Source organism: Acomys minous (assembly GCF_964271855.1).
Source record: "Acomys minous genome assembly, chromosome: 10".
Taxonomy (NCBI): domain Eukaryota; kingdom Metazoa; phylum Chordata; class Mammalia; order Rodentia; family Muridae; genus Acomys; species Acomys minous.
In genome coordinates, this window is record NC_140491.1 from 98,976,800 (window position 1) to 99,048,888 (window position 72,089).

Genomic DNA, 72,089 nt, shown 5'->3' on the forward strand with positions numbered 1-72,089 from the left:
TTCCAGATATGTCGCTTTCCACATCTGGCATTCATCCATAGACCAGAAGCACTCCAGGCTATCGCTCCTGCCTCAGAGCCGGCGACTCCAGTGTGTTTTGTAATTTCAAAATGTTTTTCAGCACCTCCAGCTAGGCGCAGTAACAGTTTACAGATCACCTATGTCATCACATTTTGACAAACTTCTCAATCTGATGTGACCTTCATCTTTAGCCATCTGCTTGCCTTTGTTTCTGCTCTCTCTCGCTCGCTCTCTCTCTTTTTTTTTTTTTTTTTTTTAATATAAACCACTGCAGCTTAAAGCTGTAGTAGTAGTTGGTTCCATACACTGTACTTCTAGGTCAATGTTTTCACCTGTGTAAATCCACAAACACAGACTGCAGAGTAAAGACGATGCCCTTGGTTCAAGTCCCCAGGGCTCTGACCTTCCCTCACTCTGTAGTTATATTTTTCATCATTCACGTCAAATGCATTTTGATTGTGTGGAGGGGAAAGCATATGATCAGAAAAAAAAAAAAAGGAAGCACACGTGAGGATTGGGGTGGAGGAAGAAGGAGAAAAGAAGAGGCAGCAAAGTCTGAGAAGTTGGAAAAGTCAGGAGGAAGTGTAATTTGTACAGTCATCTCACCTGAAAAGCAGGAACAATGGAAAAGGGCCATAAATAATGAAGGAAGAGGAAACAAACTTTTCGGGGGGTGGGTGCACAGTTTAGCCACCTGAGGCAAGCGCTGGTTTTCATTATTTTAAAACTCCATTCTCCAACATTTTGAAACTGCAAAAGAACTGTTCAAGCCTAAAATATTGGTCATCAACATTTATGAAGGAAAAATTATCCCTTAGAAGAAAAATGCCTTAATTTAAGTTATTCTTATTCACACGTGCTCCTATAGCATTCAGTTTGCAAAAAGGTTTTGCGATTTCCCTTTACTATTTTTGTATTTAGTAAGAAATAATTCATAGGCAATTTTCTAAGTGTTTATTAAGCAAATGTAGTAAATAAATATAATTGCTACGTGACAGACGCTGGTTAGACAGTAGAAATCTATAGGTAGAAAAACAGAAAAAAAATCTCATTCACCAAATACATGTATCATAATATAGATTATTAATACGAAAGAAATTAGAAGAAGTCACTTCTAAGTAAACTAACTGAAAAACTAAGAACATGGTGGAAATAACTGGCCTTGGAATTACAAGCACAGTCAAGATCTCCTCCATCCTCACAGTTGTTGGTGTTAGGTACAAGTGCCAAGGGAAGAAGAGCACGCTGACACTCTGGAGTCCACTTAAATGCTGCAAAAACACTAATGTTTGTTTGCTCAGGCCCTGTTTGATGAGGTAGACTAAAGGAGGTTTATATTATTTCAGGCCCAGGGAACAATTCTTCAACTTTGGTTCTCACTGCTTCATCAGAGAGTAGCTGCCGTGTTTTCAACATAATTCGTTTCATCAGACACATCTCTAGACTTTCAAATGTGGTGCCTTTCTGATGACTTTGTGACTTGAAAAGTCATATGAATAATGATATAATGCTATAACAGTTCTATTATAAAATATTAGTAGCATTTAAGTGGTACAGATATAAAGGAATCACTTGTCAGATTTGTCAAATCAGATTTATTAATGTATATTTAGGGATGTATTACTAGTGGTCATCTGTAAGAAAACAACTAAAAGAATCAGATTTCTAATATTCTAACTCTAGCCATTTCCTAGCCACGTGACATCTTTAGAACTGATGTCTAGTTTCCACAGTGACTATTGTATGTCTAACTCTCACACAAGGTACATTCGAAGTCATTTATTTTTTACCTTATTATACTAATTTTTGAAAGTATAATATAATAATATTATTTATACCTTCCTTTTTCCTCCTCCAACCTATCCCATAAACTGCATTCTCTCTCACATTCATGGCCTCTATTTCATTAACATTTGTTACACACATACACAATTGTATATATTCATGAATATTTACATATATTTACATATAATATATTTTCTGTATGTATGTACCCCTTAAATGTTACCAATCTTAATATATATTTTTTCTTTTCAAAGCACCCAAAAACAGGAGAAGAAAATAAAACACCTCATTTTATAAGTGACTATATATGTGTATATTGCTGTTGATATAACTACATAAAACATGCTCAGTCCTTGCAATGTTATTTGTATGTATTAACTTCAGAACTAACCAGTTATTGTTAGATAGCAATTAGAAAGCTCTTCTGTATGGAAATCTTTTTCTTTCACCCTAATCTTTTCTTAATTACCTGTAGTTCCTTGTCCAGGGTGGAAGACACATGAGATTGCCCTATTCTGTTAACATGTCCAATGATTGTCATCATTGTTCAGGTAATATAGGCAGCCATGTTGATGAGATTTCATGGGTGTAGCTTTTGACAAGTCTAGGAGACTATGCAATCTCACAGCAAACTTTCTGTGCCTCTGGTTCTTCATAAACACTCGTAGCATCACAAAGTATCGCACATTTGTACTTGGACCAGAGAAAGGTTTTGAGCATCTGAGCCTTTGAGCCTCACCTTAGGGGAAGACTTTGCCAAATTCTCACAGGTCTGAGACTTTGGTTCTTTACATGGTTGTGCCCATAGCAGCAACAATGTTCACTAGGGACTTCATTTGTTTCTCACATATTCTCTGCATGCTTCCACGGCTCTCTACAAGGTTATACTCACATCTGATGATTTGGAGCTAAAACCACAGATAAGAGAGAATTTGTAGCCTTTGCCTTTCGGGGTCCAGTTTCCTTGCTCAACATCATCTTCTCTGGATCTATACATTTACTTGCAAAGTGTGTGATTTCATTTTTCTTTACAGTTGAGTAATATTCCATAGAGTACATATGCCATATTCTCATTTGTCGTTCAGCAATTGAAAGACATTTGTTTACTTCCTTTCTAGCAATTGTGAATAGAGTAACAATGAACGAAGCAGAGAAAGTGTGTGGGGGGTAGGTTGCCAATCAGTGAGCATATGCCATTACAATAAAAACACTGTAGTACTGGCACAAGACAGACGTGTAGCCCAATGGAACAAAACTAAAGACCCCAAATATAACTACATGTAACTAAAAGCAACTAATATTTCACAAAATGCCAAAAGTACACTAGAGAAAAAAATCATCAATAAATGGTACAGGGAAATTGGATGTCCATGTACAGAAGAATGGAATTAGACCGCTTTCTATTTGTTGCCTTGGGCAAGAACTAACTCCACATAGATCAAACACCTAAAAGTGAGCATTGAACTTTGTAGAAGAAATCATAGGCAGCGCCCATATGATAGAAGTGTAGGAAAGGATCTTCTGCACAGGACTCCATTGTTATGAATTTAACAGTTGGGACCTCATAAAAGTAAAAGTTCTATACAACCAAAAAACCAATCAATTGAGTGAATAGAAATCCCACCAAATCAGATGGAACTTTGGTGGTTACACATCTGACAAGGAATTAATATCTAGAATATGTGAAGAACTAAAAAAAAAGTCTTAAAAGCAAATGACCCATTCAAGACATGAGTCTAGTACCTGAGCAGAGAGTTCTCAAAACAAGAAATTTTGATAGTTAAGGAAAGACTCACAATATGTTCATTATACATAGTAATTGGGGAAATTAAAAATAAACCAACATTGAGAAACTTTATTTCCCCAATCAGAAGAGCAAAGATCAACAGAACAAAGGACAACAAATGTTAGAGAGGGTAGAAGGAGGAACAGCGAACCCCAAGTCACTGTTGGGATTGCAAATAGGTTCCAACCATTGTAGATATCAGTGTGCAGAACCTTCAAAAAACTAAAAGCAATTTCACTGTATGACTCAGCTATATCACTCCTAGGGGTGATCTGCTTTTAAAGTTAATTAATTTATTTATTCCCTTTACATCCAGGTCATAGTCCTCTCTCTCCTCTCTTTCCAGTCCCACAATACCTCCCCCAACCTCCTTTTCCTCAGAAAAGGGGAGTTCCTCTTACCCACCCACCTCAACTTATCAAATCACATCAGAGTCCACATAAGAGACAGACCCTGCTCCCTTTACTAGTGGACACACATGAAGCCTAAGCACACATTGGCTACACATGTGTAAAGGACCAACGTCCAGCCCATGAATGGTCCTTGATTGGTGCTTCAGACTCTACAGGCTCCTCTGGGCTCTGGTTAGTTGGCTCTTTTGTTCTTTTTGTGTAGCCCTTATTGCCTCTACTTCCTTTTATTCTCCCTGACTCCATTTTTGCTCTAGACTCCTTTACTTTTTTTTAAAGCACCTATAAAACAAGGAAGCAAAACAGAACACTTCATTTCATAAGTGACAAACTAGATGCCCAAAGAGAAGAGTTATGCAAGGTTGTCTATCTAACAGTAGAAACAGAATGAGGTGCATGTCCTCAACTGCTTGTCTGGGATATTTCTTCACCATCAAATAGTGTGGGAACCATACTTGATACCAAAGACATACCTAAAAGAAGGCCCAAGAATACACAAGTACAAAAGGATGTCCTCCTCTTACATAGCCATTCATTCTTTTCCCAAAAACAAGCATTCTTGGATATCTTCCAATTCCTTTTTTTAAAAAGTGAAAGAAAATTTGGACAGCGAACATTACATTTTTGTTAACAATAGTTTCACACACATAAAGACTTTAAGCTAATTCAGCCAGTGACTATGACACTAATAGATCATGCAGGGGTTGACATTTTGGTTCTTAATCTAAAAAACTATTCAACTTTCAGTATCAACATGATGTTGTTAAAGAGTTAAGAATACTAAATTGGAGTTGTGTTTGAAAATTATAATTTACTTAGGTTGTAAATAGCTTGTTGATGACCAAATACTGCCCCAAAGGATAGCAGACATTGTAAATAAATACTCCTGCTGCACAGAAGACCACTTTTACATTGATGATTTAGCCTTAACACCAGACTATATGGAGAAAAAATGTCAATCAATTTTTGACATCTAAAGTATTTGTGCCAGGTACACACAGGACAGGTTCATAAGGCAACTGACCATAACTTCACCTAATGCCAAAATCAAAAGCTTCTTGAATCACAGTCTAAATTGAAGATTTAAGTTCACTTCTAAGCTCAATATAGAATTTTTCTTTGGCCACTAATCATTTGTGTCCTCGGTATGTTTTAAATGAGCATGCCATTTTGCCTGAACAAAAATCATTGTGCTGACAATTACTATTTAGATTTGATTTTTACTATGTGACTATAGATTTATAAGTTAGACTAAATGGAAGTTATATGGTAACAGGGAGTCGGTGGTTCTCTATTTCAGTTCAGAAATCTAAAAGGTTAACTGCATCCATCATGAACTTGGTCAGCTGGCAGAGAAACTTAACTTACAATGAAAATTATGTAAGCAGTCATTCTGATGTATATGCCAGAAAATGTAAAAGGTTTCCCAATAAATTTGCTACTTCAGAACAATCGTTAAAAATAGCAAATAATGATTCAAATAGTAAAAGTGCTGGTTTGAATAATTTTATTTCTCTTCTTTGAAAGATAAGGATACTATTTTAATTTGTTGTGGGTGGGAGTCATGCAGGGGAGGCATTTACATGAGTCTGTAGCTCATAGGCTCAGATTCATTCTCGCAGAAACCAAAGCAGATGTCCAGTATTCTGGTCTACCACTCTCCACCTATGCCTTTATTCCTCCTTACCCCTCATCTTCTCTTTTACAAATAATGTGTTTTCATCTAGTGATAAAATAAAACCAATCATAAATTTTTCCTTGGATATTGTTGGTTTACTCATCTTGTCTGCTTTATGGATTTCAAAAACATTACTCTGAGTTACATCATCTATAAGCATCTGTGTTCTAGGGCAAAAAAGAATTGTGCACATGACATAGGTCTGCCCCTTTAAGCTATGTTGGTATAAGGGAGACCAGCAGAGACACAGGATGCCTGAGTCCTAACCCATGATGTGTTACTTGCCAACTATGTAGCTTAGCATTCATTAACAAAGTTCTCTGGAACTCAGTTGCCTAATCTTAAAGGAAAGAATTCTTCTTGTCTGAGGGTGCCATAAATAGCAAATGAAATAATTCATAAAAAATATTTAATCCATAACTACAAAGAGAGTTCAGAGTATAAAGTGCTTGCTTCTTATGTATAAAGGCCTGAGGTTGTTCCCCCAAGAAACTACCTAAAATCCGCTTTTATGGTGCATCTGCTGAGGAGAAGAGGATTTGAGACACGCACATTTCAGATGCTTGCTGCACAGCCACCCTAGCCAATATGGTGAGCAAAGGGAGGTTCAATGAGAGACTCAATGAAAGTGGTGAATAATAGAAGAGGACAAGCCTCATCCATCTCAAGCCTCTACTCATGCACACATGTGTGTACACACATACACCCCCTCACTAAATAACAATTCAGTGATTGGTACAAAATATCATCTATTAAAATGGCTACATCGGACATTAGAAGCTTCTCAGTCATACCAGTATGCCAGTAGAATCTAGCCTTCCTAAATAGCAAAGTCACATTATCCTAAAGTGTGATGTTTTATTTTGTTACATGCATTTATTTGTGTAAGAATGTATGTGGAGGTCAGAGAACAGTATTCATGGGTCGGGTCGGTTTTCTTCTTCCTCTCAGGGATCAAACTTGGGTCCCCAGGACTTGTGGCAAGTGCCTTTCCTCACAGAACCATTTGCCTAGCTCTGTACTCTTGATAGCAGGCTGAATGAGTGAAGTAATTTTACTAAACATATAAAGTAAACAGAAATAAAGATAAGACCAGATGAGACTGAGTGGATTTGACCAAACATTTGACTAAATTCCCAGGGTCATTCCTGTGGTTCCAGTATGACAATTGTCACTAACAATCTATAAAGGAATAAAACAAGAGGTGAACTGGGAAGACAGAACTGAGCATTTAAATCATAAGTAATGTATGAAAGAATGAAGGGATGCTGGCTATCCAGATGAGACCTGATAGGATGTGGTCCTATGTTAGGGGAGGAGGTCCCCTTGTGTCAGAAGCCTAGGGGTGGGGAATAGGGCAGAAGAGTCACAGATGGTGGTAACAGGAAGATACAAGAAAGGAAATTCAGGATGTAATCTGAGCAAATTATAATAAATTTAAAAAGTTACACCAAGCTTTGCAACACAAATTAGAAATAAAATATTTAAAAGCCATTAACCTGTTCATAAAAATAATTCCCTCCACATTATCCAAACACAGAGGAGGGGCACATTCACATGGGCAATACACACATATTCACATTTTTAGTGTTTTAAATTATAATGTAAAAAGCATATGGCTTAGAGATATCAATAAGTACACATTACTGTCCATAGAAAATATAATAAATATTTTTGAAATAATCCTCATATGTGAAATCTTACACATTAGCAGCCATGTGTTTAATTGGAACTATGACTCCAATCCAATTGCAGTGAGGACATTCTTTAACTTGTTGCTTTGACTTTTCCAAGGTCAGCTGTCCAATGTCCCATTGTCATAGAAAATTCTGCTCATAGGAATTTGTATCTTGTCACTATCCAGTCACATAAAAAGAAATATGAGCCAACAGTCAGCACTCGAGGGTTGTTGAAGTGGCAGAAGGTTCAGTTCCTTTGAAACAATGGCTTCAGCTTGACATTGTATGGTTGTAAGGTAAAATACTGTCTCACCTGGAAGCATTTGTCCACAACCGAAATGAAATTGTGCACCCATTCCTCAAAGAGAATGGTGACTCTGAAATTTTTATCAGAAAGTGTGGTGTGAGTCATCACTATGCTCCGAGTTCTTTTCTCATTATTTTTGTTTTCCCATAAAACTGCTCTCTGACAGCTCCCTCCTCCACCTCTCTGTCCCTCTTATTCTGTCTTTATTTCTGTTCATTCATACATGCCAAAACAATGCTCTACATTTGACACTCTGTAGTACTTGGTGCTACTGGATCTGTATGTATTTGAAGAAGTGTCACATTCTTCACTCTGAATGATTGATTTGTCATGAGATGGTCTATGTAGCCCTCTACCAAGACTGAAGTCCCATTAATTACTAATTCTAACAGAAATTCATAAAGGTGGATGTCTTAGTGTTCTTCGTACTGTGATAACATCCCATGACCAAAAGCAGTTTGTGGGCATGGAGGGGCAAGGTACTTCAGCTGAAGAAGTTCTACATGGCAGTCTATCTTTAAAGACATCTGGGCAAGACATCAAAGCATTAACCTGGAGGCAGGAATTGAAGAAGAAGCCACGACGGAGTATTCATTACTGGCTTGTTCCTCGTGGTTTGCTCAGTCCATTTTGTTATAGAACCTAGGAACAGTAGCCCAGCAGTGACACAGCCCACAGTAAGGTAGGCCTTCCCATGTCAATCAAGAAAATGGCCACAGGCGAATCTGGTGGGAGCATCTTCTCAATTGATGGACCCTCTTCACAAATGACTCCAGTCTGTATCAAGTTAACATAAGAATGGGCCAGTACAATGGATATATGTACAATATAGGTGTTAACAAAATACCCAAACAATGAGTAATAGTGAGTAGGGTAAAGGAGAAGAGAAAGAAGAAATAGTCCGATGGGGAGCAGGGGAAAGAGCAGTCAGGATGATGTCCTAAATAAACAGAGACTGGCAATGTGTCTTTCTGGGCCTTCTTCCCAAGGAAACATGGCAAAAGAACCAACAATGGGTATGTATAAGCAAAAACGTGCAAACACAAAGGAAAATGTGTAAAGCAATTCCCAGTCTCAGATTCCATCAAACAATCCTCTTCTCAATTCCCTTTTCAATCCTTGAAAATGTCATCTTTTGTGACAAAACTTGCAATGTGGGGCACTGCCTGCCCATGACAAAATTGTCACTGATTGTCGCTACCCTGAGACATAGCATTAGCCTGCATAATTGCAGATTTTAAAAATATAAAAGCAAAATAAATTCAGAACTCCAAATACAAAAGAATATTGTTTTAGTTAATTTGTTTCTCACTTGAGTAGTAAATCATATCTGTGCATTCCTTTGCACTACAACAAGTTACGCTTGGGCTATCTCTCACCTTTTCCCACTCACAACTACCTTATTGCTAGATCCAAATAGGCTCGACGCTGGGGCCTCTGAAAGAGACCACTGTAACTTCACTTGAAAAAGCCACTCAAAGTTTTTCACGGCAGCATACCTTCCTTTGCCTTTTTTAGGTCACTCTTCAACTGCCATCCTATCACCCTGTGCCATAGGAATCAGAACTCCGACCAGGAATGATCTTGAAAGGATCCTTGACTCCTCCCACAATGCAGGGCTACATCTTCTAATGTGCACATGCTTCAGACTCTGGATGCTCCCAGCCCTGATGTGGATGTAGATCTCAAAAATGGTCCCTGAAGTCCCAACTCAATAATATCATGTCTACCTTGTAATATCCTCCTGCCCACGCACCTCCTTCACTCAGATGTCTTGATGCATATTCCCTATGAGTGCTGTTCTGTTTCCCTGAGCAAAGGACACAGATATTCCTTATTTATTTCTCCAATCATAACTGTTACTAGTATGTGAGTTTGGGGAGTAGTAAATCATATTTGTAGTTTTAATTATTACTCCAAGCACTTAGACTTGTGCATGATAGCTTACCTTGAGCTATTAAAACAAAATAGTTTATACTAGTTGTCTTAAAAGCCAAAAATAAAAAAGTGGAAAAAAGAAAGAAAGAAAGATCCATTTGCCATAGCTCTAGAGACTAAAAATAAAACTGTATGGAGCAGTATTGTTCAGGATGGGGTGAAAGCTTACACCCAGCTGCCCAGCTTGTAAGGTGTCAGCTTTTCTTCCTATTACCACACTGCAGGGAAAGAGCGGGTAAGATCTATGGTCTTTCTTCAGAGAATGCTAAAGTAACTTATGGAGGCTTCTCCTTCATGACCTAATGGTGTCCTAGAGCCACTACCTCCAGACTAATATTGAGACATAAACTTAATGAATTTGTAGAGAAACAAACATTTAATCCATAGCCTATATCACAGCAGCTATGCACAATGTGTTCATTCACTTAATGAACAAGTAAGTAGGGAATCCCAATCCTTTGGAAGAGCAGTCAGTGTTCCTAACTGTTGAGACATTTCTCAGCACTATACACTTTATCTTGGGCATACTCTTGTCTTTGGAAGTCATTCCATGATCCTAACATCTTCAATGTGCTGTGACCTCTACAGACTACAGCTTCATCCACAGCCTCCTCACCTTTTTTAGGGACTCTGACCCTGTCATATAGTGTCAAGCCTCTGCCTCTTTCTATGATTCCCATCCATCTTGGAGTTTACAGTTCAACGGTGGTTACATCCTCATCAATGACCTCTCCTGATCTATTGCTGTACAAGCCTTAAATTCTCCCCATGACCTCTTCAGGTCTGGAAACTCCACTGCTACTGAGGCTACAACTGAAGCTGACCTCTCTTGGCCTCTTCCCATGCCACTTCATACCTTCAAAACCATTATGATATGTGAGGTACTTTTATATTTCTTAGTTGCCTGAATGATACTCATCTTTGGTGTTCTTGGTCCATAGCTTCTGTGTTGTGACTTGGGGGAAATATGCCAAGAAGAATTAGCATCGTTGATGCTAGTTTCTTGATGCTAGTGTCTTTAATCACTGCTAATTTATCAGTTCCAGCTAAGCAGCACTGAGCATCCTAGCAAAGCAAAGTTTTCACCTCTTTGGGGATGGTCTCTTATTAATCACTGCTGAATCTTTAGATCAGCTGACCAGACTTCACATAGTCTTGGTTCAGAATGTTACATGAGTGGCATATATAGTCTTTACTTCTCTCTGAAACTTCCTAAGCCAATTCTCCATCATCTACAACTTTTTTGGCATTTTTTTCTCTCAAGCCCTCAAAAGAGCTCAATAAAATCTGAGTACTCAATGGCTGTTCCAGCTAAAAATTCCAAAGTCATTCCATAATCATCCCCAAAATATGATCAAGTCTGTCAAAGAAATATCAAAAAAAAAAACTTGTACCAATATCTACTCTAGTTTTTTTTTCTAATGCTGTGATTTATAAAAAGCAAACAAACAACAGAAAACCCCATGGCCAAAAGCAATTTGTAGAAGAAAGAATTTACATGGCATAGAGTCTATCATCAGATGAAGCCAAGCCAGGAAGTTACAGAATATGAGGGTCACAACCAAATCAGATAACAGGAAGAGATTCTGTTTCCTACACTGTTCCTTATGCCTTGCTTGGCTTGTTTCATTTTACAACCCATGACATTTCCAGTGGTGGCATCATCCGCAGTGGGCTAGGCCCTCCTATATCAACCACTGATCAAGACTTGTCTACAGGAATTGTACATGGGCATTTTCTCAACTAAGGTTTTATATTCCAAGATATGTTTAGGTTTGTGTCAAATTGGCAAATCCCAACTAACACGTAATTTTTAATAATCCATTTTCACCACACATTAGTGTTAAGTTCAAATGAGCCATAAATTCTTTGAAGTTGAGGACAATCTTAGTATTATATGCCCACTTCCAATCAGGCAGATATGTAAACCCATACTTAATCTGTAAGCACTACTGAAAACTCACTCTTATCTAAAAGAAACTAAGATGACCATTGGGGATAGGGAAACAGATGATCTACAGTAGTTTCTGAGAGATACAGGGTAGATAATTACATAATGTGACAGAATCTACATCCCACTGATCACAAGGGTCTAGAATATTTGCTCAAAAAACTATTTAGCAGGAACTGTGTCCCGTGTCAAGGGACACAGTCAGCTTATGTTGACCATTCTAAGATTTTACTGAAGCTGTAGTATTCACATTTCAAGTCTTTCCTCCATCCAACACACAGTGGATGCTTGTGTAATGACTGGATTCTATGAGTAGCTAGAGAACAAGGAAGCCCTTTGTGGCACTCAGAACAAGTAGGTCTTCAAGAGCCCAAAGCAGGGTGCTTAAGGGAGAAGAAGAGAATTTTGAAGTATAAATGAAAGATCTGATACAGACACAGGCCTGAGGTATAAATTTAACTTTGGTTATGGCAAATGCAAAATATTGAAAGGACATTCAGATGGGAAGAAATATTGTGCAGTTCAAGTTTAGGAGAAAAGGGTTTGTGATATTCAAATGCATTTGGACTCTATTGAAGTGCAAGTAGGTGTCACAATGAGGAGATAAAATACATAATGAGGTTCAGGAAGAAAAAGAGCAAAAGAGGAGGAAGAAGAAAAAAAAGAGAAAAAAAAAAAAGAACAATTCTCCTGAAGTCTAACATTTAACACGTGATCAAGGATAGAGTATGCACGAATGATGAAAAAATTAGTAAAGAATAGGCAAAAGGCAAGCTAGAGCAACATTCCAGGCATACTGGAGAAAAATGTTTACATGAATTAGAGAGCTAAAACTAAACAAATGCGGAGAATTTGCTTTTCTGAGTTTGTCACAGGAATGTCACTGGAAATGTCAGTGAATGGGATAAGGTAGAGAAGTGGGTTTATGAGTCTATTGAGTCAGAATAAGTATGTGCAAGTGCTGCTGGGTCTCAGTGTTCCTCGTGAACAGCTTGAGACTAATGTTTCCTTTGGCAGTAAAGCCATAAAACTGCACTAGCCCGAGGAATAAGGGACATAAGGCGGGCATGAGATGCAATGACACAAGCGGTATTGTGTGCATTCTACGGACTCGCAAGAAAACAGAGTCAGTTTTGTGGTGTCGGGACAGACTACTTGAAACTGCCCAAGTAGTACATAAATTTAAAGGTGGAAAACAAAAAGGACTTTAATATTCCAGATATTTAATTGTTCCATCCTATGTCTTCTCTAGCCATTGGTCCAAGTTTACCAAGCCATAGATAATGCATTGTCGGCGCCGCTCCATCCAGCGGAAATAAGACACCAACAACTAGACTTCTTCTGAAGATCTTTACTCAGGATTAAGCTCAGTGGGAATGGCCCCAAAGAAAGGAAGGGCCAAGCTTAAGTACAACTCAAGGGCCAATCAGCTCATGCCAGGTGCCACCTCCTCATAGTTCCGCGTCAGAGCAGGACTGCTCGTCATCAGATCACCAGTTACCCTTGCACAGCCTTTTGCCATATAAGAATTTGTTTATCTTAGAGAGCGCTTGCCGTCGGGATGGCGGAAACCTGCGCCTTGTTAAGGCGTGGCACCTCGCACTCTCCACAATGCATAGTCAATTTTCCCAACCACAGCCTCTGCAGACCAACCACTTCAGCAGCATCCCTCAACTCAGTCCTGGGAGATAAAATAAGGTAGAGCCATTCAGAAGATCTCTGTGGGATGGCTATGGCATCTACCGGGTCATGAGCGAGTGTGATCTGTGTCATTCCAAGGCCTATTCTTCATACCCTTCAGTCATCCACAAAAGCTACCAGCTGATTCCACAGCAATGAATCTGGAGACCCTTACGCACTCTCCATGGAGTAAACATTTATGTTAAGGGGAAGTAAGAGACAAGTAAATATGAATTATGTAGATTAAATGTAATACTGGAAGGTAGTGAATTCCAAGGGCCCAGTCCCAAAAAATGGCTAATAATGAGAGTGAAGATTTCAGTAAAGATGGTTCTGGTCAAAGTACAGCACATATATGTAGACAACACTGCATGCACTTAGAACAATCCAGTAATCCTTTCTGAGCTTCACCATGTATGTATATAAAGTATAAAGTTATGAGTTACTATCTAAACCTATGCTACAACAAGAAAATTTGCTCAACCATGTTCATAGCAGCCTTATTCATAACAGCCATAACATGGAAACAGCCTAAGTGTCCCTCAGTAGAAGAATGGATAAAGAAACTGTGGTACATTTACACTATGGAATATTACTCAGCTATTAAAAACAAGGAATTCCCAAAATTTGTGGACAAATGGATTGAACTAGAAATGATCATAATGAGTGAGTTAACCCAGAGCAGAAAGAGTTAAATGGTGTATACTCACTTATATCTGCATACTAGCCCAAGGGGCATGTCCCATGAAAGTCTTCACTAACCAGGAAACTGGGACAGAGGGGAGGACATCCTATTGGGACTCTAGAGGAGAGAAGCATGGGAGAATGGCAAAGTTGAAGGATCCAGAGGATCCTAGAAACATACAAGAAGAAAATTATGATAGGCAGATTTGGGCCCAGGGGTCCCGCTCAAACTATGGCACCAGCCAAGGACAATACAGGCGGTAAACTTCAAACCCCTACCCAGATCTAGACAATGGACAGGACATTCTCCACAGTTGAATGGAGAGTATGGTCTGACTTTCGCACGTACTCTGGTGTCTCATATTTGACCAAGTCCCCTGAATGGGGAGACTTGGTGGCACTCAGAGGAAGGATAGCAGGCTATGAAGAAGAGACTTCATATGCTATGAGCGTATACAGGAGGAGGAAGTCCCCCTTAGTCACAGTCATAGGGGAGGGGAGTAAGGGGAAAATTGGACGGAGGGAGGAATGGGAGGATCCAAGGGAGGGATAACCATTGAGATGTAATATGAATAAATTAATGAAAATTTTCAAAAAAAAAAACCCTGTGCTATTCGGTTACATACTAGTCCCCTTCAAATATCTGATAAAGCAAAGGAGTGTTTTTAATAATAAAATAAAAGTAAGGAAATCCTGAAATTTGCAGGCAAATGATCATCTTGAGTGAGTTAACTCAGACTCAGAAAGATACACATGGCATATACTCACTTATAATTGGACACTAGCCCAACAGAGATGTCCCCTGAAAATCTTCACTTAGCCAGAGATTGGGATAGATACTGGGACTTCCTATTGGGACTCTAGATGAGAGAAATAAGTAAGAATGGGGAAATAGAAGGATCCAGAGTGTTCTAGAAACCTACAAGAAGACCAGTAAGGCTGGAGGATCTGGACCCAGGCAGGTCAGCTCAAACTACTGTACCAAGCAAGATCAATGCATATGTTAAACCTAGAATCCCTATCTAGATCTAGCCAATGGGCACCACATTCTCCACAATTGTGTGGAGAGCAGGCGCTGACTCTGACATGAACTCTGGTTACCCCTAATTGACCACTTTCCCTTGGTGGGGGGGAGACCTGGTACACTCAGAGGAAGAGTAAGCAGGCTACCAGGAAGAGACCTGATAGGCTGTGATCTTATAGTGGGGGAGGAGGTCCCCTTCTGTCACAGACCTAGGGAAGGGGAATAGGATGAAAGAGGGAGGGAGAGGGAACAGGAAGATACAAGTGAGAGGATAACAAATTAGATGTAATCTGAATAAATTACTTGAATAAAATTTTTTTAAATAACATACATTTACTTTATTATGTGTGTGTAGAGGTCACAGTATGGCTTGTGGAAGTCATCTCTCTCCTTTTACCATGTTGGGCTCCAGAGATTAAACTCAGGTCATTAGGAGTGGTAATTCTCTCTACCCATTGAGCTATAACCAGCATTCAAAGGAGTATTCTTTAATTTCATAGACATTTACATATCATTTCACACTGAGTTTAAATAAACTACAGGAATAGAAAACTTTAAATCTATGGTGATAAATAAGTATTGTGTGACTGAGCAAGACAGCACACTTCTGGAATCCCAGAACTTGGAGGCTAAGGCAACAGAATCATAAATTGAGACCATTCTGGAATATACACATAGTGAGACCCTGCCTCACAGAAAACAGTAAGTTTTGATTAAGTAAAGGAACTTGACACTTATTGTAGTTTGCTTATTGGTAGATTAAAAACAAATGCTACACCAAAATAAAGTAAGCATATGTTATTTATATGAACAAAATTATCAGTGATATTTTTTAAATTTTTATGTTTTTGAAATATTTCAGAAAAACTAACTAAAATTTAAAATATGTTATTTTATCTAAAATATGTGTTTATTATGAATGTTATCTGTGTGTATATATACCACGTGCAAGGCTAGAGAGACCAGAGGGGTCTTTGAATACCCAAGAACTAGAGTAATAGACCATTGTGAGCTAGTCTGGTTGCTGGGAAACAAATCCAGGCCCAGAGCAGTATGAGCTGTTAACCTCTAATCCATTTCTCGCGCCATTTAAAAACATAATATGTTCTTTTTAAAAAAAGATTCTATATCTGGCCTTTAATAAGTGTTTGCTGAGTGAATAGAAAAATAAAGAAATTCTTGAAGAGTATTAATATTGATGTGGGCCTCTGGGTTGCTAATTCCTTAAGTCTTAAAAATATGTTTTGTTCATGTGTGTATATATACATAAATGATACGAGCATGTTGTGGGGTGATGGGTGATGCTGCTGCTCATTCATACATGAATGTGGCACATATGTGGAGGTAAGACAACAACCTTGGGCTATTATCTTTACTGTCCACCTTCTTTAGGACTGTATATGCCAGGCTCCTGAACTTCAGGGAATTTTCTTGTACCCATCTCCCATCTGATTCAAGGGAAGAGGAGATTCCAGATTCACGCTGCTTGGCCAAGATTTACACTGGTAGTGGCGATTTGAGCTCAGGAGTCCATGCTTGTTCAGCAAGTATTTCCCTCCCTGACTCCAGTCCCAGTCACAAGCCTTAAACTCTTCAATTCACACAGATTAAGGGAGGACGTACTATGAAGGCTCTATCCCTAAACTCTGGAGATAATTCCTCAGGAACAGGTACATTGGTGAGAATGTACCAAGTACCAGATGTTGGCATTGCTGTTCTGGTATGGAGCATTTGCAAGGGCCTCTGTTTTCTTAGGTCTGTAAGCCTAGAATTCTGCCACACACTTCCTTTCCCCACTCAGTTTCCCTCCAGAATTGGAATGTACCCCTAACTTTCATCACAAGTATGTGAGTCTTTGGTTCTGAGGCTGCATTTTGTGAGGAAAAGGAAGACCGGCCTTCATCCCTTGACATAACAGCCTGCTTTTCCATTCCTAGTGATGGACAGCACGAGCAGGTAAAACTCTCCCAATTTGGCCCAATGTAACTGTTAACCTAATTTCATTCCGCCTGGATAACAGGCAATATCTGGAGGCACCCTCCCTGGGTCCACGCGTTACACTGAAAACAACGGTGGACGATGGTTTGGCTTCCTCTCACAAAGGCTCAAGCTAAAATTGGATCATTTCCACCTGTGATCTCACAGCTTCCACCTCTGTCCTTTTCCTCACCACTGGGCTATTTTTGTAATAGAAATTCCACCACACCAGGCAATCCGGCCCGTTGCAGCTACAGCATGCCTACCTAAACTACGATGTTTTCTGCTAGTGTTAAAGATAATGTGAAAGTGTTAATTACTCATTCATGCATATTTTCTCTAGAGATACAAAGTGGTCCTGATTCTAAAAGACAAATGATATTAGATTATATATTAGTTTCAATGGCCAGTGCTTTTAACACCTCATGATTCTTTTGGGTTTTTTTGTTTTTGGGTTTTTTTTTTTACATCAAAGTGAATGTTTCCCAGCCTCAGGTCCTGGCTGTGGACAGCCTTCTGACTCAGACACTAATATTTTGGAAAGCAAAATGGTTTTATAGTGAGTCATGAGTTCAAATTGTATGTGTAAAAAAAATTACTCTGTATCACTTCAGACATTTTCCTTAATCTCTTTTAGCCTCCAATTCTTCAGTGGTAAGGATGAGTTGATAATATTTGCCATAGAGGGTTGTTTGAGAAACAAATGTGATAACAGATCAAAACCACTTATATTAGTACCTTCCACTAAAGAAAATGTATTTCATTCACTCTTCTTTCATTTCCCCTGGAAAAATGAACTAAAGATCAAATAAACTTCAGAATCAACCACAATCAGTTCTATTCCTGAAGATATTCTACAATTTTAATAAACCACACCAATATCAGAAATATGACCATGAAAGCATAATTGGCTGCATTTTTCTTCTTGCACAAACTAAATAAATTCAAACAATTTCATAAATTGGAAGCATTTACCTACTTTTTAAAAAAATAGTTTCTTTCTTTATTTACTTTTTTCATCCCTGGTCATTTTGAGTGTGCAATCAGCTTTATTGTTGTTCTGTAGTTTGCAGCTGTGAGATCTCAGTGCATAGGAAGGAAGGCACCTTTGAAAGTGTTGAGGGTTGTTTTTGCTTTCCTGAAATGTGTTATGTTTAAAACATTCAACCAAGATCCTAAAACTTGATCTTTTTGGTTAAGGCACGTCAAAATGGTAGAAGAACATGTCTTATTATAAGAGGGTAAAGTCATGCATTTCTTTGAACATTCCCTGAAAGAATTATTGCATTCTGCATGAGAAAATCACTTGAGTCTACACGTCTTTGTACTTGCAAGACAGATGGCAAGACATGGCTATTTTAGCAACTGCCTCAGACATGTCTTTCTTGAATCTGTGTCCTTGTCCAGGATGTCACTTCTGTGTGTTCATCTCCTAGTTTTGGTATTATCTCTCCACATATCTGTTTTTTTTTCCTGTTTTTATTTTTTTTATTTTTTTTCCTCCTTTATTAATTTATTCTTGTTACATCTCAATGGTTATCCCATCCCTTGTATCCTCCCATTCTTCCCTCCCTTCCAATTTCCCCTTATTCCCCTCCCCTATGACTGTTCCTGAGGGGGATTACCTCCCCCTCTATATGATCATAGGGTATCAAGTCTCTTCTTGGTAACCTGCTGTCCTTCCTCTGATTGCCACCAGGTCTCCCCGTCCAGGGGACATGGTCAAAGGTGAGGCACCAGAGTATGTGAGAAAGTAATATCCCACTCTCCACTCTACTGTGGAGAGTGTTCTGTCCATTGGCTAGATCTGGGTAGGGGCTTAAGGTTTACCACCTGTATTGTCCTTGGCTGGTGCCTTAGTTTGAGAGGGACCTCTGTGCCCAAATCTGCCTATCATAATGTTCTACTTGTAGAACACATATCTGTTTTAAAGGAAAACAGCAAACTTCTCAATATGTCTCCTTTTGAGAGTCACTTTGATCTTTCCTCTTGGACTCTGTAACAATTATTTACATAGTTTTCAGGCAAACTACTTTAAACAGCATATGACAAATTAACTCAAAATGTATCAGTAATCCCAATATTTGAATGAAAACAATAAAACTGTAAGAAGAAACCATACTAGTAAGCCATCATAGCCTTGAATTTGGCAATGAAGTCTTAGAGATTACAACAAAGGCATTAACAATCACAGCATGGAATGACAGCATGGAGTTACTCAAAATTCGAAACATTTGTCCATGATGATGGTATTACCAAAAAAGTGAAAGGAAAATTCAGGTGTAATGTTCATAAATCATGTGTCTGATAATATTTCTAAAATGCATCATGGAAGACAAACAATGCAATTTAGAAGTCAGTGAAGGATTTGGGTCATCACAATTTCTCCAAAGAAGGCATACAATGGCTACACAGCACTTTAAAAGATATTCAATACCTTTAGACAAAATCAATATTATATTGATCCACAATTTTAAAGTTACTAGGATAAGAAAAAAGAAGTGATGTTGGTGACGATATGATATGGAGGCTTTATACACTGCTTATGGAATATTAAAAACACAGATACTTTAGAAAGCAGTTTAGCAATTCCTCAGGGATCTATAGATACTAAAGTTATTGCTACTTGTGGTCCTAAAATACTGAAAACAAAGTATTTAAATATGTTCATATGCTTATTTGTACAACACTTCAGGACTATGCTAACAAGAAAGAAAAGTATTCAGCCATATAAAGGAATAAAATATTGATATTGGGTCAGTGTGGATAAATACACTTTGATAACGTAGCCAAAGGTGCCAACGTAGTCTGGTTGTCCTTGTATGGGCTGTGTAGAACATATTGGGAAAATAGATTAGGGGTCACAAGAGGATCAGATGAATTTCTTCTCAGGAAAAGGGTTTTAGTTTAGTGCACTGAAGCTATTTTAAAAATGTCTAAATGTGATGCTTGTATAGTGATAAATAGTATGTACACTGAAGATTTTATTAAAATGGCAAATTTTAGTAGATGCTATTATTCTTTAAAATCCCAAATAAAATTAAAAGGAGAAATATAGAGGCACAATTACACCTGTAGCCTTCAACACTTATGGAGAGTTTGCACTTGATAACATCTCTACAGTGCGCTAGACAACAGTAGGTAAGTGTCTTCAAGTGCACATGGACAACTTTCCAAAACAGAGTATACCCTGAGCAATGAAACAAATCATAGCAGCTTTAAGAAACTGAAATAATATAAACTTTGTTTTTGGATCATAAAAGGATTAAAGCAGAAAACATTAGCAGCAAAGATACATGTAATTCCCAAGATATCTGAAAATTATGCACTGTCTTCTACATTGCAGGTAGGTCAAAGAGGAGTCATGAGAGTTATTTAACATGTTTTTATTGAATGAAAATAAAAGCACAATTAGATCAAGTTTTCTGAGAATGTGTCTAAAGTGAGTCTTGGGGAAAATATATAGCATTAAACACTTGTTTTAGCCAAGAAGTGTCTCAGATCAATGAGTTGATCTTCATCCTTAGAAAAGTGGAGAAGAAAGAGCACATTAAGGCACACGCAAGTTCAAGATGAAGACAAACAACAGATAACTCCAAAGAAAACAAGAGCATGGAGTAAGTAGTAAGACGCTGAGAGGGAACACCAATGAAGATGCAATGCCCAGATGAAGGCTCAGAGTCAGAAACTGAGTGATAAGTGACATACTCTCCGGATGCATCCTCCGTAGCCAGTTCTGTGTGCTGCCCTTCACCTGCATAGCAATCCTAAGAAGTCCTTTCAGGATGCTGCGTGTATGTGTCCCAGGAGCACTTACACCCCACAAGGCACAGATGCATGGGCCAAAGGAATGCTCTTACCAACAAGCAGTTATGCTCTCTGTTCAGGTTTCTGGGTTTTGTGCCTTTAGGCTTTAACATACATTTCTGGGCATTTCGTTCCTAGTGTGCATCCCTTGCAAACTGAGAGGGTCCTATACCTTAAGTGGACCTTAACAACGATTGAATTGTGTGCATCACATCTCCCTCCACTCTTAAAACTTTTTAAAGCATGGGATGTATATCACATCTAAGAAACTGTCCTAAACATAAAAAAGATATATTTTTCTAATGATATTCCCTATTACTAATGAGTTATAATTGGTTATTAGCTATTCATCTTCCTTTATGAATTTTAGTGCCTAGTTTTACACACACACACACACACACACACACACACACACACACACACACACACACACATACATTGAATGATACCAACTTTTCTTAATTCTTTTACCCAGTTTGAACATCTTAAGGAGTACTTGTGATTTAGGTTGCATTCTATGCTTATCAATTTTTAAACCTTGTGTTCTTTCTTCCACTCACTCTTTCTTCCTTTACCCATTCTGATTTTGGAAGCTAATTTGGAGTTTTTCTTTCGATCTAGTTTATAAGTTATTTATGGTGACTATTGAGTCTTAAACAGGCAGTATTTAGCCTCTCAGCAAGAAGAGAGTATTCTTCCCACTTCCTGTGAACCTCTAAAATCTTTTTTACATATTACCAGTTAATTTAGGATTATGATTCCCTTTAATTAATTTCTGAGTATAATATCATAAGACATTTTCAATTTTTATGAATTAGTAATCTATTTTTCTAAATTGATGCTCACTAGTTCTAATCCATCTTGTGGTACACTCTCTGCCTTTCGGCAACACTATTTCATAAATCAAGGGCTCCCGTTAGTATGAATGCTATGCTAAGTTCTCTTTTGTCCTTAAAATAGTAAAAAATTCAACTTTTTTTGTACTGGACTAGAATATAATATGTTTAAAAGTCTTGACGTTTGAAAGAATGTGTTCTTCTTTGTCCCTAGGATCAGCAACATAATTTGCGAGGCTGGTCTGAAAGAGGAATTTGTCTTTGCCTCTTGGCCCAGATCCAGGATCCCCATAGCTCATTGCCTTCAACCCTCTCAGCCTTTCTTCTTAGATCATCTCCATTCTTTTCTGAAAGCCACCAACCTGCCAAAACACTTTCTGTCTGGAACTCTGGTAGTCACACTAGGTTGAAACACAGGTAATTTTTTCTATCCTTCCAGTCCTCCCTTCATGTCTTTTCAGACTTATGCTTAGCCCTGTAGTAACCTGTCTGCGTTAGCCCCTCCTCCTATCCACCTTAAGTCCCTGTCAGACACTTCCTCTTGGTGTAGCCCCATGGTTCCCCCAGCTATTTTTCCAGTAACCCCTATCATCCTTTTTTTTTCACTCATATACCTGAAGAAACACTACATGCCATTACATATGCCTACAGTCCAGAATAGGCAGTCAAAGTATGGAGTTCCCATCCAACAAAGACAAAAACAAATAACTCCACCAAGAAACATCAAACATCATAACAACAGATGCCTACATCTCCATGTAAAAACACAAACCAAAACAGTCAAGACACTATACTTCCATAAGAATACAGTGATATTATTAAAGAACATTAAAAAAAATATATAATGTAGATGAAATACAAAACAAGGACTTTAAAACTGCAATTGTGGATATGCCCAAGAATATTAAAGATGGTATAAATAAATGTCCAAATGAAGACAATGAAAATATAAACAAAGCATTGAAAAAATGAAAGTAGAATTTAACAAAGAGATAAAATCACTAAGTAACACTCAAATTAAAATTAAGCTTGAAATAAAAAAAACTTAAGATATCAAACTAAAAAACTCAGAGGTAACCCTCACCAATATGTTACAATCTGTAGAAAAGAGAGTTTCAGGTCTTGAAGACCAAGTAATAGTTCAGTCTAATAAAATGTTAAATCTAAAAAAAAAAAGTACACTTACAAAGTATCCAGGAAATCTTGGACATCTGGAAAGATCAAATCTATGAATAATTGGTAGAGAAGAGGAGAAGAACCCCAGGTCAAAACCACAGAAAATATTTTTAACAAAATCATTGAAGAAAAATTCCCCAATCTAAAGAAGAAGATGCCTGTCAAGGCACAAGAATTATGCAGTACTCCAAGTACACTGAACCAGAAAAAAGATACATGATAATACACAATAATTACAACACTAACTACACAGAACAAAAAAGGACATTAAAGGAGAAAAAGACCATATGAAAGCAGGCCCATTAGAATAACACCTCACTTTTCTATGGAGACTTCTGAAAGTCAGAAAAATCTGAATAGACATTCTACAAACTCCAAAAGACCACAGATGCCAGGCCATACTATTATACCCAGAAAAACTATCAATCACAACCAAGAGAAAAAAAATGGCAAAACAAAATGTAAATTTTTTCTATCTAACAACCTACCTTTAATGAAGGCACTAGAAAGAAAATATCAGCCTAATGAGGCTAGCCACACCTTAGAAGACACAAGATATAAATAATCTAAGAAGAGTAAGGCAAAAGAAGATAAAAAAAAAAAAACACCAACACTATATCAACAATTTGAGAAGAAAAAGACACTGCTAATTTGTAACTCTTAGTATCAATAGTCTGAGTTCCACAATAAAAAGACACAGACTAACAGAATGGATTAGAAAACAGCATATATATTTCTAATGCATCCAAGCAACATGCCTCATGTCCGAGGATCGACATCACCGTATGGAAAAAAGGTGAAAAAAGTATTCTAGGCAAATTGACCCAAGGAATAAGCAGATATAGCCATTGTAATATGGAGGCCGGAAGAGGGTATTAGATGGCTTGGAACTAGAAGTACAAGTGGTGGTGAGCCGTCAATAAATGGGGCATGAGAACCAAATTCCAGTCCTCTATAAGGTCAACCATATTTTCATGTACTTATTAGCCATGCTTAGAACTTCTTGGGATGGAAATATCATTTAAATAATTTGCCCCCTTAAAATTAGTTATTAATTCCTGCATTTGAAAACTTGTTCCAATATAGGAGACCTTAACAAGCAACTCATTTATCTCTGTAATTTAAGGGTTCAGTGGGATTTTAGGTTGGTGACCACACTCAGTTTTTCTCAGGGGATTGCAGTGAGGGTGACAGTTATCTGAAGACCTGACTTGGTCTGAAGGACCCACCTCTGAGACACCTCACTCACAAGGTTGGTGCTACATGCTCAACATCATATTATAGGATAACCAGATTCCAGAAGAATGATTAACCCAAGGGAGAGAGAGCAAGGTATAAACCTCTTTGGCCTTAAAAGTGTCATGGTAGATCTTGCGTGAACTAGGCTTAACATTTATACATTCAAGTACATATATTTTCCTAAAAATGTGAGTTTGCTTTTCTTTAGAATTAAATATTATTCCATTTTATGTATGTACCATGCATACATTCATCTCTTGAATAATATCTAGGTTAGTTCATTTAGCTTGTTATAATAAATAAAGCAACCAACCAGCATAGATATACAAATATCTCTACGGTGTGCAGTTTTCTGAGTGCAGGCCCAGAAGTAGAATTGCTAGGTCATTTGGTCACCCAATCTCAGAAGTAAAAACAACAACAATAAAAACAATTAATTCTTTTTCCCTCATGTGTAGAACCTAGCTTTAAATGTGCATATAATATGTAGTTGAATATAAATGCAGGTATAGAATAACATTTAGAAAGAAAAACAGGAAAGAGTAGTATTAGGTTATAAGGAAGAATGGAATGGACATAACACAGGAGTCGTTAAAGAGTGTATATAAAAACTAATTTTCTAATTTTAACTTTTGTAATTTTGTGCTTTTTCATGGATAAAAGCATACAAACATAATTGATGTTGAACATGTAAAAAGTGAATCAAAGATCCGTTGCTTCAGAATTGCTTTTCTAACTGCATAGACATTGTTTCAGATGTAGGGTTTGGGAATTGGCAAGTGCTTGAGTAGTTATGTTAATGTAGCGACAGGAAGTTTTTAGTTGTGAGTTCATTGCAATGCAGTGCCTTAATAAAAGGCATAACTTCAATTCTGCTACAGCTTACCCATGACAGTCTACCTATTTCGTCATGTAGATAGAAATTCTTCAAGAAAACAACAACAGACACGGGAAAATCAGAAAACATATGGAAGCTCTCACATTTGTTACAACTTAATTGTGGTTCCTCTTGTTGAGTTGTTAACAATAGTTTAAAACTGGTTCCTTATTAGGCTATAATTTAGAAATAGTTTCCTTGCTTTGTAATCATTGTTTTCATCTCAATAATACCTTAGATAAATGAAAGTTTTAAAATTTGAAGTTTAATTCCCTTCTTCTTGTCTTATATTTTATGTTATCCAGAAAGTTTCAGCTTTAACTTAAAATTTTCTATTAATTCTTCTGTAAATTTCATAGTTTTAGCTTTTCAATTTAGGGTTGTAAGCAATTTTGGGTTAATATAGCTACATAGCATGAAATAACGTGCAAATGCAGTTACTTTACTTACAATATTTAAGTTATCCATTAAATTGCCTTGTTTACATATTTAAAGTGATCTAACAGTAAGTATAAAGACTTTACTAGACTTTCAATTATTTTCAATTGTGACATAGGTCTTTTATGAATAAACTCCTGTACTTATTGTACTTGTGTGAAAATATTTATTATCAGGTAAGGTAAGGATTTCAACTTTTCTTTCTCAAAATTGCTTCAACTATTCTTATTTCTTTGAGTTTTTATATTCTTTTGATGTTCCTAGGATTTGTAATTATAACCACTATTTTCTGATACACTTAATTCTATCTTTTTGCTTGGTCATTCTAATGCAAGCTTTATTAATTTTGCTGTCATTTTCTGTATGCCAAGTTTGGTTTCAGTGACATTATTTTAATAGATTTTTTTCACTATGGTTGTAATTATTTTCTTTCTAATTATAGTTTTAAGAACAGCTTCCCCTTCTTTTTATAGTTGTTAGTACACAGGATTTGAATATTGATTTTAAATCTTTTTAAATAATTCAAAATATTTAAGTAGACATAGTAAACACAAATTCAGAAAATTTAGGAAATTTATTTTTTAATTAATTTATTTATTTATCCACTTTACACCCCAATGATAGCTCCCTCTCTCCTTTTCTCAATATCCCACCCTCTTCCTTCACTCCTCAAAGGGAATTGATCAAATAGCAGGTAGTAGAGTCCATGTCAAAAACAGTCCTCACATATGGGGCACCAGATTTCATGTGAAAGTCGTCCCCTGGATGGAGAGGCCTGGCGGCACTCAGAGGAAGGATAGCAGGCTACCAAGAAGAGACTTGATATCCTATAAGCATATGCAGGGGGAGGAGGTGCCCCTCAGTCACAGCTATAGGGGAAGGGAGTAAGGGGAAAACGGGAGGAAGGGAGGATACAAGGGATGGGATAACAATTGACATGTAATATGAATAAGTCAATAAAACATATTTAAAAAACAGTCCTCACTCCCCTTATAGGGCCCCCATGTTAAGTTCAAGCTGCCCATCAGTTACATCTGTATAGGGGGCCTAGGTCTAATCCAAGCATGGTCCCTGGTTGGTGCTTCCATCTTCACAAGTCCCTCTGGGCCCTACTTAGTTGGCTCTCCTGTTCTTCTTGTGTAGCTCCTGACCGACCCCCTCCATGTCCTTTTCTCTTTCCTTGCACTTTTCCACAAGACTCCCTACGCTTAGCCCAATTTTTGACAATAAGTCTCAGCATCTGTTTTGATTGCCTACTGGATGGAGCCTCTCAGAACCTAGCTATGCTAGGCTCCTGTCTGTAAGTGTGCACAATACTGTTAATAATGTTAGTTTTGGCTCTTTCCCAAAGGGTGGGTCTCAGCTTGGGCCAGGCGTTGATTGGACAGTCCCTCAATCTCTGCTCTATTTATGGTCCCTGTACATCTTGTAGACAGTTGGAGGGTGTCCTCTTCAGTTTCCATGACCCCTGCTAGTAGGAGTCTCAGCTAGAGTCATGACCATATTTGCCAATTCCAAGATGGCACCTTTCTGTGGAATCTGAGTACCAGGAGCACAGTGACTCATTCCTGAGCTAGCAGCAGGCAGCAGTATTGCTGAATCCAAAATGACAACATTTTTCATGTTTCTATGGAAAGAGGACATTTCTTTAAAAAGATTTTTTGAAATGAAAAATATTTAAAACAAATTTTAAGTTTCTAGATGTATATGACCTAGTAAAATTAAACCAATATAAAATAAACAGTTTATAAATCTACAACAAGCAGCAAGATTAGAACAGTTAAAAACAATCATATTTTTAAATGTCCCCAAATTAAATCAATATTTCCCAAGTTATTCCATAAAATAATAAAGAATGTTACCACATTCTTTTAGCAAGGAAAATATTATTCTGATACAACAAAGAAATAAAGACACACTGGGAAAGAAAATTATAAAACAATGACCATGATGAATAAAAATGTAAAAGTTCTTAATAAGAACATGAATATCAAATGCATGCATGAACCAAAAAGATCATTTTTCATCATCAGATTTGCTTCATTTAGATGTTCAGGAATGGTTCAACATATGGAAATCAATAAATGTAATCCCTCACCTACATGAACTCAGTTCAAAAATCAGATCATCACACTACTTGATACAAAACATTCCTTTGACAAATCCAATTATTTTTCATTCTAAAAGCTTGAAAAAGACTAGAAATAGGAAGAAACATCACAGTATAATAAAAACTAAATATGAAAAACTATAGTCAATATACTAAGTGAGGGAAACTCAAATTCAGTTCTCCATGAAAATTCATAGGACAGTTGTAACTACTTTCACCATTTTTATTAAACATAGTTTTTGAAGCCTTAGACCGAAAAGACAAAAGAAGAAAGTAGAAGGAATCCATATAGAAAAGAAAGAAGTCAAAATATCATTGAGAGATGATTCTATGCATAGAATTCCTCAAGGACTACACCAGAAATGCATAGATCTTACAAACTTTGTGCCAACCTTATGGTCATAAAATCAACAAGTAAACATTAGTAGTCTTTTTATATACCAAACAAATAAGCTGATGAAAAAACAAAGAAATAACTCCATTCACAGTTGCCTCAAAAATATCTTGTAATAAGCTTAACCAAGCACATAGAAAGCTTATATAGTTGAAACTTCAAATCACTGAAAATTGCAATAGAAGAGGGATGCAATAGAAGATGCAACGTCTTCTCATGTTTATAGGTTGGACTAATGAAAATGGTGAAAAATAATGCCCTACTAAAAACCACATAAAGATTTGATGAAGCTCTCATCAAAATTCCAATATCACTCTTCATAAGAACAAAGATAAAGATCTTAATTTGTAATCACAGTAACCTCAAATAGTTGAAGATACAGAAAGTGGAGTATTAGAGGTGCCACCATACCTGATGTCAAGTACATAACAGAAACAACATGGTACAGAGCCAAAACAAGGAGACGTCAATGGGCCAGAAGAGAGGACTCAGAAATAAACCTACATAGCTCCAGACATAATTTTCCACAAAGATGCCAAAAATAGGTACTGGAAGAAAAGCCCCTTTAGCAAATGGTACAAGAAAAAACTGTATACTCACCACACACAAAGAGTGAAATTGGATTCCCAGCTCTTATCTTGTACCAAAAGCAACTGCAAGTAGGAGAGAGACATTAACTTAAGAACACCTGATACTGTTAGAGAAAAAAGTCAGATAAATATTTCAAGCTATAAGCCATACATTTCTCAACAGGGCTCCAGTTGCTCAGAACCTAATGTCAACACTTGACAAATGGGAAAATATTCAATTAAAAGCGTCCTCTACAGCAAAGGAAATATCTGATTGAGTAAAGAGACATCCAAAAGAATAGGACAAAAATTTTACTAGCTAAACAGCAAAGGACTATTATATCAAATATACAAACAACAAAACTAAATAATTAATCAATAAATGGACTAATGCAATGAACATACCGTTCTAAAATAATAAAATGGCGATGACCAATAAGCATGGGGACTTGGCAACTTTACTGGTCATCAGAGAAATTAAAATAAAAACTGTATTGAGATGCTATCTTGCACTAGTTGTTATGAAAATAAAAAGCAACCCTTACTAGCAAGGACATAGACAAAAGGAACCCATTCTATGCAATTGGAAGGAATGTAATCTAATCAAACTACAATGGAAATCAATATGTAGATTCCTCAAAAAACCACAAATAGACTTACCAGATGGTCCAGTGGATACTGGCATTGCATCTCTGGGTCTTAATCAGTTTATTTGGCTTCTGGAACACTAATTTTAAGAAAGCTAAGTTGTTAATAATAGGAATTAATTAATATTTGCATCTATAATTGGAAATATAGTTTGGGAATACTTCAGTTTTATGTAAACACGTTGTTTTCAGCAAATTCTTTAAAAATTCATGATAACATAGTCTTAAGCAATGCAGCGATTACTGAGCCTCCTTCCCCATTGACCTGAGCTCTGAGGAGTAGAGTCTGTGTGTCTCAGGATGATGTGCATGATTCCAGGAACATAGCAAGTTCTCGTCAATCTGATAAGTGAATAAATGGAGATGTTGCGTCATGGGGAAAAATTAGAACTATTTAAACTAATACATTTTCCTCTAAGCAATGTTTCAGCTGCATATTGTATCAGCTACAAAATATCGCCTGCCCCCATTGAATCCATTCAAAATATTTAAAAATTTTAAATCTCTTTTATAGTTCAGGCATTATTCAGGAATCTGATGCTGACTTTTCAAATATTTTGAGTTTTCCTCAAAGATCTGTGTTGTGCTTCTTGTTTTGTCTTTTTTTTTTAAACTATATTTTAGTTAAGAACATACTTTAAAATCTATATTTGTATATGGAGATTTACTTCATGCTTAGTATTTGGTCTACCTTGAAAAAAAACATGTTATCTTTGTACTTGAAACGTTGGGCTCAGAGTGTCTATACCTGTCATTTATGTCAATTGTGTAAAGAGTTTCAAGCCTTTCAGAGCCTTGCTGACTGTTTGTCTAACTTCCTCTCATTGATGGTGAGTGGAGTATTCACCATTAGGTTGAAATTTCCATTTGATACTTTTTTCCCCAGTAGTATTAGCTTTTACCTCAGGTCTCTGGGCGATTGAAGCTCTGGTTCTTGACTATCCAAAGTCATGGGTTTCTTCTTGCAGAGTGGGCCATAAGTCAAATCTGACACTGGTAGGATACTCCTACAAGATCTGTTGGGAGCTGGAGAGATGGCTCAGTGGTTGAGACCACCGCCCGCTCTTCCAGGGGTCCTGAGTTCAATTCCCAGCAACCACATGGTGGCTCACAACCATCTGTAACGTAATCTGATACCCTCTTCTGCAGATAAAGCACTCATATGCAATAAATAAAATAAATAAATCTTAAAAAAAAAAAAAAAAGATCTGTGACACCACTGCCCTGCCTAGTGTGTTTCGCACGTAGGCCAAATTGTAGGTCAAAGTTTTTATGGTTAGGTTGGTGTCCACATTTCTTTCCTTGTAGCCCACAGAGTACCTATCTGTATCAAATTGACTACTTATAAGGGTGAAGGGCCCATGTAGGCATAAGTTCAATTTCTCCATGTTCAGTCGGTTGTGCGGATGTTTACCTCAGCAACGAGGGCCCACTGTTCAGTTTCGGAGAGCATCTTTTGTCTTAGCAACAGCCTAGGTGCCATGGGAACCCTTCGGCCAACAGTTCAATTGACTGCAGCTGGAAACTTCACCTGGAAAAATGAGCAGGCCAGTCAAGACTTCATTTCCCCTTTTACTAGGAATCCTCATTAAAATCACCTTCCTACATTACAGGAAGTTTTCACTGCAGAAGGTTTCCACACCACCCCTAAGATGGCCCTAATCTCAGGCATATCTCTTAGCATGCTCCTTCCGCCCTGTCTCTACCAATTCCTTCTCCCCTGCTCCCATCCTCATCCACCCCCTGTTGGCCCATATGATCTATAAAATGACTTCTAAAGGTGTTGTGCTATACTTATAGATCAATGCCTTATCCAGTCATCACTGAGGTGCTTCATCTCACAGCAGATGAGAACAGATGCAGAGACCCACACCCAGACATCATGCAAAGAGAGAGTCTATATTAGAGATTTCCATAAAATCCCTCCCCTCCGAGCTCTGGGAACACCAAGGAAGAGGAGATTGAAAGATTGTAAGAGTCAGAAGAGATGGAGGAGACTAGGAGAACATAGCCCTCCACATTAACAAAGCAAGGAACATACGAACTCACAGAGACTGCAAAATCAAGACCAGGGCCTATGTGGGTCTACATATATTATATGGTGTATATATTATATGTTTCTACCTTAGCATATTTTATGGGACTCCTACTGTGAAAACAAGAGAGTCTCTGACTCTTTTGCCTGCTCTTGGGACTCTTCATGTTAGGTTGCCATGTCCAACCTCAATATAATAGTTTTTGCTCCATTGTATTATATTTTAATTTGTCATGCTTGGTTGATATTTCTTCAAAGCCTGATCTTTTCTAATGAGAGACAGAAAGGGAGCAGAGTATGGAGGAGCTAAGAGTACAGTAGAAAGAAGCTATAATCAGGATACACTATATGAAAAAAGAATCTTTTTTCAATAAAAGTATCTGTGCTTCTTTAGCTTTCAGATTTTGTTTACTATATCATCCTTCATTGCTAGATATCTTTGCAATAGTAAACATTATGTATTCTTGTTATTGAACTTAAACTTATAAAGCCACTTTCAAATTTTTATTCCTGTGTGCTTCAGTGTATGTGCATAATGGGAAGAGAGTGTGTGTGTGTGTATGTGTGTGTGGGGGGGGGGACAGGTATGAGCAGGTGCAAATGTGAATGTCTTTCTGATGCCTGTTCTGTTCTCCATTTTGTGGAGGCAGGCTCTCTTTTGTTTTGGTAGATTACTGTATGCTTCAGGCAAGCTGGCTCACAAACTTCCAGGCCGATTTCCTGTCCCTGCTCCTATCTCAGTATGTGAGAACCGGGATTTTGTATGTCACCATATCTAATATTTCACACGGTTGCTGAGTGTGCAGATTGAGCACATTTGCCTACTGAGAAAGCTCCCCAGTCTATATGATTTATATAATGTTTGCTTTTCGCGTTTGATTTTGTCTCTTATTAATATAACTATCCCATTTCCGCTATAATTATTTTTAGTCAAACCATTTCCCCTGCATGTTCATCTTTCAACATTTCTATAACTTGGAATCTAAAGTGAGTCTTTTAGGTTTGTGCCATAATTCAGTTGAATAGCATGACTGAGGCTCATCACCCCGGAACAATAAATATGTAGATATATCATACATAAAGAAAAATGGCAGATTTTTCAGGATTGTTAGCCTTAACTGTGAACTTGACACAAACTAGAATTATCCTGGAGAAAGAATCTCAATAGAGTTCCTCTCCACATTTGACCCATGGACATGGCTGTAGGGATTGTTGTGGTTGCCTTTATTGATGTGGGAAGACTCACCCTGAATGTGGTTGTCACCTTCTGGCAGCAACCCAGATGAAAGGATGTAGACATGGTCAACTCCCTTGCTGCTGTTAGAATCAGCTTCTTGCAGCTTCCAGCACAGAGTGAAGTCTAAGGCTTTTCAGGAATAATCCCTAGGCATCTAGCACCAACCTGATACTGTTGAAACACTCAGCAACTACTCAGCTTTCATACTCTCCACGATGACAGGCACTGCTGGACTCCTCCAACCATATTATGTAAGATGTCTTAAATATCCTTTAAATATATTCATTCTATTAGTCTGTTTCTCTAGAGATCTCTGACTAGCATATATTCTTACACTACTATTATACATGACAGCCACAGTGTCTTTGGTGAGACAGGTTTTAATAACCCCGTAGTGAATGGAGTTACTGGTACCATTTGAATTGTATTTATGACTTGACTTCCTCTTACTTCTGTATGGCATTATTTTGTTGTTGTTGTTAACTTTACTGTCTTCTTCTGTGTCAAAAACTATGGTGTTAAGTGTACATTTTATCAAGGGGGGATGGGGAAGGGATGAGGGAAGGGGATATAATCAGGATATGAAGAATTCAAACTGCAAAACAAGCAGGTAACTTATATTGCTAATCCCACCACATAGGAATATCTCTGAGACTAGATAGACATGAATTCCTACACATAGACAATGCTTTTTGTTGGCTACAGAATTCCTGTGAATTATTATTAGATGCTATTCTTCATATGGCATGAATGAAAATTTGCAGGTGTCTTTTTTTCTGTGCATAGAAAGAGCAGAGAACAATCCTTAACTGTTCTATGCATCACACACACCTTTTACATTTATAATTTTAGGACCGTATAATGCTTGTGAGAAATTATATGGTTTCAGAACAAAAGAACCAGACACTCAGGCTGGAGAGATGGCTCAGAGGTTGAGAGCACTGATTGCTCTTCCAAAGGTCCTGAGTTCAATCCCCAGCAACCACATGGTGGCTCACAACCACCTAGAATGAGATCAGGTGCCTTCTTCTCATGTGTAGGTGTACCTGCAGGCCAAACATTGCATACATCATAAATAAATATTTTTTTAAAAAAGGAACCAGACACTGATGCTGGATCCCACCTGACAGGATTCATTCCTCTCAGCATGCTGCACACTGACATCTGCATCCTTCATGTTCCAGAACCAAGTGCTTCAGTTGCTGTTCCTCATCTGAATAGGACAGCTCCTGGGACAGCTTAGAAGAAAGGTTCCAATCCCAATTGGTCCAGCATTTCAGAATGTCCCACACTGGACTCTATTTAAACCTGGACTTTCTCAACATTTAGAATCTGTACCACAAATGTTATTCATACCTTGATTAATCATTTTCCACAATTCCTTTGGGCCCCTACAAAGCTATGTTTTGTCCCAAATCAGCAAGAATAAACCTTAATAAAATGAGGACCCATTTCCCTTAAGGAGGGTTGGGTAAGTTCTTGTTGCTTTCTTGGGCTTTAGAGGTTCATTTCTAATGGGAGTTGGTTATAAGTTATTATTGGTCTTATTTGCAGAGAAAACAAGTTTTTAGTCAAGGATGTCTTCCTTTTCTATTATCTTTCATTTGACGGTTTGGAGATAGGGGTTGAAAAGAAAGAAAGGGGAATATAGAAATATATAGGTATGATAGGACAAATGTAGATTAGTGAATCTACTACTCAACTTAATGCCTTAATTGTTATTTACAAGGTTATTTTAATTCACTGATATAGAATTTTGAATGTAGATGTAAAATAAGTTTGATTTTAGATACATTGGTATAGAAATCAAATTTAAGATTATTCCTCACACATTATATATATATATATATATATATATATATATATATATATATATATATACTGTATTATGTGGTATTGTCCCCATACAACTCAATTATAACACAAAGTTTACTTCCAATACTTTAAAAGTGCTATTGCAGACTGTTTAGAATAATTAAGTCATACAAGTTAATACATGTATGGTATGAAATGTTGTGGGGTTTTTGCTGCATGTAAGATGTAATGTTTTTTAATCATGCTGAAAAACACTCCACCTTTTCCTTTAGGTATCATGTCTCTGCCTTGAGAATGATTAAATAACTTTAAATGCTATATTCTTAGCTGTTGCCCCTCGTCATTACGATCATCAAAATCTATACTATTGTGTACTTAAAGTATTAACATAAATTAAGTTCAGTAAAATCAACAAATTGTCCCAACACAAGCCCATTTCTTCCCACTTTGGCTATACTGCCCTCACATATGTCTTATGTAGGTGTGCTATGAACCCCAAATGCATGGTTGTACATGTTGTTTTATGTGGTCACATAATTTAGAATAATTTCTAGAAGAATGAAAATACAAATTGACAATACTATCCTTTTTCCATTGTACAGATTTGGCATCTTTGTCAAAAATCAAGTGCCCATAGGTATATGGATGTTTTTCTGGATCTTCAGTTTGATTCTATTGATCAACCAGCCTATTGCTGTGCCAGTACCATGCTGTTTGAATTACTGTTGCTCTATAGTACAGCTTGAGATCAGGGATGGAGATCCCTCCAGAGGATCTTTCCTTGTACAAGATTGATTTAGCTGTTCTAGGATTTTTTGTTTTTCCATATGAAATTGACAATTGATCTTTCAAGGTCTTTCAAAAATTGTGTATGTATTTTAGTAGTGATTGCATTGAATCTGTATATTGCTTTTGGTCAGATTGCCATTTTTACTATGTTAATTCTCCCAATCCATGAACAAGGGAGATAAAGATCATGAGAGTGGTATGGGAGAATGGGGGGATCATCCAGGAACCCCTGAAGAAGACCATCAAGACTGGTGGAATTGGACCCTGGAGGCCCATACAAACTACTGTACCAACAAAGGACAATGCATGCAGTAAAGCTAGACCCCCTATTCAGGTCTAGCCAATGGTCAGTGCATTCTCCACAGTTGTATGGAGAGCAGGCACTGACTCTGACATGAACTGTGGTACCCCTATTTAACCACTTCCCCTTGGTGAGGAGGCCTGGTGACACTCAGAGGAAGGGGGAGCAGGCTACCCAGATGAGACTTGATAGGCTGTGATAATATTGTGGGGGAGGAGGCCCCTTCTGTCACAGGTCTAGGGGTGGGGAACAGGGTGAAAGAGGGAGGGAGAGGGAACAGGAAGATACAAGTGAGGAGCTAACAATAAGGATTTAATCTGAATAATAAAATGTAATTAAAAATACATTGACAACATTCTTTTTTACATGTATTATAATTTATTCAGATTGCATCCTGATTGATATCCCCTCACTTGTACCTTTCCATTCCCCCTCCATCCCTCTTTTACCCTATCCCCTCCCCTAGACCTCTGATAGAAGGGCATCTCCTCACTCACCATATGATCACAGCCTATCAGGTTTCCTCCAGATAGCCTGCTTACCCTTCCTTTGTGTGCTGCTGGGCCTCCCAACCAAGGGGAAGTGATCAAATGGGGGACATCAGACTTCATAACAGAGGCAGTCCTTTATATAAGTCACATATTTCAATTTTCTTTGCCTCTTTTTGTGGATTTGTCTTTTGTTCAATCTCCATTCACTCATCTCAAAGATGTTCCTTCATTTTTTTTTAACCTAGGGTCTGATGACAACAAATTCTGGTTTGCTCCTCTTAATATTATCTGGCTTTCATATGCTACCTTTTATCCTACAGATTTTTCTGAAGAAAAATGTTAGCCATTAATCTTATTTCTATTTTCTGGCTAGTTTTAAAGAGTTTCTTAATGGGTTTAAGTTCCTTTTTTGACTATAACATCCCCACTTTTTGCTATTTGGAATACACAAACATCCTGGGTACACCATTGTTTGACATCAACTTTTAGAAGGATTTTTTTGTATGTGTGTGTGTTTATTCTTTTTGGAAAGTTTTTTTATTATGTTTCTTTTTTAACATATACATTTATATTATTACACATGAGTAAAATCAACTACATACAGCTGGAAGAAGCATGAGACAATCAGGAATTATATAAACGTTACATTCATAGTGATTTGACATTTGTATTTGGCAAAGTTGAAGCAAACATTTTTCCTATCTTGTTGGGTCTAAATTTCTTAATGGAAATTAATATCTATCTTATGGACTATTTCCTTGATAGATGCCAACTACCAATATTGAACCAAGATCAGGTAAACAAATTAAATAGTCCTATATCTCCTAAGGTAATTGAGGAAGTCATCAAAAGTCTCCCAACCAAAAAGAGCACAGGGCCTGATGGATTCAGCACAGAATTCTACAAGATCTTCAAAGATGAGCTAATACCAATTCTAATTAAACTCTTCCACAAAACAGAAGAAACAGAAGGAACATTGCCAAACTCATTCTATGAGGCCACTGTCACCTTGATACCTAAAACCACAGAAAAACCATACAAAAAAAGAGAATTTCAGACCAATTTCTCTTACGAACATTGATGCAAAAATACTGAATAAAATACTTGCAAACTGAATCCAAGAACACATCAAAAATATCATTCACCATGACTAAGTAGACTTCATGCCATGTATGCAGGGGTGGTTCAATATATGGAAATCCATCATATAAATAAACTGAAGGAAAAAGCCACATAATCATCTCCTTAAATGCTGAAAAAGCATTCAACAAAATCCAACAGCTATTCATGTTTAAAGTCCTGGAGAGAGCGGGAATACAAGGCACGTACTTCAACATAATAAAGGCAATATACAGAAAGCCTATAGCCAACATCAAACTAAATGGAGAAAAACTTAAGTCTATTCTACTGAAATCAGGAACAAGACAAGGCTGTGCATTCTCTCCATATCTCTTCAACACAGTACTTGAAGTTCTAGCTAAAGCAATATGACAACTAAAGAAGATCAAGGGGATAAAAAATAGGAAAGGAAGAACTCAAACTATCACCAAACTATCACTATTTTTAGAAAGATTTTATTGATTGATCTTCAGATATCCTTTTCTCCCTCTGCTGTCTCTGTGAGTCTCCCATTATACCTGTGTTTGCATATTCAACTTCCCCCACAAGTCTTTGAAGTACTCTTCATTTTCTTCAGTTATCTTCCCATATTTTCTTTATAATTGATTTTTTTCTACTGAATTGACTTCGTTGTTTCCTCTCTACTGTCATTTCATATCCTCAATTGCATTATTGTACATTCCAATTCTATAGTGCCTGATTGTTTCTTTTAATAAATTTCTTTATTGCATTAAAAAACTGAGTTATCTTTTAGTCTAATTGAGTTTCAGTTTTTCAACACCTTTACAATTTGTAGAAATGTTTTATTTTGCTTTAAAATGTTTATCTATAAATCAAAGATCTGAGAAAAAAAAAACCTTTTGTGGCCCCACCCTACCGCACAAAGTGTGCATCATGGGTTCCCACTTCTCTGCCTGTTTACTTTATTTTTGACTGTGGAAAGGTGTATTTTTTTTTTTTTTTTGCCACATATGTTGTACCAACTCTACGGTTTTTCCCTAGGTATTTTTTTCTGGATAGTATATCCTTATTGTTGGCATGCCTTTGTTGACTTTTGTACATGTTCTACTTATTCTTTGTGGTTGACTTGTACCATAATGACCAATGAGCTGCAGTCACATAACAATATTATAACCAAACATTAGGCAGAAGTCCTTGATGCCCTAAATCAATAAAGGTCCCACCCTGTGAGTGGACTTAAGTGAGTGTTGAAACAGTTTTTAAGTTGAGGAACTCAGCATTTGATTTATATTTTCAATTTACAGCCTGTACTTTACTCAGGCACTTCTTTCTTGATCCTACTGCTGTTTCCCAGCATCCAAAACTTAGGACACATTAATTCTAAAGCTGTTATTTTTCCCCTCTGGAACTAAAGCCTCTCATTTTATGTTCAACTCCAGGTCACCCTGACACTGACCTCCATATCACTCCCTGGTAGCTGATATTCCTGATTATTTGGATACTAGTTATCTCCTTGCCATCTCTCAAGGCCTGGACTGGCCTTTGCTATGAACAATTGAGTTTACAAATAAGAACCAATAGAAAAAGAAAGTTTCAGAAGAGAATATACTTCATCTACATGGTAATTTTGTACAAATGCTGCTATTGTACTTTGTCCTCTTAATCATCCAGTACCTATTTGTTGCATTAAAGTAAGGTAAATTATAATAATTTCTATTTTATTGCAACTTCTTTCTTATTATTTGTTATTTCTCAAAGATTGAGAACATTTTGTAATTTTTATACTCATTTTTCATGTAGTAGCCATCAGATAAAGATTAAGAACAAAATAAAATGCCTATTTTCATAAATCAAATATTCTATCATCTATTTTAAATTGCAAAATTAAACTCTCACATTTAAGTAAAGAGCCCTTTCTGTATTAGAGATGGGCATGTTTTTAGTAACGAGGCACCATGGCTGCTGTGCCGTCTCACAGATAGCCATAAACTAATGATTCTTTCTTAGTATAATATGCATATTAATTAGTTCCTACAGCACTTGAGAGACTTCTAGACTATTCCCACCAGCAAGGTCAGGAAATGCATCCACCTTAGTTAGCAGCAAATTTAAAAATCCTGAAGCAAGTTAGGGTCACAGAGAAGAGTGAACACCCCAAGGGAAGGGCAAAACCGGAGCTCAGAATTGTTCACATCCCTGAAATGATACCATGTGACCTAATCAATGGACTTCATTTGTAAGCAGTCTAATCCCCAATACCCACAATTGGAAGAGACAGACCTGTTCAATTAATACGTGGTCAGGGTGCTTTCAGATTTAGTATTGAAAATGTAGGTGTTCCACATTAAAATTCAAGTATTCAAATGCAGCATCTCAGGAGGATTTGGACTCAGTAACGACTGGTGTTGAGCTATGTATAATAAATAATATAAAGAAGTTTGCCCACTAGAATTTAAACTATGTTTATGATGTATGCTAAGGTAAGAATGCCAAACATTCAGCTTTTAAACTTTAAAGGCTATAGATTTCTTGAATACAGAAAACGCAGGAAGCAAATAAATAAATACTTCTTATTTTTTTTTAATCTCACAAAAACTGACATGAAATTTCCCTTAAGGTTTGTATTGCTGAGTAAGTATAGATATAAATATATGATTCTATTTTAGAATATCTGAATTGTTTCAAGTTAGTACAAAGGAAATAATTAAATGATATATTTGATTACTTTAAAATTATTAAATTGTTCTACTGCTATTAGGTAAACTGTCTTTATAAATATAACTATGTACTTGAAGGAAATAACCCCAGATGTTAATAGCTCTGGAGTGTGGTCAAGATAAGCAGGAAATTTACATTTTTGAAGTAACGTTTTATCAAGTTCTCTATGTATACTTCAATGTGGAGACTTTAGTTATAAGATAATGTTTAATGTAATGATATGTATGGCATGCCTATGAACAGAAAAAAACAAATTCCAAAACATAATATGTGTGTTGAGAACAGTAAAGTAACCAAAGGTGACCTTCTTAAACACAAGTCTTGGGACTTGGGCTTACAGTAACTAAGAGGGAGCAAGCCACTTGGCGCTGTGAGCATTCATGTCACCATCTGAACACGAACATATTCTTGTCCAGTGGTAAGAGGGCCTGAGATGGCAACCAATGCTCTAGATATGGCCAACAGTCATGTATTCTTTAGACTATGCTTTTAAGCAGCAAGAAAAATTAACTGAAAGATTTCCAGTAAATATCTATGGTCCCCGCCCCCCAAGTCTGAAGGTCTGACAGGGCATAGGACAGTAACGCCAATGTGGCAACACTTAGCTTGGGCTGCTTATCCCACTCTCAGCTCCTCAGTCTCAGTCTCAAGTGTGTGACTATGTAACAACTCAGTTTCTATTTCCAATGTTCTAGATCTGCTTCAATCCTTGTTATCTTACAAGGGCCCAACCAGAACACATGCCGAAAATACTGTGACCCCTAATTCAAAGCATCTTTTCAAATCCTAAGATATTGTAAATCTCTAATGCTTGTATAATAGGTGATCCTTTATTCTCTGGAATGACAAGCTGTTATTTTGAGCAAAAGCAAAACTACACATGAAAAATAAAATAATACAGTTATGATCTAGTACAGGACATGGTCGCAGAAATTTAGAATGCCTGTCCTTGTTCAATTTGAATAAATTTAATCTAATTAGGTCAAGGTCTCTGGGAAAATAACCCACTTGAAATTTGGGCAAAAAAAGAATATAACCTATGTCTTTAAATGGAATCTAGGAAGAAAGGTTCTGTGCTTAGGACATCTTTCTGCTCTTCCGTGAGTCTGAGTTCAGTTCCCAGCTCCATGAAGCATTTTACACTTGTATGTAACTCCATCTCGAGATAATCAGACACCCACTTCTGGCCCCCAAGGGAAGTCACACACATGTGCGAACCTGTGCACACTAGATATATGTAAACATCAATAAAACAAATCTAAAAAGATAAATAAGAAAGGTTATAGTTATTGTACATTGTCATGTTGGCTGGATTTGAATCCATGATAGACACTATGCCATGTCAGGGGGCTTGGCACAAATGAGAAAGATGAACTAGGTAGTGGAATTCACCCTTTTGTGCTTTCTGATCTCAGACACAGTGTGACCAGTTGTCACCTGCTCTTGTTGCCATAGTTACAGCCACTCTTACTGCCTTGCCTTTCTTTCCATAATGAACTATACTCTCAAACTATTCTAAAATAAACTCTCTTGCCTTAAATTGCTTCTTACTAGGTCGTCGGTCACAGCAATGAGAAAAGTAGATAAGACAGAGGAGTAATTAATTTTTCTAAGTGTATGTATTGACAGTGTACTAATCTATTCATGTCATTATTTGATTTGGTAAATCTCACAACTTATGACTGGGAGGCCATCTTACACATGACAAGAATGAACATCTTAAGAGTACAATGACTTGCTTTTCCAAGAGCATACAGCTAGTAATTCTCAGAGACAAGCTTTGAACCTGTTTTCTAAAGTCATTATGAGGCAATGTCTAACACATAAAAACATGCAAAATGTGGACCCTAGATAAATTACCAGTTGAAATCTCTCCCAGTAAATTATAGTACATATCACAATAAGCTTCAACCTTGCAATCTGTTAAATGTCTAAAAGCCATTGCATTCATTCACTTTGAAAGGTTGAATATAATTGTTTCCAGAGATGATCACAAGCCAAGAAGAGAAGCAGTGTGCTCACACTAAAAGGCAAGGAAGTATGACATGGACTGTGACACATACTTGCCCACTTATGAATTCATCCACTTCATAGAGGTTCACACTGATATCCCTTAGTCAAATTCTGTGTTTAATAAAGTTGACTATTATAGTAAAACCTTTCTTTTTTTTTCAATTTTTTAATTCTTTTTTTTATTAATTTATTCTTGTTACATCTCAATGGTTATCCCATCCCTTGTATCCTCCCATTCTTCCCTCCCTCCCATTTTCCCCTTATTCCCCTCCCCTATGACTGTTCCTGAGGGGGATTACCTCCCGCTGTACATGCTCATAGGGTATCAAGTCTCTTCTTTGTAACCTGCTGTCCTTCCTCTGAGTGTCACCAGGTCTCCCCCTCCAGGGGACATGGTCAAATGTGAGGCACCAGAATACGTGAGAAAGTCATATCCCACTCTCCACTCAACTGTGGAGAATGTTCTGACCATTGACTAGATCTGGGTAGGGGTTTAAAGTTTACCACCTGTATTGTCCTTGGCTGGTGCCTTAGTTTGAGCAGGATCCCTGGGCCCAAATCTGCCTTTCATAATGTTCTCCTTGTAGGTTTCTAGGACCCTCTGGATCCTTCTACTTTAGTAAAACCTTTCTAAAACTCCCACTGATATAAAATTATGGATACCACATGATCCTAAAAGCAACATTTTAAGAAAACCAGAAGAATAGCAGGGTGTGGTGGCACACACCTGTAATCCCAGCACTCAGTAGGGAGAGGCAGGCAGATTTCTGTAAATTCAAGGCCAGCCTGGTCTGCAAGTGCGTCCAGGGTAGCCAAGGCTACACAAAGAGAAAGCCTATCTCAAAAAACCAAACCAAACCGAAACAAAAGAATACTAGGAGAAAGAAGTTGTGTACTATAATTTTTCTTAATTTTTGAAAGAGACAGTCTAACTACACATGTATTAAAAAGAAGCAAATATCACCTAAGAAACCGTTTTTGACCTTTAAATTTGGATTGTATTGTTCAAAGGTTCATTTTATCCATTGCCTTTGTGGTCATGGTCATCAGTGACTCCATTGCATCTCAGGAAATAATCCAGCATACAGAGACATTTACTGGGTCAAGACTTTCTCTTACCATGTCATACTATGTAAAATTCACATGCTCATAAAATATTGGTTATATTAATTAGCTGCAAAGATAGGAGACATAGCTAATCCTATTGTGTATTTTAAATGTGATTATGAAAAATATTTGTTTATGCTACACATAAAATTTAAGTCTCTTTTCTCTAAAAGCCAGGCCAAATAGCAAAACCTGGCCTCCTGTTTGTGCTCTACAGTATAACATCTCTTGATTACTCTGACAGAGTTCCAGTCACAGGTTGTGAGTCAGAAAGAGGGTTTTCAATGTCCGGCAGCTAAATGTGTCAGCCATGACATTTCTGAAAGTTCTATTTTTATATACAGAAAGAAGGAAAAAACACTTCTTTGTATCTGTCCTTTGCGAAATTCTCGGTTTCACTTCAGCTTTAGATACGTACAATGGTGAATGCATTCTTAGTTAACATGACAAGCAACTGACATTTTTAAGCTGGAATGATGCATGTAATGAAAAAATAATCGATGCAAGTTTGTTCCCTCTGCATTCTTATTCCCTTTCAGGCATAAAGCCTGCTAAAATGCAGTTGAAATAATACAAACTGCAATCTGTATCTCACTGTTATCCTAATCCCTTTTCCCCTCCATATATGGTTTATATTAACATGTTGAAATGTAACTTGCTTGAGTTAAGATATTATGTGAACTGAGAGACAGTATTGTTTGGAAACCCCTTTTAATTGGTCTACGGGGAGATTTCCTGTATATACTAAGATGATTGTGTGTCTGGATTATAACTAACTTACCTTTCTTTTGTGTTTAAATATGTATTTGAGACAAAACATTTTAATATTTCTTAGGCTGGGTTTTATTGCTAAAATTATTGGTTGGCAGTCCTAGCATGAATGGAAATTTCTGATTGGCTGTCATATCAATGTCAGCGAAGCCCAGGAAGTGCATGGCTCTGGCTGTTTTCCTTATTTTTATTTATAAATTCTGTTTCATAACAGCAATAAGATGCTCCAGGCCTTGCAGTTCTAGGGGATTATTGCACTTGTCAGGTGGTAAAAATCCCTGCCCCTCTGCCTCCTGTCTCAACACCACTAGAGGCATCTAATCACCAAGAAATGCTACTCCTGGGCTCTCTTAATGCTTTATTATGACATAGCTAACTTTTAAAATAAATCATTGATTTTGAAGGCTGGAGTTACCATAAGAGAATCCAAGTAGTAGCTAAATAAAGGAAAGAAAATCAAAGTGTAGATTTGAGAAGCAGAATTGTCCAAGCCTTGGCTATGTGGCTGTGAGTCTACATGAATTCTAATTTCTAAACTTCAGTACATGTCACATTAACATTCAGAGGCTTTTCTGTTGTGGGCTTAAATACAGGCATGTGCATATATGTGTTTTCACCTGAATCTCTAAAGCTTCTTTCTTACCTTACAAATAAATATTAACTTGTTCATATGAGAAAGCATGTATAACATAGGTTGAATATGTAAGTATGTCTATGCCATGTTAGAGAAAATATATTTTCCTTAAGCTGAAAAGATGTTTTTATTTATGAAGAAAATCCTACATGCAGCAATTTACATGAAAATTCCAAAAAAAAAAAAACACCTGAAAATATTGAAGAGCTTGGGTATTTTTTTCTGTTTTTGTCTTGTGTTTTGTCTTTTTTAATTAATAAAATATAAAATCCAGACCTGTTATATAGCACTCGAGAGAGAGGCTTAAGCTTGCAGATTAAATTTCTATTTCTACATAATTATTTAGAAGTAAGTTTATATTTCTTCATCCTTAGTATTGTTCCAAGGAACAATGCAAACTGAAGGGGGACAAATTATCTTTTCAGGCCGAGAGTATCAAAGTTTTTCTTGGAAAATTGCCAGTTTTAGGGAGGGGGTGTTTATGGCCTAGGGAGTTGCTGTAGCAATAGAAAAAAAAAAGATTAACATTTTGCACATGTGAGATTCATGGAAGGCAGGATACAGCTGTAAAGAATTAACCCCTCTTGAGGGATGTACTAACACAGAGCAGCTGAGGGGAGACCTGTTGGGAAAGAGGAAAACTATGCAGAGTACAGATGTCCTCACAGAGAAACGCAGAAAGTACACTGGGGATTGGACAGCTTTTGTCTTCACTTATAAATGAGCAGATAACATCAGAAATCCTGAGACAAAGGGAGCCAGTTGCGACCAATTAAAATGTATCACAGAAGTGTTAAGTAAGCACTCTGATGAGTTGTTTAATAAAATAGGTACCACAGTGCTCTGCTGATGGGATCACACTCAGACAGTGTGAAAGGAAGGTGAGTCATCCATGAAAGGATGCTCTGGACTTCCAGTGTCTGGAAAAGTCAGCTCACTGAATGGTGGAAACTCATTTTTTTTCCAGAATCCACAGACCGCAATTAAGAAACAAAATAGTAAACAGACCTGCACATTTTATCAACAACAAACAAGGAGTCTGATTTCGACTTTAACTGAAATAAGAAAGGCAGTTAATTCCCTTCAATGAAAAGGAACTGAGGTAGCATCATTCCAGTTGCCTTTGAACCTGAGGCAAAGATGAAAATCTGCACACTTAATGTATGCATTATTCAGATCTTCAGATTCCATACACTAACAGGTCAATGGTCCTCAGCACCTGAACTCGGGTCTTCTGAGGGTCCCCTAGACTCTTTGAGAAGTTGTAGGGGTCACACTTATTTTCATAACAATACTGAGGCTGTATTGTTTTCATACTATTTATCCTCACTCGAGTGTTTGATGGGCTTTCCAGAGCCTACTTGTCACAGGATAACATCAAATTGTGACTAATAGCATGTGTGCTTAGGAGCTCTGTCCTTTGGGAACTGTTAGTTAACTTCTTGATGTCATCAGTATGTTTTAGGATATATCATATATATATACATATATATGTATATCTATAGATATATATAGCCAAGTTTTATATATTTATTATAAAACGTGTGTGTGTGTGTGTGTATGTGTGTGTGTGTGTTTGTATTCAAGTTTGAAATGTTCTAACACATGCTCATTTAACCTAACTTAGGCTATCAAGTCTACCTCTGCTTTTGAAGTTTTTAAGGTTTTGGTATGGTATTAAACATATTGACATTGCTACTAGCATGACTAGAGAACACCTAGTGTGTTCTGTGTACATTGCAGGCTCTACCATTAGAAGCAGAACTTATAAAACTAACAAATTAACTTATATTCTACTTTCTTTTGCCAAGCCTACCATTGCCCTTCTTGTGGTCCAGCTGTTCCTCCAAGTCTCTCTCTCTCTGTCTCTCTCTGTCTCTGTGTCTCTGTCTCTGTCTCTGTCTCTGTCTCTCTCTCTCTCTCTCTCTCTCTCTCTCTCTCTCTCTCTCTCTCTCTCTCTCCCTCTCCCTCTCTCTCTCTCTCTCTATCTCTCCCTCCTTTTTCCCATTTTAAATCTATATTAAAACTCTGTCTTAATAAACTCTGCATCAAAAACAAACAAACAAAAGCCCAAACCACGGTTTCAAGCTGCTCTCATGAATGGACAAACAGACACATCCAGCATTCTCTTGAGACCTTTTCAGAACAGGGTTACCCAGACATGCTCAGTGTGTCTGTGTATTCTCTGCATATTGCTTATTTGGTTTTGTATGGTCCTGCATGAAAGATACCACAAATATATGAATACATAATGTAGACAGATGACTAGGAGAAAGGGAATATAGATTTATTAAATTCACCAACACTGGAACCTGGAACAATGGAACCTGAAGTGGTGAGATGACTGAAGATGAAATATAATTTTAATAGAGTAGGGAACTAGAGATCATGCTGCACGCAAAGTAGGGGTGTAGTATATAATTCTTAAGGAATAAAGGGTCATCTACAAAAAAATCAGTTGGGGCAGTTCCTCTGACTTTCACTCTCTCTGACTAGGTTCTGTACTCCGTGCTTTATGTTTAATGAAATTTCCGTATGAAGCTTGAAGATAATTGTATTTCTGTTGGTGGTTTAAACAGTTAGGTAGTTAATGGACACAGAGAGACAGACCTTACTTCCTTTGCTGTTCCCCAAAGGTACCCAGTTTAACTTCACCCAATATGACAACATTTTTGAGTTGCAACAGATACAATGACAATTGTACAATAAGACTATGAACTTTATAGAGAAAAGAGAGATTGAATAACTACATTATAAAGAAATGGGCAAGCTTGGAAATGTTTAGTGAAAGGGTTGTGGTCACATGCTAATGTACTGTGTTGGGAACATGACACCAGCACCCAATGGCTATGAGTCTTCAAACTTTCCCCTCTGACAGCAGTTCGCAACCTGTGGGTCACAAGCTCCTTGAGGTCACATATCAAATAGCCTGTATATCAGATGTCACAATTCTTATCAGTAGAAATGAAATAATGTTATGGTTGGGGATCACCACAACATGAGGAATTGTACTAAAGAGTTGCAACATTTGGAAGGTTGAGAACCAAAGCTCTGTGGCATTTCAGACTTGGTGGTTATTTTACCACTTTGTTTTATCATTATTATATGTTTTGCCCTAGAAATAGAGAAAGGGGCATCAATCACTTCAGTCATTCTGACACTTCCTCAGGAATTTTCTTCTGAAATCTTGATAAGTCACTTAAAGGGAGGATTCTGTTAGCATTGACCTCTGTCAACTGACCTGACTAATTAAAGAAACGGGGGATGGAATGATTTTAAAGAAAAAATATGGCTGGATTGACTATGTAAATGATTATCCAGGGTCTTTCAAATAACATCTTTCTTTTAGCTAAGACTATGTCGGTTGGTCATTCAGACAGATACCTACCTATATAGGATCACAAAGGCAAGACAATGGATAATATATGGGAACAGCTTGCAAAGCCAATCTGTGCCGTACTTGAGTTAACTACTACAGCACCTTTCATGCATAGGCAGCTGTTAATAGACCTCCTTTCCCATTCCCAAGTTCTTCTTTCCTCAAATCACAACATTGAAATCCTAACTTTTATCTTCAACACAGTAGTAACATGTGCTTTTGTGAAGCAGCATGCACTTCATAAGGGATAGGGCCTTTCCCTAATGAGCCAGAATCCTCCACCTTCTTAGGGTTACATGATCCAAATATCCCACCCCACCCCATTACTTTTAAGACTTCACTGAAACACCAGCATCAGCTCCATTCTGACAGATATATTACACAGTACCTAAATACTGTACTTATTAGCTAGCATATTCCTTATAATTTCCCATCTGAAAATGATGCCATGAAAACATCCTGTAGTGGAAGCATTTGTCAAGCTGTGATCATTAATAGTAACTCTACTATAAAGACAACAGAGTGTTCAGGGGAAATTAATGCAACCATTCAACACAATTCTATATTTAATTAACACAATAATGGTTGGCAGTTCAACTGTTGCTTTTGTCTAATATCAGCATTCTATCATTCAAAAATAGAACAGGAGAACTTGGCGTGTATATGATATTTTTTTTTTATCACTGAGGCGTTCTATTTGTCTAATGTAGATAAACCTATTGAAAGTGGATGAAGTTTATAATCTTATTGTATTAATCCTACCAGACAGAGTAGCTACTTAATATTCTTGGAGTCATATAGAAATGAGTGAGGCTGAAGAAATTGAGTCACAAAATTTATTTCCTTCTTAGGTTTTTAGGATCCTTGCTGTATTGACATAACTGCACTACCAGAAATGTTTCCCCTGTCCAAGGCATTGATTACAACACGCCAGCTGTGTGATATGAACATCTGTACACGACATCACAGGCATTCTCTAAAAACTAACCCACCACAGATGATTTCTTGTCACTCAAATGAAATCTGAAGATCTTAAGAAATTCAACAGACTTGCAACTGTTGACTAAATTACAGCCCTCAGGCCAGGTTTAAGAATTATCCTTTTACTACCTTGTCATAATATTATTTAAGACATAAAGGTAAACATTCCTATAAACAAGCATATAAGCCACAAAATCATTACTGCTCAAGACAACGTGACAACGATAAGAAGGAACAAATAGAAACCCGCCAAAACAGAAAATTGATGCCGGGGGATGGGGGCCAATGTACTTCAAAGCAAGGATTAAAATCTGGCAAATTAATATTGGTCCCTTATGATGTCAGAAAAAAAATTTTGAGTCAACAGATTTTATTGAAACCCTCAAAGACTAAGGAGGACAAATGGTGAGTTCGGTGCCATAACCAAAAACAGAAAAAGAAAGAACAAATCTCACCCACTGTACCACCATTCACAGGAGTGAACAAACCCAAACACAAGAATGTTCAAATTCTCATGTACCTGCTACAAGTGAATGTCAATGACCTAACCATTTTTATCATACCTTTCTTTTAATCATATGAAAAAGGGAATTTACATGGCATAACAAAAGATACACAACATTGTAAGACTGTTTCCATTAAATGAAATCATTCAGGTACTCTTTAGAGTTCAACCAAAAGAATGTTTCTTAACTGCTGGGACCAAAAGGGAGAGACCATAAGCTCTAACAAGAGCAGATAGGTAACAAAATGTTTTACTAATCTGAAGTTTTCTTGCTTAATGTTTTTCCAACTTGTCATTTGAATGATATCAAAAGTATCTCATGTGGATATTTTCTTTTAAAGGTGTTATAGTTCATATATTTAACAGTCAGGGGGAAAGTATTTTAGATGCCAGAAATTTGTAAGCCCTGGCTTCATGTAGATTAGTGTCCAAGGCATTCTGATAAGGACATAGGAATATATCAGGAAGGTCAGGGATAAGAATAGTTGACTAAACCCCATACATGCAGAATAGGAGAAACAAACCAGATGGTTCAACCAGGAAAGTTTCCGTCCTGCAGCGTGAAACACCATCAGTGTGATTCGCCAGGATGTTTTCACACATGATGATCGAAATTCACTTATTCTTTTTTAAAATGCCTATCTAATTATAATTTATTTACATTGCGTCTCAATTGCAATCGCCGCACTCTTTTACTTGTGTAGGCCAGCTTGTTTTCGTAAGTGACTACGATCTCTGACTTCAACTGAGCAAGGCTTCTACCTACAGAAAGTTTCCGAGCGTCCATTGCTTTAGAAATTCCCTTGCAGCTTCTTTTTTGGGCTTTGCCTGGCTCCTGGACTCTAAACTCACTGGCAAGTACAGGCCAGTGACTTGCAGGAGCTAAATGACTGAAAGGTGGCTGTGATCTCACCTTAGGTTTATCAGCTTTTAGACTGGCCAAGTGGCTCACCCGGTCGTGGCCAACACTCTTAACTTTCACTGGAGATTGAGGCGACTGCTTTCAGAGGTTAGAGGAAGTCGCTTTCTGCCCAATGGAGGTGGAACAGATTCTTTTGAAAACAGCAGGACCGAGACTTTGCCCAAAGTCAAATGTTTGTTACCAGAGTAACAGTACACAACAGGAGGATTTGTTTCCTGTACGACTGAGCAATTTGCTGAGTTTTAGGCCAAACTCCTACTAGTCCGACTTGGCTGAAGTTGTCTCTCAGTAAACACATTAGCTTTATTAAGAATCAGAGTCTTAAGGCATGTACCTACAATACGCTCTTCAGTCCAGACTTCCCGAGGAACACCCAGACAACTGTTTGTTTTTCCAGCTAACAAATGAAGGAGAGAAACTCTTTGACATTTCTGCTTGGGAAAACTGTTCAGATACTTGGATGCATTTTTAAAATCAGAGTTTGGGGAAGAGACTTAAGCTCAGCTCAGTTAGCACGCCTTGTTCTCCTCACTGCTTTAATTACTGCTCAAGGGAGACAAAGTTGGTTGCTCCTGGCTCCTAGGCTGCTTGGGGGTAGCTGTTGTTAGAGTCCTCTTGAGATAATGTTTCTTCTGGGTCAGTCCGAAGAAACCGCCAGCAACAATGGCAATCCCCAGGGCAGCACTCCAGAGGGGGGTCTAGATTCAGCTGTCAGTCACCTTCAGCTCAGAGCCATCAAGTGTATTTACACAAAAGCTGGTTATCACAAACCTTTTGAAACACTAAAGAGGAGATTTACCCATCGTTGAGTCTTAGGTTTGGTTTTTTTTTCTTTTTATCTTGAAACCCCCTTCTTTTACTCAGTCTGTCTTTCCTCCCAACCCCCAACTCCTCCTCTAACTCCCTCTGTGAACTTCTAAAAGCCCCCCCCAACCCACATCTTTTGTTCCACTCTCAAGCTAACTCTGCTATTGTGTTAAGAGTTGGAGCCTAAGCTTGGATATCACTCATGAGGAAGAAACACCTGCTATCGCACCAGCAATTTTAATTCTAATATTTTGTCTCCAAAAGGGCAGAGTTTTCTAGGATTGAATGATAGATTCTGCGATGCTGATCGCCGCAGTTGTACAGTAGTAAATATTTCTTTAAGCACATATTTTTCTATGCCAGCATATTCATTCACAGGCCTTTTGTGTGCATCTTTTTCTTTATTTCTTCCTTTTTTCTTTCTTTCTTTCTTTTTTTTTTTTTTTTAAGATAAAGGCTTTTGACTAAAAACATATTAAAAATTTAAAGCCTGGGACAGTATGCCACTGAAAAAGAATTCCCTAAGACAAGTGATATTTTGTTCTTTCACTACTACTGAGTTTCACATATAATAGGAGCAATTTGGTTGTTGTTTTCTGTGATTTCTATACTGATTTGCAGTATATTAAATGAGTGTTTTTTTCCCCACTGAGTTCCTTACATCAAAGCTGTGGTAATATGGCATTGGAAGACAGTTTTGATTCATAAAAACTATAAATACAATGTCACACTGAAAGGTGAGCCTACCTCATTGATATATAGAGGATTGTTAGAATCAGGCTAACAAACATCCCACAGCATAATGCCTGGAAAGAGTATCTATAATTGTAGTAACCTGGTCTGTTGCGTAAGAACTGCTAGTGATACAGAAAACAAACAAACAAACAAGAAAAACAAACACTAAAGCAAAGCAAAGAAGAGAAACTTTATATTTTATACTTAGAACACAGAATTAGAGCCCTGGCTTCCAGAGCTCACGCCTTGGACCAGACTGCAGCCCTCAACAGTCACAGAGGCTGACCCTTCCAGAATCTACCTGTGCATATTCAACATTCCAAGGAAAACTAACTGCATATTCTTTTTATTCAGGTGCCACTATTTGCCAGCATTTAGTACTGGCAAAGGCACAGCAGTGAAAGGACTACTAGCAACTAAACATGGAGCAGAAAGGGCCCAAATAACATAAGTGTGTGAGGATGCACACAGCTGATGGTTAGGCAATTTTAATTATTCTGAAATGTTATATTATTTATAACATTAACGTATTCCCTGCAGGATGGCTGTGGCCATTCAGATCTGCATGGTTATGTTCCATCCCATGGTTGTCCCCTACAAGTTCTTTGTTCCCCTTACAATATACTCCAAACACATCAGGCTTTGGCTTTGTTTTGCTTGGCAAAAGCAGAGTGAAGGTACATGGTTTTACATGCAGATTTAAACTCCTGTGAAAGGGTCAGGTGATCTAACCATTAATAACATTGTACATTGTATGAATTAAGCACTTCATAATAACTTTTTGTTTTCTGTATTGCTTTGTTTTTATAAATGTTACTATGTTTTAAAAACTTGTAAATACAAAATACCGCACACCAAAATTTCCCTGACCCAGGCTATGCCACTCAGTGAATGTCTACACAGTTAGAGTAGCCATTCTGGACCTGTGGAACTTTACATTGGATTTTACACTTTCATTATCAAATATATTCTTATGCACTTGGGTGGCAGCAAAAAGAAAGAAAGAAACAAACACCTATAAGTTATAAGTAGAAAACCAATTATTTTTATGTCCTCTTTCATAACTTGTCACCAGCATTGAGTCCTTTTTCAGTCCTTAATAGGCAAGCAGTCTGCCTAGTTCTCTTTTCTATACATTATGCTATATCCAAATGTACACGAGCTTACAGATACACATATATTATGGGCTAGGTTCCACATATGAGGGAGAACATTTTTGCTGAGATTTTATGACCTTGCTTAATGTAACAAATTATGAATTTAGCCATTTTCTAGTAAGTTATTCTTGAGAGCTGAGTGATATTCTGTTTCATACAATCACTCTTTGATGATAGTTTTGCTGTGTTGAGGGGGCTTCTTTCAGCTATGCCAGTATCAGACTTACCATAACAGATGTGTATCTCCATATATTTGTGGAATCTCTTCACTTTCCAAAGCCTGTAGTGACCAATTAAAGATTGCAAAACTTGAAATGCCCACAATTCATATTCTCCATTCTAGAAGCCAGAAGCTGGAATGCAAGGCGTCATCGTGCCTCTCCAGCAGTCTTAGGGAAACACCCTCTCTGCTTCTAATCAGACTCTTTGAGGCCACATGACTCCAGTCCTGTGCCTCTCTGCATCTCTTCTCTGAGAGATATTTGCCTTTGAATATAACATTTCCAATTTCTTTCAGAATGCTGATCTTATTTCAAGATCCTCTACTTAATAGTCTTTGCAAAGGCTGCTTGCTCTCCCTTGTTGAGTAACATTCACAATGTCTAGCGACTTCCCATGGACACATATTTTTGAGGTTGACTATTCAATGCAATAAATGTCAAAATAGTCATGATGCCTCAACATATACCTGGAATAGCTAACAAGTGTATTAAAATTAGATGTGAATAGCATATTTGATCTTTCATATCTTCTGAGGGATTTCTTCATTGTTGTTGAAGTCAGCATCTCACTATGTATCTCTACCTAGCCTAGAACTCACTCTGTAGCTTAACCTGGCCTCAAATGTCTGGTAATTCTGCTGCTTTGGCCTTCTGAGTGCTGGGATTACAAGCTGAGTCATAATACCTGACCCTGAAGAAGAATTCTTATAAAATGTTGATGACTTAGATTTAAGACCAGAAGTATTTACTTAGAAGGGTCTGGGAAATCATTTGTCCTTTTTCCTGCAAGCAAGGCTGATTTTCATAACCTAAGAGGCCCTTTAACTTCATGACTATTAAATTCAACAGCACTGAGTTGAAATCATTTGTTTGAAATATACAGAAAAGGAATTAATGCTTTTATATGCAAATTTAGAGATACATGCAAATTTTAGTCAACAATGATTAGGGAAATGCAGTAAAACTCATATGAATTCATATTTATCTGTATTTTTGTGCTTCTCGAGCGTACAGGTAACAGAGAGTCAAATATTCTTTATTATAAACATATCCTAGTGTGCTCAGTTGAAGTATTGTCAGATTGTAACTGAAATGATTGTTTCCATAGATGATTGCGTGTTTCCTCTAAAATCTTCTCTCTCTTCTTGAGAAAAGAAGAAAACATATTTAAGGAAGCATTTCTGAAACTGGAACAGAAATTGAGGAGAACATTTAGGTGGGAATAAATAACTGACAGAATAATATTCAGAAGAATGAAAACAACAATGGAAAAAAACATAAAAGAGCTGAGGGCAGCTTTATTACTTATGAAAATATATAAACAAGCACTAAATAAAGGGTCCTTTAAAAGGAAAAAAAAACTTAATGTGCTTTTTTTTTCATTAAAATTAAGGGGAAATTTTTACTTCTTTTTTTTTTTTTTTTTTTTTTTTTTTTTTTTTTGAAATTTTTACTTCTAATTCAATTTTGGAGGAAGCTATGGATAGCCAGCATTAAATATCATGCAAACCTATAGCCATCCACAGCTCAAGCTAACCCTTTCACACCTATCATGTGATGATGTGTGATCAACTCAGAGCCCTTTTAGGTCCCATGTTTTCAGTTGTAAAATAGGGGCATATCTGTCACCACTGATCTTCATGTTCATAATTAATGACAAAAAGTGACTAATTTTTCACATCAAGTATCAAAGAGGCACTTATGGAGCCATGTTGTCTGTTTTATGTCATGGCTGTAACCGTTCAGCAAATCAAACCTTAGTTTTCTGGAATAACATTTCTGATCTGCAAAAAGCTAACACTTGAGATATTAGTCTATTAGATAATGAATAATGAACTCGCAGTAGACTAACAACAGGGAAATTCTCGGAGGAAAAAGGGTTAAAATGAGTTGAAAATGATTTTTCTATTTAACAAAGATGAACCGATATAAAAGTAGGTCACAGGGAAAGCTAGAAACTGATGGGGAAAGAAAGGGCAAAATAAAATGACATGATGTATAAGATTGTGTGTATAAGTGTATTGTGTGGGAGGGTTGTGTGAATGTATGTGTGTGTGTAATATATATGTATGTACACATACTTAAGAATTCTTGGTCCCAGAATGAATGAGAGGAAACTAATAGATATGCTGGACTCTTATTTTCCAGGCTCAGCTGTCACGTCTCACTGTATTCTTCATAACTGTTTCCCAACATCTCTTTGCTCACACACCAGCCACAGGATTTACTCAATGTCATTCCCAGAAGCAACACCTCAAGAAACACTTTCAGAGGAGTTTCTTAATCCCAGCATACTGTTACCTTTAGCAGCCAGGAAACATTTCTTTTAAAGACCAGGGTTTCTGAATATAGCAAGAGCCCCACTTAAAACATCTTGGATAAGGTGTACAAAGATTAACCATTAACGCCGTTAACATGGATTAAAAAAAAAGTCAATCAAAGTGGAAGCTGTAAAAGAGCTGCTTCTTAACACCTTCCTTTAGAGTCCCTGGACTGACATGAAAAATCCTGACTCTTCTTCAGCTATTCTTAGAACAGTCAAGCTATGCTAGGACTTTTTGTAGATGGCAAGGTTTTTATCTAGGTGAGCTTGGATAAAGGTTGTCTTACACACACACACACACACACACACACACACACACACACACACACACACCATTTTATTTGTCCAGGGAAGTGTAGTCCTTCTGTGATGTAAAACTAATTCTTAGAGGATTTGTTCCTAAGAACTTAAAAAAATGAGAAAGAAAATGAACTCCTGGTGGAATATACTAAGTGACATAATTTACATGGATTTACAGGATGCGTAGCTCATTTTCCATTTTAGAGGAGGCAAATAAACTATAAACAGCACAATCTGCTCTACATTAAATGCAATGATGCATCTGAGTGCGCACTCACGTGCTGGGTATGCTGTCACTGTTTTTCTTGTAAAAGACAGATGAGTTTAAGGTAGAGTTTAATCATCAAGACTGTCATTTTGAACCATAAGGATAGAACTATCTTGGAAATTTGGCTAGGTGAAACTGGAAAATACAAAACCCATGACTGAGATTTTGGCCATTTAAAACCTTGAAACCTCATACGTTAAGCATCATTGTGCCCAGTCTCATCTTTCATAACAGCTCTCCAGAGAAAATCTAAAAGCCAGGCCACTCTGAGAGGAGCTGAGGATGATTCAGTAGGTGGCACAATTTTCACTGAGTCAGTACTGAACTGATGCCCCAGCATGGTATGAGGGGGCACTGCACTGCTGGAGGTGTCGTCTAATGGATGAGGGTAAAACCAAGGTCCTGACCACCAGCAGTTATTAAAAATCCCATGGCACTTTTCAAAAGAGTAAAGATGATGTTAAACCCTGTGTCCTGGCTAATTTCCAAATTGGGCAATTATATTCTGCCTACTTAAAATTTCTCTGTAATTTTAGTTGGATAATATATTCTTCATCTTCTGCCCTATGCTTTTGCTGTTTCTAGCTCAGAGGTGGGTGTATTTCTGCAGTGAGGGAAGTGATGCTTCCGTGGAAAATGCCTTACAAGGTCTGGGACCAGAGGATGAAAGGGACAACATCCATCTATCAGAACAGGTGCCACACTAGTTTGTTTCTTGTATCATTAGGCTGACTATAAGAAAATTGCCAAATAAGTGGTGTTAAAAACAGCCTCGTCAGGCAGTCAGAGGTGCTATGCTTGCAAAGGTTTCCAAGATGGATACTTTAATTCTATTAAGATGTGACTAAGAAATGAGGCTCCTGTTGAAGTGAATATATTATGTAAATATTAACAATTTAAGCATAAAATTAGAGACATTTAATAGGAATAATTAAATTTTCTAACATTTGCCTAGCAAGGCCCATCACATTCATTCAAAGACACTGGTTGCCATCTCACGCCATCTTACCCACCTACAGTGGGTTAGCATTTCCTCTAAGTTGGTTTTTCCAAACAGAACTAATTATAACTGGGAACAAATGGAAGCTTGAAGACTAATGAAAAAAGCAGGGCTTGATTAGCATGTTTAAATTAAGGAAAGGCAGAGGAAAAAATCTTAAGGAGAAAACCAGTAACAAGAGGTGTGCAGCTAGACGTGTGCATCCAATTCTCCCCAGCACTCCAGAGTAAATCCCTAAATAGTGGTGCTTCGGTTTTTCTTGACTGTGAAGCTTTAAAAAAAAACAGTTAATTAGAAAGTAATGATAATAACATAACTACAAATGACTCAGTCTCCTCCAGTGCCAGTCTTTCCTGTGACAACAGAGGATTGATCAAGTCTCACAAAGCCCTATAGATACATTCTTATATTGCTTGCTTATTTATTTATTCATTCATTCATTCATTCATGTATTCATTCATTTACTTTGCCACAATATCTCTCTCAAGTCATTCTGTTTTATAGATATATAGAAACCTATACTGTGCTTACTAATCATGAGTTGAAATAAGAGAGTGCTTCAAACAATAAGTACTTGTGAGCAGCTCCATATACTATGATAATCAAATATGGTAATCCTGTCTGTAGAATTTTTTTATGTTTGTTGCTTAAAGCAATCATTTAAAAAGGAAATAAGATTGTTTAAATTTGGACTTTTCTTCAGGTTGAAATATCAAAATATCTTTAGCTTAGTTTTCATGGCGACAGCACACTTTATTTAGCAACAGTAAGGGTTCACTTTAAAATGGAAAACCCAGTCACTGATCACTTTGTCTTTTTAGTATGCAGCCCAGAGGATTCAGAAAAAGATTACATTTACCATAATTAACATATATGTAAATGGAGATCATGGCTATGAATGATAAATTTTCATAGCAATTTAAACCTTGTACAAATTAATCAACCATACAGACACTTGATTAATGGAAAGCAGTGTCACTTTAAAATGCAACATGTTAATATATATTACAGTTATCACAGATCAAAGAATCTTTAAACGTAAACCTGTTAGAGCAAAGTTCAATCTAGATTTTTAATAAATGTAATTCTTGGGTAATTATGAGATAAATTTGAAAAAATAAAGTAACCTGCTTCATATTTATTTACTAATTTTAGCAAAAAGTCATGAGAATAGATTTTAGATATTTCATTACAGTGACTAGGATTGAAAATGCAGAATTACAGTATTGGCTACAGATAAGATCAATGTAAAGATGCAATTACAAAGTAGAGGCAAAACATTCTCTTCGTGTCATGATAAATCAGATGATTTCCTCAAGGTCCTTGCTTTGAGTCTTCGTGACAGAGTCGGAGTAAACACATTAAGCTAAATGATTGACATCTACTCAGAACAGTGTTTGAGATGAGATTTCTCATTCTGTCTTGGTAAACATCATTTTCTTCGTTTTTGAGAAATAGAAGTAAAAATTCTGATAGTTTTCATTTTTACTAAAAATAAGCTCTAAGAGGCTGGAGAGTTGGCTCTGGCAGAAGACACAGGTTCTATTCCCAGCACCCACCTGAGGGTTCGCCATTGTCTGATACTCCAATTGCAGGGCATCCAGCGCCCTCTTCTGACATTTGAAGGTACCAGGCTGGTATGAGATATACACATATACATTCAGCAAGCATACACATACACAGTAAGTATTTAAAAATAAAGAAATGAAAATAAATGCTTCACTATGAAGATGAAGGCATAATTTTTAGGAAATTTAGAAAAAGAATATAAAATTTATAGTTATAATGATATACATGTGCTTGAGAAGCAGGATCTGAGGCATGAAGTTTCTCTACAATATAACTCCTTTGTAGAGCATAAAAGCAAGCATGCTACTTTACAAAGTCAATGTAGCTTTATTTTACAGAGGAAATCCCATAATGGGTCATGAATGTTCCTCATTAGTGGAATTAAGGCTAGCACCGGTTGCTACAACTCAAGCCAATGTATTGTATAATGCATTGTTGATCAAGGATTATTAAAGTTGCAGAGCAAGAGAACCTTGAACGTGCACTAGATAGGGAAATTAAAAACATGTGACCCCCGGGTGCTGTGCCAAAGTCTTCCCAAGTAGCTCGGATTAAGGGCACCTCAGTACAGCTAGAACTCACTGAACATTTGGCTGTGTCATATACCCATTAAGAACTTTTCAACTGATTTTACTATAAAACCGGTGAATTTTTGACAGCACTTCCATGAATCAGAATTACTAAATGTTAACCCAGGAAGTGAAGAATAAAACTGGGATATATTTATATCTTTGACTTTCTCACTTAAAATCTTAAATTCCATATCCTGTACTCCACTGTCTTCCTGTGACTGTGCAACCCTCTCAATATTTAGCACCTCATGAGCCACCGTTGGAGTCACAATATGACTGATATTAATTTGAGACCTGATAATGTGTTGCAAATGCTCTAAGTGGATAAACAACATGTAAATAAAGTATTTACGCATCTGCTTACCCATAGAAGAGCTTTTAATACACTCTAAGATCTTCACAAAGTTCTTAGAATCCAAGACTGAATGGTATTTCTATCCACAAGAGGCACATGGTATGGTGAGGCAGGGAGGAAAACACACATGAGACACTAAGATATGTCCTCCATTCAGAATACAGTTTATATAATGTAGAAATTTATAATAATTTATAAGAAGACACTGAAGAAAAGAAAAAAAACTAAGTTTAGACAAAACTAAAACAGCTGTGTAGTATGATCTACCTTGAGATGCTAGAGTTCTACATTGAAAAAAAAAAAAAAAAAGAGTTCTACATTGTAATGCTCAAATCGCTACAGGTAGACATCGAGGGGAAAAAAATCTTTAGCTAGGCCAAAAGACTTGCCACAATAATAAGATAAATTACTCAGTTGCAGGTTATTCAGTATTAAAATAAATGTTACAAAAAGCTAGGGATCCTAGTTAGGATTCTGCTTCAGCCCATCAGGCCTGTGATGTCATTGCCTTCCTGCCATAGGGGCGTGGCCTTGCCCAGTATATCAAAGGGCAGACCTACCTCGCCCCTCCCTCTCTGGGGTACACCTCCCCATTTCCTTCTCTCCCCATGCTCATTTAAGCTCATTTAATAAAGCTCATGTAATCTAATATCTGCTGCCTGGCATCTTATTGTTATTATTTTATATCTTATTACTAAACATAAAAATCATTGTATCAGATAATGTATCAGAAGCATTTAAAATACTAGTATTTCAAAGAAATCCATCTCTCTTTCAGATTTATAAATCCCCGTTCAGGAGTCCGATGCTGTAGGAGTAACAAAACAATTATAAAGGACGTACATGTTCCTTCCTTCACCATCTCACCATCGTAGTGCTCCCGGAAGTGCCCAACATATCTACAGGAACCTACCATTCACACCTTTAAACCGGCTCATTTAATTCAGATGCAAATGAAGTTAAGAATACAGTCACTTAAATGGAAAACAGATGTTTTTTAGCCAGTGTATTCCTTGAGAACATGAGACCCTGTTTCTGTAGGAGAACAGCAGGATGGGTATTGGAAAACAACCAGAAGCGACAGTCTCCGTCTCGGCCATAAATCTGTTTTCTTAGTTTACAGAGGTGGTAATCAATTAGTAACGCAATGTTTTACCTTTTCTTTACTGATCATCCCAAGCTCCCTTGAAGTCTCTGCTGTGCCATCTGCCAGAAGGTAAAGTGTGAGTCCTCACTACTTTTTGAATCTTGGTTAAACCAGGAACCATAAGATGTCTTGTCACTCTAAATGAAGTTTGAGCTGGGTGTAGTGGAACAAACCTTTACTCTGAATTGCTCAGGGAGACAGAAGCAGGGGGATTGCTGCAAGTTTGAGGCCAGCCTGGTTTACAAAGCAAATCCGCAACAGCCAAGGGTACACAGAGAAACCATGTCTCAAACAAAACAAAACAAAACAAACAAACAAAGCAAAACCAAACAAAACAAAAAGATGCTTCGACTGTGTGAGTATGGGTTGGAGGGAAAACCAACAGCTGCTGAGCCTCACTAAAATATAAAACACTACATATTAGCTTTTAGGCTTGACTCTGAAATTAATGAAATTTTTAATAATTACAGACATCAAAGACTTGATAATTAAGTGCTTTTATCATTCATTTATCTGTTCATTCATTTAACAAACATATGTACGGAGTGTCTATCATGTGTTAGGCTCCGATCCAAGTGCTGCAGTCAACAACACAATTGAGCTAGGTCGGAGCTTACATTCTAATGAGTGATGATAGACCATAAATACATCTTTATAAACATCATATTTCCCATCCAATTGTGGCCTACATTTTATCCCCTTCAAAAATTATATGAAAATTTAACCCCAGTACCTCAATGTTGCCTTATGTTTTGAGATAGAGCTTTGGAAAAGACAAATGAATTCGAGCAAGACTGTTATTGTGGGCCCTAACCCAATTTGCTTAACGTGTCCTTAAAATAAAACAAAACAAAACAAAATGAGATGAGGAGAGAATGCAAGATATGCGTGTGCATCGAGGAATGGCTTTGCTACAAGGCAGTAAGAGGAAATTACCATCTACAAGATAAGGCGAGGATCTTCATGGGATATTAACCACCCACACCCGCCTGCGGAACTGTAAGGCGACGGGCTTCTGTTGCAGAGGGCTTCACGTCTGTTACACTGCATGTGCCAGCGTGCTACTGTCTGAGTGTTCGTTCCCTTCCAAAATTGAATCTAGCACAGTAATTATAAGAAACAGAAATTTCCAAAGGTGATTCTACACCGTCACTAATGGTAGTGATGGTTTTGTCAAAAGTTTTGAGGGTGAATTTTGTTCGCGTTGCTTTTCTGTTAGGACAGCAATAAGGCATTGACTAGGACACCTCTCCCAAGCGAGTGAATTTGACCAAGGATGATTTTGGACTTCTCATAGTCAAGGTCAATAGAGAAGTGCCTGCATTACAGTCAGAATTTAGGCGCGCCAAGATAGAAAAGATTTTTTTTTAAGGCTGTCAAATACAAATAGCCAAAACACTATGAATGTAACATTTATGTAACTCCTGACTGTGTCTTGGTTCTTCTTTCTATAGGTAGTTTATTGTATATATGTGTAATAATATAAATGTATATGTAAAAAATTAAAAAATGTTTTAAATAAATAAAAAATAGAGACGTGCTTCTATTATTTGGAGACTATTCAGTCGCAGGTGCTCTGTTTTAACGTCCTGAGCTGGCCTGAGACAAATTGTTACTTGGACTAAAAGGAAGTAAGCAGCTGGGAGACTCCATAGATTGGTATTTGAATAATGCACATTTGAACTGAAATCTAAATGATACAAAGGATTCAACTACGTAAATATCTGGAGATGAGTGCTTTGGGAATAGGAAATAGCTAATACAAAGCCCATTTTTCCTTATAAAAGTTAAGCAAAAGGCCATTCTGGCAAATGACCGTTTTCACCATCAAAACACCATTTGCTCAGTAACTATCTATTCATGCTATGTGACTTCATCACTGTGACAAATACTTGAGAGGAATAGTCTAAAAGAGGAAAGATTTATTCCAGACCACGCTTGCAAGTTCTGCTGAATCCAGTGCTCTGAGTCTGGGGTAGTGCAGAGTAGCTGGGCAGCCCGAGCACGTGGTGGAGGAGGGCTGAGAGCACAGCGTGGAAAAGCAGGAGAATGGAGTGAGGTCCAGGGACAGCCCTCAGAACCACATTCCTGGCGATGCTCCTCTGTTCTAGGCTCCGCCTTCGTTCACAGCTCTCACCACCTCCCAAGAGGTGCATTCATTTATGAGTCCATCAACACACTAATATCCTCTTTATGTCAGTGTCCTCAGAATCCAATCAGTTCACCAAAGTTCCCCTCTAAGCATTGCTTTTCTGGGAATCACGCTTTCAACATATTTGTACTTGGGGGGGGCAGGGAGGGGGAGTTCACATCCAAACAATAGCACAGTACTGTGAAAAGAATTACAGAGTTTAAGTCGATAATGTTATATTAACAGTTATACTGTGACACAGGCTGTCTATTTACTGACTATACAATATCAAATATTATGTTATTGTATAACAGACGTTATACAATACAGACGTTATAATCAGACAAAGCCGGCCATACAAAGAAGGAGCTCTTTCAGATCCAATCAAAACAATGGAGTATTATGGGTTTTTGTTTGTTTGTTTGTTTGTTTGTTTGTTGAGGGAGTGGTCTTTTCATCTTTTAAAAATTAAAGGGAAATGTATGGAGTACTCCTCAAACAGGTTCAGGTCACAGTTATGATATGTGGAATCCCATAGACAGCCTGAGGAATGCAAGGTGTGGACCATAGCCACAGGCAACAGCATCACTTCCCAAAGTCTAAACTGAGTATGGGAACTTGGTAAGTAGGATTCTGCATTTCACTCAAGGTCCCAGCAAATACTGGCTATCTGCTTAGTGCTCTTCTTAATAAAATAACCATTCAACAGTTAAGCACGTATACTATTAATTGCTTTTTATGTGTCTCAAAAAGCACACGTGGGATGGCATTTTTCAGTGTGTGTGTGTGTGTGTGTGTGTGTGTGTGTGTGTGTGTGTGTTGTTTCGGTTATGTATTAAGTACAATTACAACTTTTAAAAATTGCCACATGTTATGAAAAACCCTCTCTTTCAGTTCTTGCCGTTGTTGCTGTTCTTGCCCACACCCGGAGCCAGGAATTCCAGTGACGTAAGCTAGTAAGGTGATGCTTTGCACAGCACTGGAGTCAGTAAGCCTCTTATCACTGTGTGCTGACAGACAGGAGCAAAAGGAAGCAAGCTGCAATCTAGTCAGCACTAATGCAAGCAAACATTTTATCTAGTGAGGACTAGAACCATCCAGAAGGAACTACACTTGTTAACAGGAATGGGACCTTGCAAAGGCCAAATTCACAGTAGCTGAGTATGTCCAATTGGTAATAAAATTTCTTCATAGGAAGAAGAAATATTAATTTTGGGTGAGTTGAATACAATCTTTCAAGGAATAAGAAGAATTATAAGCTCTAGAAATACATATGCACATACTATGGTTTTAAATATTTTTATTATTTTACATATTTATAATTTTCTTTTAAGTCAAAAGGAACTTTTCTAGATTATTTCTCAAGTACTTTTTTTTTTTTTTTTAGCTAAAGCAATTCTAAGCAATGGTGGTTGAATGTATTCTGATTTGGTGATCCTGTTTAGTTTTTATATGATAAAACATCATGGTAATTTGCATCCTACCCAGGATTTCCTCTCTGAAGAGCTATCAGCAGCTCCCAGAGTGGGTCTCTGGGGGTGAAGCCTGCTTTATCATTCTCGTGCTAGATCTATTTGGTAGTAAAATCAGGGTTAGTAACCTAGTGCCCCTTACGTAGGAGAAAAACTCTATATTAACCCTGTCTTCAGTCTTCTCGGGAAACTGATAATAAATTTTGTCCTTTTACTCTCTGCTCTTTTCACTTTCTGGCATTCCAGAAGTTGTTAGACTTGCCTTCCCAGCACCTTCCTGGCAATACTAAATTTGATCTAAATTTCTTCCAGCTTCTCTCTTCGGTGAGGTTTCTTTTCCGTGTTCCCTGTCTGTTTTCTTTGGTTAGTGTCTTTCAAATTACCACCATCTGCCTGTCAGCACATCCTGTACAATCCAGTCTCTCTGCTTTGGTGCTTCTGTTTTCATTTCTACAATTGCTTTAATGGTAAGTGGGTTGTTGGATACTTTACAGCTTCTCTTTGGTCTTTTACACAGTGCTGGGCATCACATCCTCGCCCTTGTTGATCACAGGCAAATATATACTAGAGAGCTACAATTTATATACTGTGCTGGGCATCAAATCTCTGCCCATGTTGATCATAGGCAAATATCTACTATAAAGCTACAACATACTTCTTTCATGTATTTTAAGAATTCTGTTCTATTACATTTTAAATATTATTTATTTATTTATTCATTCATTCATTCATTCATTTATTTTAGGGGCATGTATAGTCAAAGCACAGCTTACAGGAGTTTTCTGTCCTCCCACCATGGACCTTAGGGATTGAGCTGGGTCACTGGGCTTGGTGCCAGGCACCTTTACTTATTGAGTCATGGTGCCAGACATACAGTTCTGTGCCAAATGACTGGCACTTCCACATGTGTAACTAATGTTGAGAAGCCTTCCTGATATAGCCAAAATTTTGCTAGAATACTTAATGTTTTGCAAATATGAGCAATGTCAGGGATTTAGTGAAGTTATACAGTGTCAACAATAAATCATTGCACTAACATTATATAAGATAAATATTTTTGTGTCTCCATTAGCCCAATATAAATACTCACAAATACCAACTTCATTTTTACAAAGGCAAAAAGGAGCCACATGTGGTGGTACTCCTTCCAACTCTACCCGTTGCAAAGATGAAGACAGAGAAATGGTTCAAATACAAGGCCAGCCTGGGCTACATGGAGGCTTCAAATAACCTACACTACATATCAGGACCCTGTGCCAAATCCAACCCATCAAAAACAGTAAGTAAGAAAATACTAGATAATATTAAAAATACTGAAAGTGGGAATCTGGAAGATAATTTGTTTGAGATCTGTCTCGGTTATAATAGTGAGACCTTGCTTTAGAAAAAAAGGAAAGAAGGAAGGAAGGAAGGAAGGAAGGAAGGAAGGCAGGAAGGAAGGAAGGAAGGAAGGAAGGAAGGAAGGAAGGAATTATCCCCATCCATTATTGTATCTGCTCCCTCAATACCCCTTTTCCAGTTTCATGGCTTCTACTTCTGCTCCAAGATGATCTGGTACATCCAAAGAATTGAAGCCAGAAAAAAACTATGAATGAAAAATGAAAGTTTTCAGGGACTGAAAAGGCAATGTCACATGCACCTATGGTCAGAATTAATTGGTCTCCATGGGAGAGTATGAGAGAAAAAAAGGATATGAAGTCGGAAGAAGTAATGTGGGCAGAATGACTAGGGGCAGCAGAGGTGGCAATGAAAGGACTTCCTACAGTGAAGAGCTGGGTTTGAGGGTAGCAATGAACAGTTTTCATTGTATACATACATGAACTCCTTAAAGAATAAATTATGAAAATAAACTTTAAATGAGAAAAGAAAGCAGGAGCAGAGAAAGCAAGGGAGGAAACCAAGAATGGAAAAGAAAGAGGGGAGGGATAAAAGGAGGAAGGAGGCAGGCAGAGGGAAAAGGATGGAGAAAGGAAGCAAATTTAATAGTATCTAATAAAGAATGGAATGGTGATGTGTTCTGTGTAAGACGTGAATTATCAGTAGAGGCAATGTTTCCTATGACTTAGCTAGTTGCTTTTCATTTGTAGAAATTTAGCTGCTGTGTTATGCTAAAGAAACAATCAGCAAATGTGTTTTTGTTCTACACTTGGAGAGCTGTGAGATGGTGCTTATAAATTCTGTGCATTACGCTCCTCATCATTACAGTGGATCTTAGTAGAAATGGATTCTCCACCAAAATATTAGCCTCTCCTATGGAGGAGAATGCCTACAACACAGCAATAATCTCTCCTAATATTACAGAAGTGGATTTAAAATGTGTTGTTAATCTATTCTGGTAAGAAGAACATAAACTCCAGAAACTGGTGTTGAAAACTTGAAATAGATATAGTGATTCTTGGCATTCATCCTTTATTTCTCTAAATATAGACTCATAAGGTCATCAATGCTGCAGTCTGGACTTCTCCAGCAAGGGTACATTTTAAATCTCAATAGGGAAGCATCTGAAACCATTGTGTAGCATCCTTTCTTTTCAATCAAAGAATTCTGGTAGTCTTTGTTAGTACTCTTAGGATGACTATAGCTGGAGAGATTGTACCAAGCCCCTTTGATATCAATTTATACCCAAGCGTTTAACACTGTGCTTGGAGGTAGAGATAGTAGCTATCCTAAAAATAGTAATTCCTTATTATTAATGTAATGTGTTGTGTTTGAAATTGTGAAATACTGTAACTTACTAAGATTCTCACATTTAAAAATGGCTGTCTGTCAACAAATCGTGCTTCTTGATTTTCTTAGGATTTCACTGCCATAACTCAGGATAATGTTCACCCAAATCAGCATGCCCATCTGTATATGTATCAGAATGCCTACCGGGAACCATGAAGAATCAGAACAGCAAAACTAGAGACATTGTCTTTGAAACTTTGAGATCAATGACTGTGCAGTTGAGGCTGTGCAAAATCTTCAATGAATACTTCTGAAACCATTCTAAAAGGTAAGGTGCTATTGTGGAGGTGTGAGGTCACTGTTTCATCTCTGTAAGAATCTTTAGAAAATTCTCAAGATTCTCTAGATTTGTCAGAAAAAAAAATGAACTGATATTCTTAATTGTCTAAAGCAAACTTACCAAACACAATTATAATTCTTGCTAAAACAAATATTTACTACACATCTATTACATGTATTCTATAATTATTACAGTAAGAAATATAGTCAAATAAAGGGGTAGAGAGAACACAGTCCTGGATTTAAGATATTTTCAAGACAGTAACAAAACAGGCATTTGCTAACTATAATCCAAAGAAGAAAAGAGGTGTGATCAATATGCACTGAAATAAAAGACGAAAATTAATTAAACATGATGGGTTTAATTAAGGAATGCCTTTTCAAGAAAATGCCACTTAAATTTATCATTGAGGAATTAATGAAAACTTAATTTAGAAGTAAGAAAAGCAAGGAATTCCAAGGTAAATATATGATGATAAAAACGTGGAGATAAAATGTACTATAATACTAAGAGCATTTTGCTTGAAATGTGAGTTATGGTAATGCAAGACGTGAAGATCAGTGCCCAAGAATAGACTCCACCCACAGTGATGTGATGACTCAATGAGACTTACTAAGGCTGTGTTAATGCTCTATTTTAGGCAAGTGACAAAGGACTGTAGACTAGGTGGCGTATTAAAACGTTATTGGAAGCTGCTACAGGTACTTCCTGTTTACTCAGGTAATTAATTTTATTCTTTCTTAAGTCTCTGATGTGGTTGAAGACCAGATAGCTTAGTTGTTTAGGGGTTAAGATGTTTTCAGGTCTAGATAGATGTTTTAACTTGATAGAGATGAGATGTGATAGATATTGATTTACATTCAGAATTTTAGACTCACCAAGACAGGAAGGATGTTTTCTTCAAGGTTGCCAAGTATAAATAGCCAAAACACAATGAATGTAACATTTATATAATTCCTGATTTTTTTGTTCTTCCTCTTGCTATAGTTTATTCTATATATGCTAATAATATAAACATATATTACATAATATAATGTATATGATTATATATATATTAAGAAAAATTATGTCTCACAGTTTATAAAATAAGAAGTCAAAGGTAAAAAGAATAGGTAGGGCACCAGCATGGTTTTGTCTTCTAGTCAGGAATCATTTCCAGGTAGGAGACTCCTCATTGCAATCTTATATAAGTAAAAGCCAACCAGCTTTGACCCTTTTAGGAGAATGCTAACTCCATTCATAATGGCTCTAAACCTTTAACATATCACTACCAATAGCATCACCTCCAAATACCATTATATGCATGTGACAGTTTCATATTAGGATATTTTGGTCATGCACTTTCAGTCCTTTGCAAGTATAAGTATATTAATCAACCATTTAATAAGACCTAAGCCCCCATGACCTATCACAAAAAATGATTATAAAGAAATGGTATCTGTGCCAAAACATTAGAATTGACTTTGCACAAATTGGTACACCTTGAAGCTTTGCAAGTTTTCCAGTCTTAAGGACTAGTGAGTATTGTGCAACTACTAAAGCTAGATGCACATCGAGGAAAAGGTTTGGGGTGGTAGTGTCACCATGATGTAAAGAAGTCTCAAGGCCTAGAACTCTGGAAATTAAATATATATATATATATCTACTAATATTGTCTTTGGGTACATACTTATGTATGTACTCAAAATAGAGAAGAAACCCAATGAAACTCAAAGCAAAGTGACATCATATATAGTGCAACTGACTGGGGACAACCCCTGAAAATCCCCAGAACAACTAGCCCAGAAGTATTTTAATGATTTCTTTATCAATGTGCCTTTTCTTATGAGTAGATAGATTTTTTTTAAATTTGGATTTATAGTGATATCATGTTTGATTGTGCTTATTGAACATACGTTATGAGCTGTATGGAACGAGCTAAAGCATTGTGTTTGGTGCTGTGAGGTGCTGTAACTTATTATCAAGTAAACAGACATAGTTCTTGTCCTTGTGGGAGCAATGACTCTAGTGGGAAAGATACAGAATAGAAATAATCGTAATAAGAACTCTTCCAAGTAGAGAAGAAAAGTAAAGCTAGAAGAGTGGATAAAGAGTGTAATTATACATGCTACTTAAGCCCTGGTGATCAGGGAAGACACAGACTATTACAACATGACATGACACAATAGAGTTAAATGATTTAAGAATGAGATGAAGGCGAGGTCATGCTCTCTGAGTAGCGAGAATAGAAATTTTTAAAAAACATGTTTATATGGTAATACATTTAGAGTGCTTTCTAATAACAGTCAGAAGGCCACTGAGATTGGAATAGCAAAACATGAAAACTATTTAGGATCTTCCAACCCATGACAATGAGTTTGGATTTTATTATTTAATTTATTAATAGTTTCTATATTCGATAAGTTGTGGTCTCCTTTCAATGATGGTGAAAAATATGACTCCTCTGATAAAAGGTAGAAAAATAGTCTCAAGAAAGTGAGAATACTGGAATAGATTTGTTATAGTTCTATATGGCCAACCAATCCTAAGTTATATTACTCAAAACATACCTGGTTATATGTCATTTATCTTAAAGAACACATTAATTAAGAGAGGAATTAGTAGAGTTGATAATTGAAATAATGCCTAATGCTGTCTGCTCATTCAATGCCAGAGGTAACATTAAAGTAGCTATAATGGATTTATTTATAACAATTATAATAAACCAGGTGGAGATTTTGAGGATGAGTAGGGATGCTTATTCATCATAAATCAATGATATTTTCTGTGTGCAGGGATTCTGAGCAGCACTTTATAGATCATGAGCCCCTTTAGAAACAAAATAAAAAGCCTGTTAACTAAAGCACATTTTGACATACAGAAGGAAAAGACACAAATTTCACTGGATTTGCAGAATTGAGATTCACTATTTTTGTTTGTTTGTTTGTTTTTGTTTTTAGACTTAAATGAGCTCACAAACTTCGAGGCATTTATGAAGAGAAGCTGGGCACTGTTCCAATGACTGGACAGCAAGGTCACAGATGCATAGAATCTTCACACACACCAGAAAAATAACAATGACTGCACCCATAAGAGGAAATGATCTTGCATATTAATCTACATCAGAATGGTCTAGAACCTTTTTAAAGACTGCTGGGTCCCATTGCTTCAGCAACTTTAGTGAGGGGACATAAGATTTTATATTTTAATATGTTCCCAGGACACACTTATGCTGCTCGTTAAGGATTGCATCTTAAAGCATGCCTTATAGAACAGTGTCATTAGATATGACCTCTTCAGTAGTATCAACTCCTGGAGATCCTCACATCACTTAAGGAGCTATGTTTACAGTTGGAAAACATAGAAGAATGATTATAGCTTCCATTTCAGAAGATGTCTAAAGATATTTCACCAAAGTTTTCTGCACCCCCTTCCCCACAATTTAGAGCTCCTCGTAAATAGTCCTCACTATATTCTCTCTTTCTTCAAGTTTCTTTTTTCTAATTGTGTGTGTGTGTGTGTGTGTGTGTGTGTGTGTGTGTGTGTGTGTGTGTAAATGACACATGTTTGGAAGGGCAGTTGTTGAATCTTTTGGAGCTGGAGTTACAGGCGGTTGTGAATTGCCAAAGCTGGGTTCTGAGAACTAACCTTGGTTCCCTTCTTAAACAGCAAGCACGTTTACCTCCAGCACCCCAATTTTCATTTAAGATTTTACTCTTATTCACTTAATGATGGAAGAGTTGTATACTGTAGATATTTAGCAGTAGGATGTCTAGAATAAACATACACACAAATAGACACAGATAGAAATTGTACGTTACCAGTTTTATGAATGATATGTATGACACAACTTACAAATAATAATAAAATATGGCATACAATAAATTCCTTAGCACCAATTGATTTTCACAAACTGATTTTGTTGATTTTTGCTGAGCTCTTATAATTGATAAATATGTATAAATCAGATAGGAATTTTGGTTGATCTTTTATTTATGTTAGTACTTAGATGAAAGTGAAACAAAGATGATGGATTTGGTAACTCATTTGTAAATGATGTCAGTGTATTGGATAATAGCTTTAGACTATTAGAAGAATGCATTACCAAATTTTAAAGTTATTTTCACAATGTAATGTCGATAGTCATCAGTCATTTAAATATAACCCACATTATGAAAACTAGCCTAGCATTAATTTCATGACTCTATTAAATCAACAAAACAATTCCAAAACCATGAGTCATGCCTCCCATGGCAAATTTTAAACTACTAATGTGATATAATTGAATCAAATGTAATTGAATATGGAACATATAACCACAAAAATATTTGAAAACATACATGCATTATGTAGAAGTGGAATTATTTAATTAGAAGTTCAAAAATTTTATTCTTAATAATGAATGTATTAGACAACTTACTTGAAATCTTCCAAAATATTAGTTGTAAGCCTGTAAAAGCCTCCTGTATCACACATTATGACAGACCATACCTCTATTGTTGCTTATTCTAGGGTTCTGTATTTATTTTAATACTTTAAATCTTGCCTATCATCTTGTAAGTAAATGCTCCTCTAATTAAAGTCTCCTCATACTATCCAGATATACTGGGACATCATTTCCCCAAACTAGTCCTGGTTGATGTAAACAAGTGCCTGTTATGGAAGTTACAGGAATGAATTGAATGATGATCCAAAAGAGCAAAGAGAAAAGGAGGACTAAGGACCAGAGTCTGCTAAATTCTTCTGCAGTCAACTGTCCATGAGAAGAAAAAGAAAGATAGTAAAGTTGATTGAAATATGTAATCCATAAAATAGGAAAGAGAGAGAGAGAGAGAGAGAGAGAGAGAGAGACAGACAGACAGACAGACAGACAGACAGAGAGAGACAGAGAGACAGAGACAGAGACAGAGACAGAGATAGAGAGAGAGAGACAGAGACAGAGAGAGAGAGACAGAGACAGAGACAGAGACAGAGACAGAGACAGATAGAGAGGTGGGAGGGTGTCTGGTATGGTGCCCTGGACCCAATAGAAAGTTGAAACAAAAGAGTGGTAGACTTGTGGTTACAGGATACATGCCAAAAGAACAACAAAGGACCAGTACTTTGGTCAGATAAAGACTTTGAGCAGTTTTGATAAGTTCTTGTTAAAATGATAGGTTTGGATGTAATAATGACTGAGAAACGGAAAAAGAGATCAGATAACTATAAAAAGGTCATGATCAGTTTTTCAAATAATTTGAGTAGACATTTTGGAC

The 72,089-nt window shown here is 37.0% G+C and overlaps 1 long non-coding RNA gene across 1 annotated transcript; it reads right to left on the reverse strand.

The window, feature by feature from the left end:
* Positions 1 to 29,234: 29,234 nt before the first annotated feature.
* On the reverse strand, positions 29,235 to 52,789 carry LOC311606427. The gene is made up of 3 exons (XR_014782351.1): positions 52,718 to 52,789; positions 30,428 to 30,544; positions 29,235 to 29,355 (listed from the first exon to the last, which is right to left on the reverse strand). It is a non-coding gene; the product is annotated as an uncharacterized lncRNA (long non-coding RNA).
* Between the last annotated feature and the right edge of the window lie 19,300 nt (positions 52,790 to 72,089).